The sequence below is a fragment of the Megalobrama amblycephala genome, linkage group LG6, assembly GCF_018812025.1.
Source record: "Megalobrama amblycephala isolate DHTTF-2021 linkage group LG6, ASM1881202v1, whole genome shotgun sequence".
Lineage (NCBI taxonomy): Eukaryota > Metazoa > Chordata > Actinopteri > Cypriniformes > Xenocyprididae > Megalobrama > Megalobrama amblycephala.
In genome coordinates, this window is record NC_063049.1 from 9,623,387 (window position 1) to 9,686,753 (window position 63,367).

The 63,367-nt window shown below is 39.1% G+C and overlaps 2 long non-coding RNA genes across 3 annotated transcripts; one reads left to right on the plus strand and one right to left on the minus strand.

The window, feature by feature from the left end:
• Positions 1 to 27,135: 27,135 nt before the first annotated feature.
• Positions 27,136 to 29,280, plus strand: LOC125269858. The gene is made up of 2 exons (XR_007185203.1): positions 27,136 to 27,945; positions 28,457 to 29,280. It is a non-coding gene; the product is annotated as an uncharacterized LOC125269858 (long non-coding RNA).
• A 2,084-nt stretch (positions 29,281 to 31,364) lies between these two features.
• Positions 31,365 to 34,636, minus strand: LOC125269859. Of its 2 annotated transcripts, XR_007185205.1 has the most exons (6): positions 34,410 to 34,636; positions 33,835 to 33,907; positions 33,077 to 33,209; positions 32,813 to 32,918; positions 32,377 to 32,488; positions 31,365 to 31,788 (listed from the first exon to the last, which is right to left on the minus strand). It is a non-coding gene; the product is annotated as an uncharacterized LOC125269859 (long non-coding RNA). The 2 variants fall into 2 exon arrangements; XR_007185204.1 differs by having other exon boundaries at positions 33,835 to 34,635.
• Between the last annotated feature and the right edge of the window lie 28,731 nt (positions 34,637 to 63,367).

Sequence of the window (63,367 nt, forward strand, 5' to 3'; positions counted from 1 at the left end):
AATGTTTGTAATCAAACAAATCTTGCCCCCCACTGACTGCCATATTTTTTTTCGCTACTATGGTTGTCAATGGAAGGTGAGATCTGCTGGGTTACAAACAATCTTCCAAATATCTTCCTTTGTGCTCAGCAGAACAAAGACATTTATACAGGTTTGGAACAATGTGAGGGGGAGTATGATGACAGAATTTGCATTTTTGGTTGAACTATCCCTTTAAGGAGTGAGAAACAGGTTTTTTTAATTATATATTTTAATACAGTTTTTCTCTAAATGATCTTTATCAGAATAGATACTTCTTGTAATCCTACTTATGATAAAATTAATTATTTTGCTCAACAAACTTTTAATTGTTAAACCTTTTATGCAGTGTAAAGTCTGTGGTGTTATATATATGTCTGTGGTGTTACTTCAATATGTATCTGAAATTTCTTTCCTACAAAACCATTTAATCTTTTAATTTAATGTTTTTAGACTGTAAGGTGGTGTTAATATTTTAGAATAAAGACTATAAAAGTTGCACAGACCATTTTTCCTGCCTTTTCTGATGTATATCCAAATTTTTAAAAAAAGAAACAATTCTTCTTTGGCAAAAATAGAAGCCAAGATGAACAATTAAACATTTATTTTAAAAATGAAATTTAAATTATCAATAAAACTGAGTCCTTAAAGTAATTTATTTACTTATTAATTATTACCTAAAGTTGCATATCCCTGCTCATTTTAGAACAAACCAAAATTTGACTTCAAATATTGGTAACACCACAGACATAAGTGGTTGTTTCACCAGTGTTTGATTAAAATTATTTAAAAATCGAAATATTATTAAGCTTCAATTTTAATGGATAAAGCATATTAAACTAATCTTAAATGCATAGCAATACATATTATTAAAAAAAAGCAAACAAGAATTTTTACAATTTCTGCCTCTCATTTGCCACCGCAATTGAAGAATGACCCATTTAACATTCTCTATATTCAATTATAAATATAGATATAACAGATGGAAATTAAAAAGAAATCTGTTTTGAAGATAATCCCTTTTAATATAAAAGTAGCTAACTAAATATGAATGTCAGAATCCACTTTATGTGAAATATAAAGCCAAAACGCAAAAAAATATTTTTGATGCACCTTCAGGGTTTAGCCTAGAGAGAATGTTATTTATGTGTATGTACTGTATGCCTCTCTTCAGATGGTGATTTTGTCTTTGCACCATAATTTAGTCGAGGCATTACTGACAAATACAAAAAGTACTAAAAATATCAAGATATCAATATGTAACCTGCAGCAAAATAATAATACAGTATTGACTCTTGTTTAGAGATAAAGTGATAATTCTGTCAGTGGTAAAGATGACCTTGAGCAGGTTGATCGGTGTTTCACAGGTGCTTCATCAGAGGAGAGAGTGATGAGGGAGGATTCAGAAGGCACTGAGCTGTTTTACCTCAGGCTTTATCTAAAACTTGTGCCCTCGTACAAGAGTTCTGCCTGAACAAGATGTGACATGCAACAGGGAGTTCATGCTATTGCTTTTGCTGCTCTGATTTCTTTATTTATGTGTAAAACATGATTCATGTGTGTACATGAATCTGTGTGTGCCAGCATTTTGGCATTCATGGCTGTGTTTGTCTCTTTGTATCATTGTGTGTGTGTGTGTGTGTGTGTGTGTGTGTGTGTGTGTGTGTGTGTGTGTGTGTGTGTGTGTGTGTGATTTTGTGTTTAAACTTATCTGCTCACTGGGCTGCTGGATGTGGGTCTGACTGCTGTGACTCAGAGCTGCGTGTGTGACGGAGACCACAACCATGAATAAACTGGCACACACACACATTCTCTCTCTTCACTCACACACGGCCATGAATATATTAGCCCTGACACACGTCCACTCATAAATAAACCTGTGCTCACTCTCTCTCTCTCTTTCTCTCTCTCACACACACACACACACACACAATCACACACTGACACACACGGACAATTCTGTTCTGTCACCGATCACTCATAGTGTTCAAAGAGGCAGTAGCCTGAAATGTGTTTGTGCGTGCTAGGACTTAAAGGGTTAGTGTACCCAAAAATGAAAATTCTGTCATTTATTACTTACCCTCATGTCGTTCCACACCCGTAAGATCTTCGTTAATCTTCGGAAACCAAATGAAGATATTTTAGTTGAAATCCGATGGCTCCGTGAGGCCTCCATTTCCTCTCTCAAGATCCATTAATATACTAAAAACATATTTAAATCAGTTCATGTGAGTACAGTGGTTCAATATTAATATTATAAAGTGACGAGAATATTTTTGGAGCGCCAAAAAACAAAACAAAATAACGACTTTAGTGATGGCCGATTTCAAAACACTGCTTCATGAAGCATCGGAGCATAATGAATCAGTGTGTCGAATCAGCGGTTCAGAGCGCCAAAGTCACATGATTTCAGCCATTTGGCAGTTTGACACGCGATTTGAATCATGATTCGATACACTGATTCATTTGTGCTCCGATGCTTCATGAAACAGTGTTTTGAAATCGGCCATCACTATATAAGTCGTTATTTTTTTGGAGCACCAAAAATATTCTCGTCACTTTATAATATTAATATTGAACCACTGTACTCACATGAACTGATTTAAATATGTTTTTAGTACATTAATGGATCTTGAGAGAGGAAATGTCATTGCTGGCTATGCAGGCCTCACTGAGCCATCAGATTTCAACAAAAAATATCTTAATTTGTGTTCTGAAGATGAATGAAGGTCTTACGGGTGTGAAACGACATGAGGGAGAGTAATAAATGACAGAATTTTCATTTTTGGGTGAACTAACCCTTTAAACGATAAAGGGGACAGTGGGGTAAGATGAGTCAGTGGGTAAATTAGGCCACCCCCTGTACACTCTAAAAATAAATTACCACAACTTAAATAAATGCATGGCTGCAACTTGCAAATTAAAAATTCTAATATTGTGTGTAAAACATTATTAATTATATTGAAACCATTTGGAACATCTTGATTTTTTGGAGTGATGATCAAATGTTTAATTTTCTCTAACTCAGTGTAGTTTGTTTCTAATTTCATTAGAAGTTGTTATAACTCAAACAAACTGTTAGAGTCATAAACTGTTGTTTTAATTGCATGGTAATTGCTTGTGTTGCATAATTGTTGTTGAGCCAAAAGTTTATTTTTAGAGTGTAATTAAAAAACTACAGAAACTATAAGCTATCGACCAAATATTCAGGACGTTGCCACTATTTCTACTGCTCGCAGGTGAAAGAAACAGATAACTGCTAAATCGTCAATGTTATGTGGTTGTGTTTATTCCCTCCTATGATCTCCTGAGCTTTACTTTGTGTATTTATTAAAGAAAGTTTATATAAATGTATGAAGTGGCCACACATGGTGTAAAAAGGCACACAGTATTGAGACAAATATTTTAGCTAAAATAATATGTTTTTAATAATGTCTAGGTTAATAATTGTTCAAAAGAATCACTTTAGCAAAGTTTGTACTATTTTCTGTTTGTTTTGATAAATAAAAGAATTATATATATTTAAATACAGAAACAAAATTATTTTGCTCTGAAAGCATTGTAGGAGATCCCATAATATTTCATATAGATTTACAGTAGTAACGATAAATAATATTTTATTATATGATTAAAATAATAATTTTAAATATGATTGTTTTATTATAAATACGGGTATTATCTCTAAGATGGATACCCAACTTAATATATGATATTTACCATCTTAATCTAAACATGTCGTGTCAACAAATGGAAAAGTCAGCCAGCTATTTATTATCATGTTAATTATTGTGTCTTTTGCCCCAACAGTAGGGGCGCTTTTTACCCCAAATACCATACCTTTACACATTCTTCTGTTATTGAAAAACTGTTGCTTGAATTACCTTGAAAAAATAAAATGAAAATCATTAAGACCTTTGTCTGAAAATACAAACATTAATTTAATTTAATTTAATTTGCTACTTAAATCAACAACATATTAAAATACAGCATGGGGCCAAGCACAAAGAGCATGATAAGCTGCGCCAACATGGCTGTGAGCGTCAGACCAGCTGCAACAAGCAAATAACAACATTTTAAGATGATTTTAGGCAAATTGGCAGAAAAATAATAAATACAGTCAGAAATATGATAGAAAGTTTTATCACACTCAACCAACTGTTGTCGTCGCTGTGACTAAACTGATGTGGAGTGGTCAGAGAAGTTGACAATGAAACATGTAAAGTGTCAACTTTAGCATTATGCCTCAAATTTGTTGCTGCACTTTACAAAAATGCATAACTTTTTGGTCTGAAAGTGATCTGACTCAAATTTGCTGAAAATCGGACTAAGTTCGAAAAAGTAGTTTTTTTTTAAAGAAAATCAAAATGGCGGACAGCAAGCTTGGCCAACTATGGCAACACTGGTATCAATGTTCTCGGCATGACCAAAGGATTCTATTAAGACCAGTGTCATGACAATAGGTTAAATTAATCAAAAGCTATCAGCATTTTTTAAAATTTCATTATAACATTTGACCACAAGGAGGCGTTGTCTTGAAACCTTTTGAGTAACTTCAGAGCATGGTGCTGATAGCACTTGATGAGTTTTGTAATAGTACACCAATGCATTCATAAAATATAGCATTTTATATCATAATACTGTATTTTCGTTAATGACAATTTCATGTTTTGCTCAATTATAGCACCACCAAGAAGCAAAATCCCACCACTTTTTTTATTTCAAATTTGGTGAAAATATCTCATTTCATTTTGGAGCTATAGACATTTATATGTATGAGAACATAAAAAATGACCCATGGGTTACATTGATGTGATTTTTTTTTTTTTTCCCACTTACTATAAAAATTTTGACATTTGGGTATTAACATTTAGTTAACCAGCTAACGTTCCGTGTTTCCTACGCTGGTTTCGTCTTGATCGGACAAACGGTTTTGAAGATATTTGCAAAAGTTTTTTAAGCGCTGAATCACCACATTGCACAAACCATAAGGAGAAACCTAGCATGTTTGGTATCGCTGGACTCGGCAAGGATTCTGGTGCCTCATTTATAAAATGCTGTGCAGAAATGGTCCTAAAATTGATCTTACGATAATTTCTTTGATGTGCGTATGTGTGATTCATAGAATGAACGTACAAACAGAAAACGAGCGTACGCCTCTCTTTCAGATGTGAAATCTATAAATCGCAAATGATCTTGAACTTGCGTGCAGCTGAATGGTTTCAGTTCTCCGCATTGTAAACGACACCTAATTGATGTCATTTACATATAAAACATCACCAGTCATTAGCCAAATCCTTGGCGAACTGGCTTAGATTTCCTAAAAATCTGCAGTAATCTGACCAGGAAAAGTGCTTATGTCTGCTCAGACCCTGATGTGGCGCTAAGAACTTATCCACGTCAAAGACGTCAAAGTTTTTATAAATATAAGTGTTGGCGTTGATTTAAGCGTACGCTTACTCTAAGATCAAATCTGTACGTACTCACGCTTTATAAATGAGGCCTTAGGAGTCTAAAGGAGATGACTCCCATGGAAATAAGTCGACCACACCCAAAGTTATAAGCATATAAATATTTTTTTCTCCACTAGGTGGTGCTGGCTTGAAACTTCTCAGGCTCCTTCAGGGCATCGTGCTGGATAAACTGGATATCATTCAACTCGGCATCATTCGAATTTAATGAGATCACATTCATGATTTTTGGACAAACCGTTCAGAAGTTATAAGCCAAAATAACCATTATTTTTGTATCTCCGGTCCAGTAGGTGGTGCTGTGCTGAAATGCTGCATGTTGCCTCAGGTCATGCTTGTGATGAAATGTACCAAGTTTGGCCTGAATATGATAAAACGTTACGGAGATACAGCCTTATGTCTATTTTCGCAAGCACTACGTAAACTTAGTTTGCATGTTTTCAGAAAATGGTTTGAGAAATCGACTTGAATTCTTTTTGTTGGCATGGTCAGAAGATGATCTGGTTCAATGTTTTGTGAAAATCAGAGCAACGGCCTAGGAGGGGTCCGAAAAAGTAGGTTGTTCAGAAAAATTCAAAATGGCGGAAAAATTTTCATAACGGAAAATGCCGTCATAGGGTGCAATCATTCGGTTCAGCCAGTATAGATTACTCATTCTATACACACATACATAATTTATCTGAATGGTTTTCAAGATAGCAACAGGCTATGGAATCAGAATGAATGAATCGTCTTTGAATGGTGAATAATGAGGATGTTTGAAAATGTATATCAAATGCATAGTGAGTCTTTATATAGTTAAGTGCATCGATTTTACCTTTGTGTTAATGCATAGAGGCAAACCCAAGAGGCAAAATCAAGTCATCTTGCTCAACAGTGCACTTTAAATTATCAGCTGAATTTAGACTGCCCTGAAATGCAGCAGGATATTAAGACAGCAGTTTTCTGCTTAAACCTGTGTGTTTTACAGGTGATGATGGCCCTTTTTTGTGGTGCAGAGCTGTAGTGAATCAGCACTGACTCCACCTCTGTCACAAACAGGCCTAATTATGTCAAAAGTACTTGTGCATGTTTGGCCATATGTGTGTTGTGTGCAGATGAGAGTTAGTCTCTGTTTTTACAATGCTGCCTGCTCTATATGCTCAGAGAGATGAAGACAATAACAGTTACACAGAGAGAATGATAATATGTTTGTGAGAGAGAGTTTGGTTTTGTATGTCATAATGAGTCATAATATTTTCATGCTGTCTTTCATTTGTCTTGCTTTTCACACACACACTTAAAAACTGGCCCTATATTCTCTTAAATCTTATATTGTGCAAACATATTTTAATTCACTGCACTTTTATGGAATTTTGTACAACTTTAAAGGAATTCTCTCTCTTATCATTTACTCAACCTCCGGCCATCCCAAATGTACTCCTTTTTTCTGCAGATGAACACAAATGAAGATTTAAAGAAAAATAATCAGTTTCTGTGAGCCCATATAATGCTAGTGGATAGTAACCCAAAAGTGAACATGACGGTAATCCATATAGAGTTGATGAATCAGTGTCCTCTGAAGTGAAACGATAGGTGTTTGAGAGAAAAATACTAATATCTGAAACTTTTTTTCAACTAAGCGTGTGAAACAGTCCACTATGCTTCTGCATCACTTCTCGCACGAGTTTCACAAAGTGATAAAAAAAAAGTTTAAAATTGTTAAATTGGGAGGGAGACTCAGATTAAGAGGAGGATCCATTTGCAACAGTTTATTAATATTATAACAAAGGTACAACTAACTCTGAAAACAAGGACCTACAAACAAGGAAACCAAAACTGAGCATGTAAGGACAAGACCCGACGAGGAACAAAAGAGTCACGAGGGTTTATATATGCAAGAACTGATTTAGATAACAAGACACAATCAGGGAATCCCAAAAGGAAACAGGAACAGGACAAAGCAAAATAACAAAATAAAAGCCCACACAACAAAACAAAAGCACAAGGAACAGAGAATACATTGCAAAAATATTAATGTTTTTTCTCTTACATACACCTATTGTTTCACTTCAAAGGATACTGATTTATCCACTGGGATATGAAACGGTTACTACCATGTTCATTTTGCATGTTTTTTGAAGCATCAGCTTTGAGATCCCTATCCACTTGCATTATATGGACTCACAGAGATGAATTAAAAAAAAAAATAATGGGAGGCACCTCATTGTTCTATTTGATGTAAAAATGTTCTTCTTGGTAAACAACAAACTTTACAAACATTAAACTGCAATATAAATGTTTTTCTTATTTTGAATAAGTTTGCACACTTTTTAGCAGTTCAAGCTACTTGTTATCATTTCAAGCTGTAATATTGCGTAAAAAAACAAGAACTGTCCATTTTGATTTCATAGTGACTTTAATGGGTTAGTTCACCCAAAAATGAAAATAATGTCATTAGTTACTCACCCTCATGCCGTTCCACACCCGTAAGACCTTCATTCATCTTCAGAACACAAATTAAGATATATTTGATGAAATTCCGATGACTCAGTGAGGCCTGCATAGCCAGCAATGACATTTCCTCTCTCAAGATCCATTAATGTACTAAAAACATATTTAAATCATTTCATGTGAGTACAGTGGTTCAATATTAATATTATAAAGCGACGAGAATATTTTTGGTGCGCCAAAAAACCCAAAATAATGACTTATTTAGTGATGGCCAATTTCAAAACACTGCTTCAGGAAGCATCGGAGCACAAATGAATCAGTGTGTCGAATCAGCTGTTCGGAGCGCTAAAGTCACATGATTTCAGCCGTTGGCAGTTTGACACGCGATCCGAATCATGATTCGACACAGAAGATTCATAACGCTCCGAAGCTTCATGAAGCACTGTTTTGAAATCGGCCATCACTAAATAAGTCGTTATTTTGTTTTCTTGGCACTCCAAAAATATTCTCGTGGCTTTATAATATTAATATTGAACCACTGTACTCACATGAACTGATTTAAATATGTTTTTAGTACATTAATGGATCTTGAGAGAGGAAATGTCATTGCTGGCTATGCAGGCCTCATGGAGCCATCGGATTTCATCAAAAATATCTTAATTTGTGTTCCTAAGATTAACGAAGGTCTTACGGGTGTGGAACAACATGAGGGTGAGTAATTAATGACAGAATATTCATTTTTGGGTGAACTAACCCTTTAACTTGTCATAAACAGTGACACTTTGGTTTGACGATGTGTATATGTTAACAATATGAATAATAATATAATATGTTCCAAAATATGGACCAGGACCGTGTATGCTCATATATTTAATCACGTCTTCTTCAAATTAAATTTGTGCAAATAAAGACACTGATACAGCCTTACGTCTAATCATAAATGCAATGACATTAGGAATCATTCTGATACACAGAAGACAATGATGTAGACCGAAAATTCAAAGAACAATGGACAAAAAGTAACTTTATTCTTTCTGTGTTAACTGACATGTGTCATTTATTCAGAGACTGTAGTGCTTGTTAATGTAATTAAAATATTATTTGATGATTAAATGTTCTTCTGCATTTCTCCCTCGTTCTTGGGAGTTTTTTTTCTCTCTTTGTGGTCATACTTTAATATTTATATGTCTAAATAATGTGTGTGTTACAGTTCTGTGTTTTATTGGTTGTTGTCTCCCCTTTTCCGACCTTCTACTCTCCCACTTTTCCATGACATACCATGGGTTTCATGACACTTTAAGTATCCATTCTTGGAAGAAGTGGCAATTACAGTAATGCTAAATACCGCCACCTGCTGCCGGTCACTCACCACTGAAAATCACATCAAGGGAAAATCACGATCTCTCTTCATGCTCATATTCTTTGTCCATCAGTTGTATTTCACTTGTGAATGATATAGGTATGGACCCCTGTATTAAATTGAATGTTTTTGCCCATTCTGACTGAAGAATGTATTATTGTATGTATTTAAAGCTTCTTTAATTGCACGAATGTATTTTTTTTTTTCAGAAAAAGACATTTTTTATTCAAATTAAATCAAAATAATAAATATGAATTGAGAAAAACTAATAAATGTGGCTGTAACAAATTAGAGTATTTTTTTTAAGTTGTTCTAAGTATCATTTTTCAATTAAGCGTACCTAATCGCCCTGTTCAAAGGCAGAGAATAAAAACTGTCAGACAATAGTATACTTCTACATACTGACAGACAACAAAACTTTCTGCCTGCACACACACACACACACACACACACACACACACACATGTATGTGTGTTTAAATGTCAGTGTGCCGATAGCAGTGAATGTTTCCTGCTCAGGACCATAGTGCGCACTGAACCCTGCATACATTAACACCCCCTGAGGTCATACACACACTTAAAATGCTAGCTTTGCCCTTTATGCGCAGCGCACACATATAAACACACACACACACACATCTTCATACATTCACATACAGTGAAGGGGGTCAAGTCTGGGTCAAGTACGGTCTAAGACAAGACTATGACCTGAATGCTGTAATGAGTGTAAATAATCATATATCGAAAATATTCACATAATGCATCATCATACGCTTGAAAAGAAGTGTGCATAATTGTATTGAATGTGCACATGTAGTGTACTTCAAATCTTAAAGTATATTTAGTTACACTTTATTTTAAAGGAACATTATATGTAAGAATTTTGCAGTAAAATATCCAAAAACCACTAGGCCAGTGTTATATATTTTGTTAACTTGAATACTTGCAATATCCCAAATGTTTCCAACTATTTGTAAATCGTGACAAAATTGCGATAATCCTTAACCAAGGATACGGGGCAGATTCGGGAGTTGCCTGTCAATTGCATCATATCCACGTTACCCTCAGTTTCCGGTTTTATTTTGTAGAAACCATGGAAACACCAAAGACGCTTTAATATATTACACGTTTTATTAGACAAGAAAACAACAGTTTGGTCACATTTATAAACAGAAAACGAATTATTGTTATATAGCTCAACACGTTTAGTCTTATTGTTTAAATCAAGTTTTCTTGATTTTCTGCGAGTACCATGCTTTACCATGCCTCAGAGAAAAACACTATTTTGTGAAATAGCTAACATGCAGCTTTATTTTTAGTAACAGTAATACATAATTTTCTCCATCATTCAATGCATTTTAAAATGAATTTCATGTCATTTATCAACACAAGCCATCCAACATTTAATATGATATTGTAAAATCGATCTATCTTACTGCAGTGTGTAACAGTGTCTCACAGCAGCCGCCGAGTGAACGCACAGAGTAACGTTATAACATAATTTTCAACACTCTCAAATGTATCTAATATGATAAACAGAGCTGCGTTACCTCATACTCATGACCGGAAAAGTGGAAGCGGCGCCGGCGACTGTGTCATAATAAAACTTCTGCTGTTCATGAGGCGTGTGTTGAGCAATCGCTCCAGCTCCTCGTTCAGCTCCACAACACTCGCTCCTGCTCTGCTTCATACTACAGTAACATTAATAATCACATCCATGAGCATGAGTTCTTCCTGAGTCCTATCCCTATTCTTTTGCACCGTCCTTTGCGATGGAGACCACATGTCCCAAGATTCCGCTCTAAAACTTGGCGTCATCAACCTACGTGTCACGATCACCGTCAGTTCCTGTCAGTTCCCGGACTACATTTCCCATAATCCTCCCTGCTAGTCACATGCACACTCCACACCAATCACCTGTTGCCACATACAGCTTAGCACCTTACCTGGACTATAAGAGACTCACTCACACACCACCTGATTGCGAAGTCTTGTTTACCTTGTGTGCAATTCTAAGCGTTATTATCCTGTCTGCCTGTCTGTTACCCTTCCTGCCTGTTACCTGTTTATGATCCTCTGCTGCCTACCCCTGATCTGTGCTTTGTTTACCTACCTGTGAGTGATATCTGCCTGTCCTGATCTTTGCCTGTATCCTGACTACGACTCTGCCTGTCCCTTGCTGTTCCTGTTTGCTCCTGTCTTGACCCTGCCTGTACGACCACGCTCACTTTTAATAAAAGCTTTGCATTTGGATCCCTGCCTGAGTCCAGCTTTGTTACAGAAGACTTCGCCATACCAAGATCCAGCGGCTTCTACGAGCGTTTCCAGCCTCAGCATGGACCCAGCTATACGTCTCATCCGCCTTCATCAAGGTAATGGTACCCTGGAGGACTACATTCAGAAGTTTCTGGATATTGCCTATTATTCAGACTGGCCTGACTGTGCACTGATAGACTTTTTCTGTGATGGCGTTAACCAGCCACTCCAGAACAAACTAAGACAAGAAGGACCGCGTTCATCACTCAGTAGCTTTATGGATAATGCTTTATTGACTGTTGGCTCTCCGTTTACTGTGGGTGTCACGGAGAAATGCAACACCTCGCTGAATCACGTAATGGCCGCCGTGCCAATGGACACTCACAAAATGGTGGCTACCATCACAACTACACCAGTCCATGTCTCCGCAGATCTCCTAGAGCAACGTCACGTCTTTGCTGATTTTCCAGAGCCAAGTCAAGTCCCCATTGATCGTCTAGAATCACGTCACGTCTCTGGATCTGTCTGGGAGCGGAGGGGGTTGTGTTCCAGTGTGGCTGATCCACCGCTGACTTCAGCACGAGCAGCTGGCATTCCTAAGCCTCCGCCGGCCGCTTCGCACACAAGCCCACCGGCCGCTTCGCACTCAAGCTCGCTGGACGCTTCACACGCAAGTTCGCCGGTTGCAACGCGCTCAAGTTCGCCGGTTGCAACGCACTCAATTCCGCCTGTGTCCACGGACAAGATGTCCGCTCCAGCCTGAGAGCCCGCTCCAGTCCGTGAGTCCGCTCCAGAGAACACAGAGTTTCTGTGGAGTTGATTCAACTCATCCACTAGCATAGTGCCGTCATGTTAATCTTTTGTGCAAATCCAGCACTGAATTGACCCTCGTTTGTGAAGCAGTCCGGCGTAAAATGACGGTATGACAACAACAATCTACTATAACAACTCTTCCTCTTCTCTTCTCTCACCCCCTTTGTTGTGTGTTCTCGGAGGCGGGTTTATGTAAATTTGGGGTTTGTGATGTCACCAACCTGGGAAGAAGCTTGTTGTAATCCCTACCAGCTGTTTGTTGTAGTCCGATTTCTGTAAAAGAAAATATCTCCCTTTGCATTGAACTTTGAGCGTCATAACTTTGCAGATATTGTTTATGCTCAAACAGCAACATTACACACTAACTAAAGTTAAAAAAAGTGAAATCATAATCAAGGACCCATTTAAGCAAAATCGCTAAGTGTCATCCTTCAACTAAAAGATATTGTTGAGTAGTACAACATCCAAAATCAAGAGTCTTTCTTTGGAAGCTGGAAATTCCTACATTAAATGAAATGTATAATTAGATGACAAATGTGTGTCCAGTAATTAGCTGACTGTCTTGTGTGTGTTCATCATTACTGCAAATGTATAGAGCTTCTTGCTCATATGTTTATTTTGTTATTGTCATTTTTATGTGATAGTCTGCAGTGGTTGGATGTTGGTGTGAAGCGCTACCAGGGGTCATATAGGCCAGGTTAAAGTGGAGCTGGGGGGAGGAACTGCTCCCAAACTGTCGAACTGACCCAAACTCCCAGCAGCATTTCTACTTTGTGTGTGTTGAAGGGGGGCGCTGGTCTGGAGGCAGGCATCACCCCTGGCAAAAGTCTTTCCTCAGATACACACACTGTCAAGTACACTGTACTGAGCTCAGTTTTTAAAGAGCTGATAACCAAGAAATTTACATATCACTTATCATGGTACGGAGCCCCTAGAAGGATGTGGTTGTGGAAAAAATATGAGATGGGAGGAAAAAAGATATGTTTAAACTTTCACATTTGCTCGCAACACTTTTGCATTCTCCCAAGAAACATTGCATTCGCTTACAAACTCAAAAGGTTTGCCAGGTAATGTAACACAAAAGCATCATTTTTCCTCCCATATCATATTTTTTCCATCTCCACGTCCCTTTAGGGGCTCCATGACATGGTTTATTAGAGAACATACATATTTCTGTTGATCAGTACTTATATAGTAGCCTATTGTTATTTCAAAAGCAGAAAATATTGCATCGAAGGTTCTGGCATTGAATAATCCTGGACACATACAGGTCAGCAGGTTTCACCCACTTAAGATGTTTCATACTCTGGTTTGTTGAGTTCCCTTTGATTCTGAGTCACATCTCATTGTCTGCTGTTCATCTATGGCCACAGTAATGAAGCGTGAAGGACACATGTCCGTGCCAGTTATGTCATAACACTGTAAGCATACTCAACGTTTCATAATGGGCACAAACACTCACTGTGTTCACTGCTGGACATCTCAACAACTCAACAGCCCAGTTTCTTCACTGCCATTAATGGGAGCTGGAATGATATGATATGAGAGTTCAAATTTACGATAACGGTTTCCAATATGATCCCATTAGATCATATTGGACGGTTACAACGGTAACCTTGTAATAATGTGTTCTAATCTGAGTGGTACTAGTAGGTTTCTGCGGGAAATTCAAGCATGCCGCCATTCGTCTTTGCGTCATTACTTCTTGCTGTTTACATGAAGAAGGAGTCCCAGCTAGTTGGTATATCATGTGAAGATGCTGCAGACGGCAGACCATTTATAGCCTTTTCTCAGAGCAGCTGCAATAATTAAACTTATTTTGATGTATGGTATGAAAAAATAACAATTGAGATACAGAAATTGAAATCTACAGGTAATGCTAATACACACTAAATACACGTAATCACGCAATGCTGATATTGTTAACATTATCAATTTGAGAACAAAGTATAACAATAATAATAATTGGCACAGTTTGACGTGATCAGAGCTAAGCGATTGTTAGATTTAATCACCATTTGCAGCGCGATTTATTGTAATGCTTTTTTTTTCAGTTGGTCAGAACAAAAGTGGCAAATTTTTTACTTGTTTCAATTTTCCAGTGAAAATTCTTATTTTGTTAATACTTCCAAGACTACAATCTGTGATTCCAAAGTACAGTATCCACACCAATGTGGTCACTGACAGCCACACATTAGATTTATCTGTCGTGCTGATGCACAACCCCAAAGAAAATGCTCCCTTAACTCTACCGAAATTCGTTTATGTCTGCGCGAATCATTTCACACCGGACTGCTTTGTAAAAGAATGTCAATACAAAGGGACAATACAAAACAGAGGTTGTGCTAAAAAGTTGTTACTCAAGGATAGATCAGGACAAAGTGTTCGTGATCCAGCTTACAGTCTCCAGAGTGATACTGGATACGGCAGTAATAAAGGTGAGAGCACTTTATTACAGTTCATCAGAGTTGATTTATGGATATAAAGTTTACCAGTTTATTAAGCACCATCGAAAAGACATAAGGTCTTTATATATTTGTTTACTGTTAGTTGTAACGTTTCTGTGTAATTCACTGTGTATGTTGATGATGATGCAAGGGAGAGAGAGAGTTCATGGAAAGTATTTTAATGCACACTTGCACTGTTTTATTAAGCTCTTACAGTGATTTTCTAGAGTGAAAACGGATGCTACATCTTTTGTGTGAAGTACAATAAACGTCATAAAACTCATTGGTAAACAGGCTTGTACTAACATAGTGGTAAAAAAACAATAAGACAACATAAGTTATAACCGTAATTAAACTAAACTATACCTGTTCTATCTCCATGCAGCATATATTCGTAGTTTCTGACATTATAGTGCGTCCTGACTGAATCCTGTCACCGGAGAACGAGCTCTTGAATCTCCGCCCTCTTGGGCCGAGCTCAGCAGCTCATTTGCATTTAAAGGTCACACAATGAAATGGCACATTTTTACTCACCCCCAAAAAGTGGCAATTTTAACATGCAATAAAAAATGATCTGTGGAGTATTTTGAGGTAAAACTTCACATACACACTCTGGGGACATCAGAGACTTATTTTACATCTTGTAAAAGGGGGCATAATAGGTCCACTTTAAAAAAAAATAACAGCATGTAATTTTTGCTGTAATTATTTTCTGAAAATACATCTATATACTGTTGACCTTCTCTTACCCATTAACCCACCCTTAAACCTTCCCATACCACCAAACCTGTCCTAACCTTACCCGTATCCACCTCAATCGCAGCACAAGTGTTTCACAATACAAGTATGTTACATCTGGGTTTTCTATCATGTTTTCATGTCTTTTATTTAGTTATTTGTCATAGTCATGTTTACTGTCAAATATCATGTGATTCCCCGTTCCCCTCATGTGATCTTGTCATGTGTGATGTTCTGATTGGTTCATTTGTACATGTGTCGTGTTCTCATTGGTTGTCATAGTCATGTGCTTTATCATGTATTGTGTATTTAAGCCCCCATGTTTGCCTTGTCTAGTTGTCGTGTCTAGATTGAGTTTATGTTTTGTTTCACGTATTGGATCTTCATTATTGTAAATGAACTGCACTGGTGGTTCTCTTCACCATTGTCTTCATCTACTCCATTACAAAGTACATTGTACCTAACAACACATTTTTGTATGTAAGTACATATTAGTTAAAGCCACCTAATATAAAGTGGGGCCAAATGTTAAAATGAACAATCTAAAATGAATAAATGCTTTAAAAGACTTTTTCATTGTTAGGTAACTAATTCACCAATGTTAACAAATGGAAGTCTTACCAAATTTGAATCGGTACAATTTTCTGCAGAGAAACAAAGCAACAGACACAAAATGATGAGTTGGAACACTATTATAAGCGGTTTTGCTGTTTACATGATTATTTCAGACCCCAAAAAAACAGGATCACACTTTTTAAATGTGGGTGTCTAAATATGTCCAAGAGAAATAGGCCTACATGAATTTGCTCCCATTTTCAATTGGTGGCTTTGGTCATACAGAAAATGTCCCCTGGCCTACACTGACATGTTCTGCTGGGTTTTCTTTCACTCGTTCTTTTTATTTATTTATTTTTTATTTCTGTCTGTCTGAACTACAGCTGTCCTGAGGCAAGGTGGAGCATGTCTCTGCACCAAAACACATGAGCTGACTTTGCCTTTCAGGAGAGAAAGAGAGAGAGTCAGATGGAAAGAGCTAGAAAGAGAGAGACCTAAAGGAAGGTCAGCTGTGGGGATGTAAATAAGGCTTGTCTAAATTTGCCTTTCAAACACAGTATTTGTGTGTGACACAGAGAGAGAAACAATGTGTGAAATCACTCAAATGACTGTGCGGATAACAAAAGAAGAAAAAAGAAATTATCAGATGAATTTGCACCAAGGCAAACAATAATGAAGTAAAGCAATATTTCATCCGAAATGAGAATTACGTCATCATTTACACATCGTCACATCGTTCCAAACCTTTCTTTTGTGGGTGATGAAAGAAAATATCCTGGCTAGCTTTCTCCACAGAATGAATATGAATAGACACGGATGTAGATAAACTTAGAAAAAAGTAGCCCATATGACTCATGCTCTGTATTCCAAGTCTCCTGAAGCCATGGAATAGATTTGTGTGAAGTAGACTAAAACATAAGTCATTTTGCACTACAAATCTTCCCTCTGCTGTTGCTCTCAAAACAACCAGGTCATTCGCCAGATCTAAATGAACTTGGTTATATTGGTATATATACTTTCAGGAACAATATAAGGTTATGAAATTCACATTTTGGGATAAACAACTGCTTTAATAGACAGATCCATTGGGATATAGAGAGGGAATGATGTCATTGGCATTTCGCTACTGTACAGTTGTACTAAACTCTGATTATGGAGACTTTCACTGTCGGTGAGCCTAAACAAAGACCGTAAGACTACTTAGAACAGATCAGACACAAAGAAAACACTCCTCAGAACTGATGTTTATATGTAATGCATAATGTAGCTACCATTTGATGTTGTATAATACTGCAGCCAGAAGTTTATTTTCTGGTAATAAGTCTCTGATTGTATATTGTACAACAGTTGCATATGTGGAAAGAAAATATTGATTTAAATTAAAATGTACAAAATTGACAGTTGAAATTCAAATGTACAGATCTCAAACAGACCACAATCACAGTTATGTAGGAAACAACTCCCAGATGAGCAGTCATATTTATATAAATGTAGGCTACATAACCAATATTTTCCCATTATCTGAATATTTGAGAGCTCAGTTCATCATTCTCTCTTGGTGCAGTTCTGCCATCTGCTGGATAAAATTAGAAGAACCAGAGACCAGATAGTAGCTGCATGTTCATAACATGAATTTTGCGTTTTAACCATTTAGTGAGATCAAGGTAAACTTTTTGGTCCCACTTAAAGCTACTCATACTACCAAACCTGTCTTAACCTTACCCGTATCCACCTTAGTTGTTTTACAATACATCATCAACACAATAAGTATATTGTACTTTTTTTTTTTTTTTTATTTATTTTATTTTTTTTATGTAGGTACATAGTAGTTAAAGACATCTAATATAAAGTGGGACCACTTTTTAGATTGCCATGGAGGACTCAAGCATGACACTTAACTTGAGCTATAAATGCAGAGGCAACAAGTCTTGGGCTGCAGGGTGATATGGCTGTGTTTAATATGGGCCTTGATCAACTGCTAAAACATTTTTTTTTAATTCAGTAGACAAAAACTCAATAAAATACTTTTGAAAGTTTTGAAAATTATTTGTGATGTAGGACCAGTGCATGATACTGTAAAGACTTGTAGCAAATTAGCTCAAAAGGGAAATATGAATAATTAATTATAAATATTTGGATTAGTTAATCAAATTAACTTGATGTAGCTGAATTAATATTACAGTCAATAAATCTGTTTGTCCAGCAAACACTTATTAACTCTTCAGAAAAGATATTTCTCATGGCCACAGAAAAATAACTCTTTCTTAGCATGTAGCTGTGATCACAATCATTAAATTGACATTGATTATATAAGCAGAACTCAGTTAACTCACAAGAATGTGCACAAAAGTTTTATTTATAACTAAATCACAAACATAAACTAATCTAAACATATCACGCATACATGGGAAATAAGAAAGTGTAAGTGAATAAAAAAACGTAATATAACAGAGGAATGGAGGTAAGAAAAGGGTCATTTAACCAGCTGAAAGAACCATCAGCTTCTCACTATAAAGTACCTTAGTTAACAAAGGGGTTTGCAACTTAATACTAAATCGCTGTTTAGTGTTCAAATGTATGATACTTGCAATTGTTGAAGAGCATCCGGATATGCAGTCTCAGGAGAAATTCTTGATGGTTCGTCAGATGGTGCTGAAGTTGTAATCTGTTTCTTCCACATTGAATGAAGAAATGACTACAAACTTGCGCTGTTGACTCGGCTATGATCAGGTGTCATGTACTGCTCTGAGACTTGAAAGTTGAGGATCCAAATGCAGTATTTATTAGAAGGGTATTCCACAATCGTAATCCACAAAACGGGCAAAAGGTCATAAACATGGGCAAACAGTCCAAACAAAAACCAGGACAGGGTAAATCAAGAGGCAGGAAAACAGGATAAATCCACAGAACAGGCAAAGGGTCAAAACCAGGGAAACAGATAAACAATGGAGCACTCAGAAATGCAGTGTAGACACGTACACGACATCGTATATAATAACAGAATAAACCAGGCTTATATAGGGTGAGCTAAACAGGCTAATGAGACACAGCTGAAAACAATGAGTCCAGGTAAAGGATTATTGGTAATGTAGTCCTTGATGGAGTGACAACAGTCTGGGGTAAAGTGGGGCACTTTAGCTGGTGACTGTGACATAGCTCCCTCCTAAGGAGCGGCTTCCAGATGCTCCTAACAAGAAAGGAAATGTCCAGGAGGAAGGTGGAATGGATGCGGAACAGGGAGCGGGGTGGAGGGCCAGGTCCATGGAGTCGAAGATGAACAGGAGACAAAGGCAGAGCAGATGAACAGGAAACAAAGGCAGAGCAGATGACCAGGATGGCGCAGACTGAGCAGATAACCGGGATGGCACAGGCTGAGCAGGTGTCTAGGCCAGTGGAGGCTGAGCAGGAAGGGCTGAAGACCACCTCAGCAATGCAGTGGAGCAGATGACCACCACAGCAGTGCAGATGGATTTCAAGACTCCCACGGCTGAGCAGACGACCACCACAGCAGCGCAGAAGGACTTGAAGACCCCCACAGTGGAGCAGACAACCACCACAGCAGAGTAGATGGACTTGAAAACCCCCATGTTGGAACAGACGGGGCTGAAGTCCACCAAGGCGTTGATGAGGACCACCAAGGTGGAGCAGGTGGACCTGATGTCAACCACAGTGGAGCTGAAGACACCCAGGGAAGATCTGGCAGAACTAGAGGCCGACACGGCTGATCAGGCAAGACTGAAACACAAAGCACAGAGCAGTCAGCATTGGAGCTGGCTGTCACCATCATGTGGAGCTGAGGTCATCATGCATGTCATCATCATAGCATGTGGAGCTGAGGTGCCTGGTTGCTGAAATTACACTCGACATGACCAAGTTAGCTCAGACTAAGGAGCTATCTATCTATCTTAGATACTAATTAAAAATATTAATACAGATAACAAATTATACATCATTTGAAAGTTCTAAGGGTTTACAGTCAATCTGCAGTGTCTGTTTTACGATATAGATGTTCCAGCAACAGAAATATTGTAATTTGTGTCGGGTGTGCAAATGACAACATGCAAAATTAAAAGGGAACTTCATACATTTGTAATGAAATAGCGATCGCGAGATGAATCCAATGAATCGATTGCACTTGGGTAAAATGTCCATGCTAAACATCCATTGAAAAAACATCCAACAGCACTTTTTGTCCACAAAAGCGTTAAATCCATGAAATATTGATATATTGTTCATTGGATGCGTCATATTTCTTCTGAACAATTTGCTCTCCTTCATTGTTCAAGAAATTATGCAATCTGAGCACTGTTTATGTTGTAAAACTATATACAATCGTATACATTAGACTCTCACAAACAAATGAGCTTGCGTCCAAAGTATATTTTTCAAAAAAGTGCAGCAGATTTAGTTATAATATCCAAGTTGTTGCATTATGTGGTGTCTTGAGAGGCATATTCTCCAGCCATTGTCGTTGTAGTAAATCTGACGGACAAAACTTTTAGCCAATGCCAAGATGATCCAACAATGTGTGTTCTGTTTATCTTCCATATGTGTGCACATGTTCACAGACATGCACAGAGATGCCAAGTTCAGTGGCTGGCCTGGAATTAGCTGAATTGGCATGATGGCTAACAGACAGCAGACAAACAGCTTGTAATGACAGCAGCGGCAATCCAACTGTCACTCAAGTGGCCACGCTCTTCATTATGCAGAACTTTAAGGCTTAATATAGTTTAAATGGATGAGTTATAAAACAATTCACCCCCCTCACAGTTGTCATGAATGGCAAAATTAGCTATATAGACCAAAACCAATTTTTGTACCAGGCTGTAAACATTTTTTTTTCTGCTGTAAAGTTGGGCATTTTAACATGGGGGATATATAGAATTGACTTCCTTTTGGAGCCTGTCTCTAGCGGCCAATCAATCAATTGCAGTTGAAGTCACTTTCATGTTGGCTTCAAGAGAGGGACTGGAAGGTTGCCACTCGGCATCAAGGTGGACAGGAAATGGGCTCTGGAGTGGATTCTTAGACTGGAGCGAGCTCTGGAGCAGACTCATGAGCTGGAGCAGGCTCTGGAGCGGACGTAAGGGCTGGAGCGGGTTCGCAGGGTGAAGAGCAGTATGTGGCCCAAACATACACAGTAGCCATCACCATAACAGAGAGTACAGCTGACAGTAGGACCACCTCTGAGACCCCCAGACTTGATACCACCGCAGAGATACTAGCTGCTCACACCGACACCAGCAGTGTGTCCAGCAGACTTGAAGCCAGTCTAAAACACCTATGGTCTACCTTAATGGCTTCATGTGCAACGTTCATGATGACCAGGAATACTGACGTGGTGTCCATGGTGGCTGAAGACTCTGGCGAGGCACCCGTGAAGGCTGGAGACTCTGTCGTAGTGTGGTGCAGCGGGAGGCTCTGGTAATGGTGGCCATATTGACTGGAGGTTCTGGCATGGTGGCCATGTTGACTGAAGGCTCTGGTATGGCAGCTATCTTGGCTGATGACTCTGGCATGGCAGCCATCTTGATCGGGGACTCCGTATGGCAGCCATGTTATGAACCGGCTCTGAAGTGGCAGCCATGCTGTGAACAGGATTTTGCATGGGAACCAAGGGACAGGAAGCCACTTAAAACACAGGACTTGCGATCATCAAATATGCAGCCAAGTGAACACTTTGCTGCTTTGATATGCTTTGATGGATATGCTTTGATGGACTTTGATATTAATCACATTGCCTGTGTTTGTTCAAACTGTTTTTCTGAAATAAAAATGCTGCGCTGACAGGCAATGTAGGGTTTGTGCAAAATAATGGGTAGGTTTTGGTGTAGTTTAAGGTAAGGGACATCAAATAAAATGTATAAACTGACCCCAAAAATGTATTAAGCTCTTCAACATCACACACACAAATGATGGAGGCTACACACTTGTTCCGTTGTGTCACCCAGGCCTTGTATGAGGCAAGGGACACCGAACAAAATTTATGAACAGGTTCCAAAAATTTATTTATAGCAGAACCTTTGCATATGGCAAATGAATGGTAAATATACAAATTGCAGTTTGTACATAATTTATAAAGAAGATCTGCAAATGATATGTAACACATTTACTAGTGATGAATACTTTACACTTTAGATTAGGGGATGCAGAAAGCATTATAAATTACTTGTATACATATACAAATAATTAGTAACAGGTAAGAAATGTCTACAGATGATATATAACCCATTTACAAGTGATGAATAGTTTACACTTTAGATAAGGGGATGCAGAAAGCTTTGTAAATGATTTATTCCAGACCCTCTAGCTGGCGTAAAAATAATGACAGTGTCGTTTTATGTCTGTCGTCATGAAATGACGTATGACTGTAATTACCAATCAAAATGCGTGTTCATTTAAATGCAATGTGTGGACATTTGTCCTATTTCCATTTGGCAAAAATCATTTTTTATTAACGACTACACTACACTTACAGATGATAAAATTGGTGTTATATGATCATATTTTCTTGACCTGGTAAGAACACTAGCAGCTGCATTTTGGACTAATTGTAGCTTGTTTATTGAGGATGCAGGACAACCAGCTAGTAATGCATTACAGTAATCTAGTCGAGACGTCATTAAAAGATTAGCAAATTTTTCTGTTTCAGAAATAGATAACATGTTCCGTAGCTTAGCAATGTTTCTGAGGTGGAAGAAGGCTGTTTTTGTAATGTATGAAATATGATTTTCGAAGGACAGGTTGCTGTGTAATATAACACCCAGGTCTTTAACTGTCGAGGATGGAGTAACAGTGCATACGGAAAAAAATGGAACTGGCGCTGCGTTCGTTCCATAAGTAGAATAGGGAAGGTGTAGGACATACAGCGTAAGCTTTTTGAAGAATACGAAAGTGCGGTTTTGGCAGAACCACTTGGGTTCATCTGTTTACATAAAGCAAATACATTTACTTTTTTTGGAAAATGACCGATCGTTTCGCTAGTTAAGACCCTTATTCCTCATCTGGTATCGTTTAAAGCTCTTTGAAGCTGCACTGAAACTGTAATTTTGACCTTCAACCGTTCTGAGGCCATTGAAGTCCACTATATGGAGAAAAATCCTGGAATGTTTTCATCAAAAACCTTAATTTCTTTTCAACTGAACAAAGAAGGACATGGACATTTTGGATGACATGGGGGTGAGTAAATTATCAGGAAAATTTTATTTGAAAGTGAACTAATCCTTTAACAAGTGCAGTTTCTGTGCTATGATGAGACCTGAATCCTGACTGATAGCGTTTTTTTGCAAGAAGGAGCAAAATTGGACCGACACAACTTTTTCTAGTATTTTAGACATAAATGGGAGATTTGAAATGGGTCTGTAATTTGCCAATACATTTGGATCTAATTGTGGTTTCTTAATGAGAGGCTTAATAACTGCTAGCTTGAACGGTCTTGGGACGTGACCTAGAGATAGACGAGTTGATAATATTGAAAAGAGGCTCTTCTGCTACAGGTAACAATTCTTTCAGTAGTTTAGCGGGTATTGGATCTAATAAACATGTTGTTGGTTTAGACGCAGTGATAAGTTTATTTAGCTCTTCCTGTCCTATAGTTGTAAAGCACTGAAACTGTTCTTGAGGGGCGATAAGGGGTTGAATCATAAAGGTACATTTGTATTTCTGATGCTTTCAATTTTCTCAGTAAAGAAATTCATAAAGTCATCGCTATTAAACTGTAATGAAATGTTTTGTTCTGGTGATGTCTGTTTATTTGTTGATCTAGCCACTGTACTAAACAAGAACCGTGGGTTGTTTTGGTTATTTTCTATGAGTTTGTGGAGATGCTCGGCTCTGGCTGCTTTTAGAGTCTTTCTATAACGGGACGAGCTGTCTTTCCACGCGATTCTGAAGACCTCTAAACGAGTTTGTCTCCATCTGCGCTCTAGATTACGAGTTTCTCTTTTGAAAGCGTGAGTAATATTGTTGTACCAACAGTATTTTTCTCTCTAACCTTTTTTAATCTCATGGGTGCAACAGTATCTAAGGTACTAAAGAAAATGGTGCACATACTGCTAATCATTTCCTCAAGTTCATTTGTGTGTTTAGGTACAATGATCAGCTGAGACAGATCAGGCAGGATATAATTAAATCTAGTGTATGATTAAAACGGTGAGTGAGTTTAGTAAATCTGTAAACGCAGCCCCTAACGCATCATTTGTATTGTCTACACGAATGTGATAAAGTGATAAATAATGTATCATCATTAACTAATAACTTAAAACTGAATTAATGAAACATTCATAAAATGTTAACATATCACTTATTAATTATTTATGAATATATAGTCGTGTTTTGTAAATGATTAGTTCATCATTAACTAATAATTTATAAATGACTTTTAACTGAATGTTATTATAAAGTGTTACCCAGTATCTCTTCAGTTAAAACGCATGTTTGAGCTGTTTTAACTGAAAGCACTTGCACTGGCAAATCTTAAAATATGTCAGTGCCATTGTTTTGTCTCAAGATGCACACCAGTATTTTATTTTTTTTCTAAGGCGCATTTATAAAAGCTATTTAAATGTCCTAATTGAACTAAGGCCTAATCCTGGCTCAATCTAAGCCCTGTCTGTGAAACCGCACCTATGAGCAATAAAAACACGGGGAAAAAATCCTGACTGAGGCTGTCATAATTCATGCATGAAAGGGGTTAATATGAAAAGAAATGTAATTTGGTTATATTACAAGCTGTTTGTAAACACTTTTTTTTAATTTAACCATAATCAAGAGTTGCAGTGTAACACAATTTCAGTGCCAGCATCAAAAAAACAAAAGAGAAAAAAAAAAGAAGAAAGAAAGAAATTAAGATTAAATATAAAAAGCAGTATTTTACTTTTGCTAAAAAACATACCTATTAACTGAACTCATGAATGTATGTTTGAAAATAAAATGCAATCTCGATTAAAGAAGCTTTAGTTTAAGGCAACTAAAACCATCAGTGTCTGAAGAAATGTATGTAGTGTCTGAAAAAAAAATAGAAATGTCAAGATCTATTTAAAGTCAGCTTTAGTTGTCTCCTGCCTGGGAGTTGGGAGTTGGGCTTACAGACTGTCCCGGTGATATACCATGTTCTATATCCGCAGAGCAAAAGAAGTTGAGCTTCTCCTCACAGTCTCGTTGTGTCCAGACCTTTGTTAACTTGTCCAGGGCTCCACAGCGAAGGTTTCTGGCAGGACACTGGGGCTGTCCCGTCTCATTCCAGGCTGTGAAGTCAAGATCATCTCCACTGACCCAGAACCACTCTCCTGCTAGAAAGCGCAGACCAGTCCACACATATTCAGTTTGAGCCTGTGTGATTTTCTGTAAAGCAGAATTCATCCTGTTCTCTGAGCTCAGACTCGCCAGATCATTATAATGTGTTCTGCAGTATTCCAGAGCTCCTTCCCAGCTCTCTACCTGCTGCACCAGAACAAACTCTGATATGTTCATACAGAAGAAGGCATATTTATCTGTGCAGTCTTTGTCATGCAGTTTCTTAAGACTTTTGTGTAGAAAAGCACAGTCATTACCTTCAGGTTGTCCATTAATAGTATCCCAGCTAATTTGTATAGCATTTTCACCTCCGCTCCACTTCCAGACTCCTGATTGTTTGTAGAGTCCAACCCAGGCATCAGAAGTTTGACCAACTGCATCTTCTAAAAATTGCTGTTCCTCACTCTGATTGGTGAAGGTGGACAGGTCATGAAAGTGAGTTTTGCAGTGAATAAGTGCCAAAATCCATGACTTTTTCTGATTCACAAAGAAATGTTGTTTAATGAGACCGGAGGAGAGTCCATAGAGCTCCAGGATTAGGAGCACAGTGAGAGTCGTCTTCATCTTCATCCAGTGAAGAGATTTTGTGTTTTTTCAATGATCGGTTGAAGTCGAGGACAGAACTGAGCATGATGACACTGACTCTCTCTTACTTAAACTGACATACAACCAATGACAAAAGAGTGTGATGGTGCGACCAATCACAGCACACCTTTACAGACAGAACAAACAAATCAGCTGCATTTGACCAATCAAATAAACCTCATAATATTTAAGATACTGTGGGCATGTAAAATTGGCAATTTTATGTATATGCATGTGCTGAACAGCATACAAATACATCCCCCCCCCCCTTTTTAGTCTGCTAAATCTCTTCAACAGACACAAAGAAAGTAGACAATTGCTACACAATAGCATGCAGCTGTAAACCCTTCAGAAAGTATCCTGGCTTTTCCAATTCTTTTCTAAAGTGTTTGGGAGATTCTCTAAATCACTCTGTTGAAATACTCAGTTGCGGAAATGGAAACCAGATCTAGTAAAGCATATCTTGAATAGCATCCAAACAAACTGAAAAGCATTTTCCTTTGGGCTGGGCCGTAGCTAATGAGGTGAATAGCATTTGAGTGATTGCAAGGTGCAGGCAGGATTGATGTAAGCAACCCTGTATCACATGACATACGTTCTGAGGAAACTATTTTGCAAATCGCAATTACGTTACATGCCAACATATAAGCAGTGCTATTACGTTGGTCCTTAACCTAATAAAGCCAATTTATTGCAGTGCTATTACGTTTGTCCTGAACATAATACATCCAAAGCAGGTTTCTTTTCACACGTAGCAGCTAATGCTGTTCATTTTGTTTTAATTATTTACTCCCTTTTTTCTGATCGGGCTACAAAATATTATTTATGCCAGGGGGAGTCAAATGGCGGCACCCAGATAATTTTTATCTGGCCCTCCAACTGGTTTTTGATGTTTAAAACCGCTCGCAATCTGATATCAAAGTCCCCGCAAAGGTTTAGCGTTTTCAGCGGTGAGTTTAACGTTGTTGCAAAGATTTTTCTGATCTCGCCAGAATAATGTGAAACTGCTACGTTTTGGTTGCTATGAACAATATTTTATTTTCTGCATCAAAATAAGGTTTGATTACATTTTAAGCAAAAAATATATATTATTTATTTTCATAATATTCATTCAGTGAATGTACATAATCACTCGCTTGCGCGTTGTTGCAAAGATTTATCTGATCTCGCCAGAATAATGTGAAACTGCTACGTTTTGGTTGCTATGAACAATATTTTGAGTTAGTTTCTGCATAAAAATAAGGTTTGATTACATTTTTAGCGAGAAATATATATTCTATTTTCATAATATTCACTCAGTGAATGTCAACCCGTTCTCACTCCTGACCGTTCTCACGCTGAAGAAGTCTCCTTCAGAACACATCGCGATATTTGGCATCAGTTCGCGTGTGCTGGATGTTGGTAAGTAGTCGTAAATACGCTGTTCTAATGTTTGATATAATGTCTTTTCTGTTTGCAGATATTAATCAGATTAACGTTAGCTCCCTCATGTTCAGTCACTGCATTATATCTGTCACCTCCGCTAAGGTTTTGCTTTTCATTGTTTTCTATATTAAATACTAAACTAGGGTGATTAAACACTGTCACGTGACGTGCAATATATTGCACAATATATATAACATATTCATATCAGGTTCAAAGTAGTACAAGTGTAGTTTCAAAATGGTATTTGTTGTAGAAGCACGGTAAAAAACAACACTTACCATGGTTTTTACCACAGTATTGGTAGTTTTAATGTGATTTTTGTTGTAAATACAGAGTAACCACAACACTTATCATGCTTTTAATGCCTAATAATGTTAAATCCAAAAACTGTAAGGTCAATAAGAACTTCTTTCCTATATATATTTATATATAAACCTATATATTATAAATAATGATATTTTCTTTTCTCTTGTTTTAGCTGAAAAGACAAAAAGGGCCTTTCGGAAATGGATGAAGGAGACAGAAAGCTGCAAAGGCAAATAATTGCAATGGTATGTATGTGTTGCTTTTAACCCTTTATCAAACATTTTATCAAGCATTTGTTAAATAGTCTCACAGTAAATTAAAATTAAAGTCAAATCCTGTACATATTTATCACCTTATTTGTAAATCAGTTGTGCCCCTTCTTGGACAGTTGGACGTCCCACACATAAAAGTTTATATTAATTCCATTGAATTCTTTAAAATGATTACAGATTGGGCCCAAAATGTTCCAATGATACATGATGTCTCTCCGCACCTCATAACTACCTCTGTTTGCAAGAGTGGAAATTATCATTTGACTTGTCACATGACATCAGATATTCAATTATTTTGTCATGATCATTTACACTGCTGATAATGTCCTGCTTGCATGTGAAACATGTTATTTATTTATTTTTATTTTTTATTTTTTAAAATATGAATATAGCTTGCTATACTTTTAATCATGGAAATGCCCACACATCAGTGAACTTATTACATAAATGCATTTAACATTTAATTGTGCAACACTCTTTACAGAAGGAAATCCTACGGTTATGTATGAACTCACAACATCATCAAGTGCTGTGCTGGGCACATTGGGTAACAAGTGTCCTCCAACGTATCCAATCTGTGACCACATTCTCCACATCTTCCCATGGGACACCGACATTCTTCAGGCCTTCGTTTCCATGTCTTCCCCTGCATTCTCCTGGTGGTGTCCACTTCATATCTGTCTTTGGGTGTTGTTGTTTGGTCATGCTTAGGGTGTGTCCGGGGAGGTGCACCCTTCACTCTGTCACAGTTTTTAAAAGTCTTCACGTGGACTCCTCCTTATGATCTCCTTGAAACGTGCAGAACCAATATTGAAAATAGTAATTTATCTTTTTCCATATTCTTGCCTTTATCAAAGAAGCACCAGTGCTCATCCGGAGTTTTGGTAAAAGTTCTAGTAATGCTGCGACTATAGTCAAATATGTATTTCTGCATGTGTGTATAGCAGGTGTTTGTCCGAACAATTGAAGTTAGTGAGAGTTTTCAGGAAAACCCTCTGAGAACAATCAATATTTATTTAATTCTGTTTGGTGCTGATATAGAGTATTACAGAAATGACACATTGACATTCTGGACATTATTCTGTGAGTTTGTTACCTCTTCATTTAGATGGACTTGAAAATGTCTTGCATTTTGTTTCATTAAACCTTTTATTACAGTGTCACTATAGTAAATGTCCACCTTAACTACATCTATGGTATCATTATATCAGTACCTGGATAATGTAAATGTAACATACCCATGAATGTATTTTATAGAAGCATTTTATTGCTGAAAATATTTAACATTTATAAAATGCATTAACTATTTGAATTTGCCTTTCATTTAGTTACAGTAAAAGTGAACAATAAACACAATATTGTATTGTATTAAAGTTGAGAATGTAAAATGTTAATTTTTTCCCCCTATTCTTTAAAGAAACATATTTTCACATGGAATTTTATCTCATCTCTTGGTTTGTAAAAATAATACTTCATCATATCGATTTGTGTAGTTATATTTCACTATAATAGATTGCCTCTGTAACTGGATATATTTTTTTCTCACAATTAACTGATTTTTATACTGTTGTGCAGTAGTTTGGGGACTACATTTGTCTTTGACACTAAATATTGGAATATGATTACAAAATCGAGTACATTCATTATGCTTTTATTTATATTTATTTTAATTCCAAGAGTTCAAATGGTGAAGAATGGTATAAATAAGTGATTAAATGTATACCTTTAATATACTACATATCTACTGTAAATGTTAGAAGCACTTTAGTAGATGCAATTATATCTCTTTCAAATATATTTATGCATCAGTTTAAAACACAAAGGAGTCTTTCGTTGTAAAATGTGATTTTTATTATATTTAATTAGATTAATTATATATTTAAGGAATCTTTCTCGTCAGCCGGAACCGAAGGAGCTCTGTCGTCATTTACCATAAATGGACAAGTAAGCGTGACGCATCTGTTCAGCTGTGTTGTGATTGGCTGTGACTCTATCGCAGAACTCGCTGTGATTGGACTACCTTTCAACCCATATAAAACGGCGCTTTATCTTACAAAGTTTGTTTTAGTGTGAATATTACGTTACTCATACATTAAGTTAACTATAAAGTGTTTCCATGTTGTGAGAAATTACTCCTTTACCGAGATCCCAACCCTAACCCTAGCTTCTCAATGAACTACAGCGCCATGTTTCCCGTTCATTGATAGAATGACAGAGACATATGGGTAATGTTGTTTAAAACGTTTAGTAAAGAAATGATAAATGTTAAAATAATAAGATCTTTAATGGACAACTCGATATCTAAATATGTTTATTGTGCAAACATTTATTACATATATGAGGGACAGGCTGAAATTTAATATTTTACTGTAATCACTATTAAAAAACCTTTATGCCAGCTTTCCATGTATGTCTGAAAACTGTGCCCAACATTATTTAGTAATCATAGCATAAGCAGTTGTCCTGTTGATTTTCTCTTTGATACGCTAACCGGACTTTGAGTTACAGCCATTTGAAATGTGCATTTTTTTTGCTCTTCCAGGGGCCGGTACTGGCCCCTTGGGGGTGGAAGGGCATTAAAATCTACACAGGTGTGTACTCCTCATCATGGATAACAAACTTTGTTGAATCACATTTAAATATTGCAGTATTTTATCATTTCCTCATTTTCCATTCTAACATCATGCTTGTATAGGTTTTTGATGGGTATTGTGAGACCATCTGATGAAATATGGAAATATTATAACAAAATGTTGTAATACAATAATAATAATAATAATAATTGATTAATTGAATAGTAGTTGATTATTTCTTTGCTTTTTTTTGTATGAACACCAATAAATATAATGGATGAACCCACAACAACTTGCCATTATCCAGCTGCCAGTGTTGGCAGTAAACTAAAAACTATTTATATTTACACTTCACTATTACTGTTACACAAGGATAATGTACTATTCAGTAAAATAAGAAACTGTGCCAAAATGTCATTATCACCCCCTCTTCTTGCTCCTCACATGCCTGACATCAGTAATGTCCAGCTGTCATTTTGAATGCAGTAGTAGATGTACCAGAATGATCAACATCGATCTTCTTCAGCTCTGCTTGAAGTGTTTGTATCAGTATAACCCACTGCAGCCTCTCTTTATTCACATTCCTTCCCTTTATTTATCTGGAAACTGCCATCTTTGTCACAACATGAAAGTATATGCAACTTTTGGTGCATTGTTGTCCCAAATATCATGAATTAGATCGAAAATATTTATGTAATATATATTTATGTATTAATAAGTAAAACAATCATGGAAATTATATGTCATTTTTTTAAATTATGAAATAAACTCAGCTTAGTTAAATTGTATTTACTCTACCAAACACCACGTTCACCATAATTTATTACACAACACTTTATTGGAGGATACAGCATAAGGTTGAAATTTGCATAAAGACAAATGAGATTCAAGATAAATAAAAACGTGTCTTCAAAAATACGTTAACGTCATAATAATCCATTCACAGACTTTACTCCTATTGCACAAATGAGCGCCACAGAATCCCATCCAGTCAACTATGATCCAGAAAACAGATTTGATATTGAGTTTAAAATAAAGATTCATTATCACAGCTGAACTGGGTTCTTGCTCTTCCCTGTACACGTCTCTATCATGTTCATGTTCTTCTTCTAAACAGTTTGTTCAGTTGTACTCTACAGTACAACTGATGACCAGAAGATGTGATCACTGATGTGCTGTAGCTTTTTCTCAACCAGAGGAAGAAGTCTTAACATCCCATTGTCAGGCGTTCTTCAGTCCTGGTCTAAAAGTAAAACAAAAAAACACAGACAATTCAAGTTAAGTAGTTTAATGGACAGCCAGGTCAGCTTATGTTCTGCATGATTTAAACAGTGGTGGGCTACTCTGGCCCTCAGCGTCCATGGTCCTGCAGATTTAGCTCCAACCTCAAACCCAACTGCCTATAACTGTCTATAAGTACACCTGAAGACTTTGGTTAAAATTTTCAGGTGTGCTCAATTATGGTTGGAGGTAAACTCTCCACCTCAAAAAGGAGACAGCAAAAGGGCTAGAGTTGCCTGTTCCTGATTTAACTTTACAAAACAGCAGTACATAATATATATATTATAATAAAAATGCAGCACAGACTGTAAGCTAAGTTCTGAACAAAAACTGTTTTACCCATATTAACAGCAACCTGTTTTAAAAGATCTTTTAGAAAGGCATGCTCTCTTTTGAGCCTTGATTTCTTTCAGGACAACATACTCTTCTGTTTCTTGTTTCAAGAGCATAATTTGGTCAAAAACCAAGTGATAACCTGTACAATGTAAAATTGTTAAAATACTGCAATAAAAACTTTAAGGCAAGAATTAAGAATAGGCACAGGACTTACCGTACTCATGAAGAAGCCATGGCCATGCATATTTCTGCCTCTTGTGTTCCTCCGTAGCTGCACATCAGTCGTTTTTCCTCTAGGATCTTCTGTTAGTGACTTCACTTACTATCTGTTTTAAAACACAAATACAATGTTTTAGGTCTGTGCAGTATAAGGCCTTATTTCAAGCCAAAAAAAAACTAGGTATTACACATAATTTAAAGAACATTTACTATTTAATTCCTATTATACTATATTATATTATATTAACTCATTATCTTCCAAAGCTTCCCTGTCTGCTTTTATCTAAAAAAACAAACAAACAAACAAACAAACAAACAAAAAAACAGAAGGAACAGTTTTTATGAACTTTTTAAGAACTTAATAGTCCTTTGAGAGAACAACATTAAATTCTGTACTACATATTACAGCATTGCCTCAACACAAGACATACCAATGGACTTCTGTCTTCTTTGGGCATGAGATGGTCATGTTCCTTCCTCACCCTAAACAAAGGACTTCGATGAGCTTGTTTTGATATAAGGACTGGTCTTCCTTCTCTGCACAGAAAAACAAGAAAGTCTCTACTTACTCTGTGTGCAATTACTCTTGTTCTTAAAACATACAAATTGAGACAGTTATAAATCAGTTAATTTACCATACCATCCAGGAGAGCATTTGATGAGTAAATACTGATTTAAATATCTAGAAACTTTACCTGGAAAGGGCTGATCACGGCAGGTTTGCAGCGACTCACTAGTAGCTCTTGTGAGGGTCGGCTCTTAAAAGAGCTGTTGAGTTTGATGTTGTAGAGATCCTAAAAAGAAGGACTAAGTAATCTGCAAGTAATCCTGCAAGACAGAAAGGAAGGTAAATTTATTACATCACATTCAAGTTGTCAATTTACACATAACTGTAGGATTTCCTTCTGTAAAGAGTGTTGCATAATTAAATGTTAAATGCATTGATGTAATAAGTTCACTGATATGTGGGCATTTCCATGATTAAACATATCTTTAATAGCAAGCTATATTTATATTTAAAAGAATAAATAAAAAAATAACATGTTTCACATGCAAGCAGGACATTATCAGCAGTGTAACTGATTAGATATTGAATAGACATCAGATATTCAATTATTTTGATTATGACAAAATAATTGAATATCTGATGTCATGTGACAAGTCAAATGATAATTTCCACTCTTGCAAACAGAGGTAGTTATGAGGTGCGGAGAGACATCATGTATCATTGGAACATTTTGGGCCCAATCTGTAATCATTTTAAAGAATTCAATGGAATTAATATAAACTTTTATGTGTGGGACGTCCAACTGTCCAAGAAGGGGCACAACTGATTTACAAATAAGGTGATAAATATGTACAGGATTTGACTTTAATTTTAATTTACTGTGAGACTTTTTAACAAATGCTTGATAAAATGTTTGATAAAGGGTTAAAAGCAACACATACATACCATTGCAATTATTTGCCTTTGCAGCTTTCTGTCTCCTTCATCCATTTCCGAAAGGCCCTTTTTGTCTTTTCAGCTAAAACAAGAGAAAAGAAAATATCATTATTTATAATATATAGGTTTATATATAAATATATATAGGAAAGAAGTTCTTATTGACCTTACAGTTTTTGGATTTAACATTATTAGGCATTAAAAGCATGATAAGTGTTGTGGTTACTCTGTATTTACAACAAAAATCACATTAAAACTACCAATACTGTGGTAAAAACCATGGTAAGTGTTGTTTTTTACCGTGCTTCTACAACAAATACCATTTTGAAACTACACTTGTACTACTTTGAACCTGATATGAATATGTTATATATATTGTGCAATATATTGCACGTCACGTGACAGTGTTTAATCACCCTAGTTTAGTATTTAATATAGAAAACAATGAAAAGCAAAACCTTAGCGGAGGTGACAGATATAATGCAGTGACTGAACATGAGGGAGCTAACGTTAATCTGATTAATATCTGCAAACAGAAAAGACATTATATCAAACATTAGAACAGCGTATTTACGACTACTTACCAACATCCAGCACACGCGAACTGATGCCAAATATCGCGATGTGTTCTGAAGGAGACTTCTTCAGCGTGAGAACGGTCAGGAGTGAGAACGGGTTGACAAATATATATTTCTCGCTAAAAATGTAATCAAACCTTATTTTTATGCAGAAACTAACTCAAAATATTGTTCATAGCAACCAAAACGTAGCAGTTTCACATTATTCTGGCGAGATCAGATAAATCTTAACAACGCGCAAGCGAGTGATTATGTACATTCACTGAATGAATATTATGAAAATAAATAATATATATTTTTTGCTTAAAATGTAATCAAACCTTATTTTGATGCAGAAAATAAAATATTGTTCATAGCAACCAAAACGTAGCAGTTTCACATTATTCTGGCGAGATCAGAAAAATCTTTGCAACAACGTTAAACTCACCGCTGAAAACGCTAAACCTTTGCGGGGACTTTGATATCAGATTGCGAGCGGTTTTAAACATCAAAAACCAGTTGGAGGGCCAGATAAAAATTATCTGGGTGCCGCCATTTGACTCCCCCTGGCATAAATAATATTTTGTAGCCCGATCAGAAAAAAGGGAGTAAATAATTAAAACAAAATGAACAGCATTAGCTGCTACGTGTGAAAAGAAACCTGCTTTGGATGTATTATGTTCAGGACAAACGTAATAGCACTGCAATAAATTGGCTTTATTAGGTTAAGGACCAACGTAATAGCACTGCTTATATGTTGGCATGTAACGTAATTGCGATTTGCAAAATAGTTTCCTCAGAACGTATTTCATGTGATACAGGGTTGGATGTAAGATCTAACATAATTCATTAAATTTGTTGTACATCGCAATACAAATTAGCAGATAAAAACTCTACTCAGACCCAAACTGCAATGCACTGTGTTCTGACACCTTTCTATCATGGGCAGCTTTACGTTTTCACCAATATGAGCTACAGTAGCTCTTCTGTGTGATCGGACCTGACAGACTAGCCTTTACTCCCGATGTGCATCAATGAGCCTTGACCCATCACCCTAACACTGGTTCACCGGTTGTCCTTACTTGCACCACTTTTGGTAAGCACTAACCACTGCATACCGGGAATACCCCACAAGACTTGGGGATGCTCTGACCCAGTCGTCTAGCCATCACTATTTGGCCCTCAGTCACTCAGATATTTTTGCTTGCCCATTTTTCCTACTTCCAACACATCAAATTTAAGAACTGACTGTTCACTTGCTGCCTAATATATCCCACCCTTTGACAGGTATCATTGTAATAACCTGATAATGTGTGGTTTTGTAAAAGTGAGCTTTGCATTCAAATGAAGAAAAAATACCTCACATACAGTAGCCTACTGCATGTGAGGCCATTTTCATGAGAGATAAACTAGAGAGCAAGTCTCTGAAACACAATCAAGCAATCATTGGATAGTTGGGAAAATTATTTGAAATAGATTTTAAATGCACTAAGAAAATTCTCCAAATACATATCAATTATTAACCATGCACACATTTTTGCATGTATTACTTACTTAGTTTTAGACGATTAGTTGTGGATTTGGTTTTCATGTGAACTGTGAGTGAATGTAATGTGTATTTGCAGTGATGTGCCTTCTGTACACACCTCACAGCTGACGTACAAAACCAAATAATTGGTAACCAAAGTTACCAACTACATATCAAGCTAAACCTTTCTGTCTGGGAGTATGGGCCCTCAATTTGCTTTTGAATGCTTTATCAATAAAAATGATCCATTATTATTATTATTATTACTATTACTATTACTGTATATATTAATGTCCAACACCACTTGTTGTACTCTACTCAAGATGGCAAAGTCACAGTGAAAGCAGCATGATACAAACAAATAAAGCAGTAGCCGTCAATAAACATTCAAAACATTTAAAACTCCCTAACATGAAGGGCCAGGTTGCTGGAAGTTCACTCAACACATCAACACAAATGATCTCTCACATGCAAAAGATGGCAGCAGATATACAGGCAGTTCTCTTCCACAGATTGTTACCCTTTTTGAGTAAATTAATTCAGGCCCAGTTTACACAGAATGCATTTTTGCTTTCTACTGTTCTAGAGTATGGATGCACATAAATTAATAAGAATCTATTTGCTCAAATTTCTGAAGAAAATTAGAGTATGGATGTGCATTAATTAATAAAGATCGATTTGCTCAAATTTGCTCCATTTGCAGTATATATCATGGCCTTATGCCCGCTTTAAAGCATTCTCTGTGATAGCCGAGAAACTGCGCCATGAATGGGTTGAGGGCAGAATCCGTTGCGCATTGTGTTGTGCAAGTTCAAAAAAGGGTGATAGAGTAAAAATGCTCAAAAATGTGGCTTTCAATAGGGCAGTGCATCATATTTTAAGGCCTTATGTCCATTTTAACAAATTAAACTAAGTGGCGTCGAAGAAATTGCGGCACGAAATGGGCTCAGTGTGCGTTGTCATAGGCCTATACCACGTTTAATGGTTCATGAAAAAAAAATGGTACAGTAAAAAAATGATAAAAATCTGGATTTCGCTAGGGCAGTAGGCTATATTTATATTGCCCCATGTAAAAATATTACAACCGTAAAATGTACGAAAATTTCGTATTTCACAAGATCAAAAGCCCCTTTATTAAACCATTTTTTTTTTCTGATTTAGCGCATCCTTACAAGTGGCAGAGAAATGCTTGATTTCTTCATTCAACTCTAACAGCGCTTATTGCGAGCAGAGCTGTAGACATAAAGGACTTTAGATATAAAGGGAGGCACATGTTTAAAAAATGTCAGCGAAAAAGTAGCTGGATTCATCCTTGTACTAGATGAACTGGTCTAGTAAAAAAACAAAATTTGAGCAAATACAGCTTTATTAAAGGTCCCGTTCTTCGTGATCCCATGTTTCAAACTTTAGTTAGTGTGTAATGTTGTTGTTAGAGTATAAATAAAATCTGTAAAATTTTAAAGCTCAAAGTTCAATGCCAAGCAAGGTATTTTATTTAACAGAAGTCGCCTACATCGAACGGCCAGTTTGGACTACATCCCTCTACTTCCTTCTTTAATGACGTCACTAAAACAGTTTTTTGACTAACCTCCGCCCACAGGAATACACAAGAGTTGCGTTTGTAGAGTGTGTTTGTCGCCATGTCGTCGAAACGGTGTTATTTTCATCCTGCAGTCCAATCACCTTTGTTTGGCCTTCCCAGGGATGCTGTACTTAGAGATCAATGGTTACAATTTATGTTTAACTCGGTTCCCGAAAATTATAATTGTGGTATCCTTACTGCAATAGTTAATGTTGGACTGCAGTGCACATAATGGCCACAAGAGGGGACTATGTTTATGTATACGGCTGTTTTCCATATGAGGTACTCTTCTGAGTGAGTGCTAACGTTGTACATTTTCTGTCGCTGCTTGTGGAGATTAAAGAGTTCAGTCTCTCGGGAATTACTGTCTTTTGTGTTCATTCGGCACAACACCACAATAATCCACATGTAAAACTATGTGCAGCACATATTATGGTAAGAGGCGTGGCAAGGTGCGCTCAGAGCCATCTCTATGGCTCTGGGTACGCTAAGCTGCTGTCGAATCGCAACACAGGAACCGCTGGCACAATCAGAACTCGTTACGTATTTCTGAAGGAGGGACTTCATAGAACAAGGAAGTCATCAGCCCGTTTTTATGACAGTGGAAACAGCGGTATACAGATCAGTAAATTATGTGAAAAATACTGTGTTTTTTTACACGCGAAACATGAACACATGTTATATTGTACACTATAAACACAATCAAAGCTTCAAAAAACCACGAAAAACGGGACCTTTAATTCATGTGCATCCACACTCTCACTTTCTTCATAGGCTTTGACGCACAAATGAAATAGATTATAGAATACACAAACCAGAAGCTGTAATGTGTGATATGTTTCTCATGCTCCTCAGAGGTTGTGTTGATCACTATTAATTAATCTAGTCTCTAGAATGGGCCTTTCTAGAGACAGGTACCAGTGTCCTGTGCTATAAAAAGGTCAAGCAATGGTTAACACCTTGAACCTGGCAAAAGATAGATGAACGTAAAGCCATGATGCTGGCCACACAGTCACCAAGACTTCCGGAAATGCCCAGGATTCATACAAGGCCAAAAATAAAAAAGTCAAGAGAAGTGCCCGAAATGACAAGACGGCCTTTGTAGAGGAGCTAGTGCTGTTCTAAGAGGTAAGATGAGTGTACAAAATCACCAAAGCAACTTACTGGTGAAATGATAAACCAGTCCATGACTGTTAAAAACAAGAATGGTAACAACCTCATACCGACCAAGAAAAAGCTACAAGACAATACTTCCATAAAGTACTTCCAGCTGACAAACCCAGAGACATCCAGTGGACCCCCTTCACATAGCTTAAAGGTGTTATGAACTGATTTTCTTTTTTAATTTTATAATGTTCTCTAAGGTTCACTTATAGGGCCTATAAATACACCCGGCGCAATGTGACGCAAGGCGCAGCGCAAGTGTGTTTGCTAGTTTGCGTCCGGCGTCATTCGCGTTTTCCCGTTCAGCGCCACGTCCTTAAATTAGTAAATGCATTTGCTCCAGTTAGTGCGCCCATGGGCGTGCTGGTCTAAAAAAGAGGTGTGTTCAGGCGCATTGCCGGCGCATTGCTATTTTGAATGCAAAAGTGAGCTTTGCATTCAAATGCAGAAAAAATACCTCACATACAGTAGCCTACTGCATGTGAGGCCATTTTCATGAGAGATAAACTAGAGAGCAAGTCTCTGAAACACAATCAAGCAATCATTGGATAGTTGGGGAAATTATTTGAAATAGATTTTAAATGCACTAAGAAAATTCTCCTAATACATATCAATTATTAACCATGCACACATTTTTGCATGTATTACTTAGTTTTAGACGATTAGTTGTGGATTTGGTTTTCATGTGAACTGTGAGTGAATGTAAATGTGTATTTGCAGTGATGTGCCTTCTGTACACACAGGTTGCTGGAAGTTCACTCAACACATCAACACAAATGATCTCTCACATGCAAAAGATGGCAGCAGATATACAGGCAGTTCCCTTCCACAGATTGTTACCCTTTTTGAGTAAATTAATTCAGGCCCAGTTTACACAGAATGCATTTTTGCTTTCTACTGTTCTAGAGTATGGATCAAGGTTATAATCGTTAACGAAAACGAACGAAAAAACGAAAACTAGGTGGGAAAATCATTGTTGTTAACTGAAATAAAATAAAAACGAGGCATTACAAAAAACGATAACTAACTAAAACTGTAATGTGTGTTTGGCAAAACTAACTAAAATAAAATAAAATTATAGATTAAATGTCCTTAGTTTTCGTCTTTATCAATGTCTTTCATAGAGCAAATAACGTTTAGCTGCATTTCTTTTCCCTGCGTCTCTCACATACACGCGCGCGCGCGCGCGCACACACAGCCCCTCCCCTCCGTGCACACCGCATCTCCATGAGAACGAGTGTTCGACTTTGAAAGCAAGTTCGCTAAAGGTTGGTATCTCGTGAACACCTTTACACAAACACACATTAAAAAGTAGTATAAAAATATTTTTAATTCTGAATATAACTTTGTCAGCGTGTTAATGTCGACCCGAGAAGCGATTGCTACTGCAGCAAGTTAACTAGTCGCAAGTTTGAGGTAAAATGCACTTGGGTTGTCGATGTCAAAACACTATATAAGCTGTGATTCAAATATTAAATAATGTCATTTGTTTACTCTTACACTGAATATTTGCTGCTTCAATCCAAATGTTTGCATAGTTCACCCAAAATGAAAATTACTGTGAGGAAAAAAATCAAGTTTACAGAGTTTTAGTGTCACTAAAGGTAAACCTGCGTTGCTCATGGTGGTTAACGTTACCTCTCTTAACGTGCTCTTGCTGAATGGCAAGGATTGCACTATGGACTATTGTACCTTTTGTATGTTTTCATTTTTTTTTTTTTTTTTAACTGTATTTTATTTTTCATAACGAACAAGCTGCGATGTCACATTTCCGCTGCTTTGTTGTGTGTGCGTGAGGCGCGGGCGCGATCAAACGGCTGTCTTTGCAGGGGACTTGCCTCATCGTCATGGCAACGGTTCGTAGTCAGGTCAGATTACGTCAGAGTTGGTTGCCGTTTGTTGGATGCTCAGACTACCAAACTAACGCCGATTAAACAGTCTGGTGAAAACCGACTCAGACCAACGCCAACAGGGTATCACACCGATCCAACAAAGTTTGTTGGCGTTTGTCAGTGCGGTGTGAATTGGCCTTTACACTGAATGTTTGCTGCTTCAATCCAGACGAGACTAGGGTAAAGTTGGTTTTATATTCGCACATTCGGACATCCGTATTCAATAGCCGTGTTAATCACACTACATTGGACATTCAGTGGACATTCACAAGTAAATATGCTATTAAAACAATACTTGCCTATTTTGATCGACTGTGAAAAATGTTGTAAGTTGACAATCGTTGGTTGTCAATATCACGTCGCTGCTTAAAATTCGCAAACATTAATTTATTGCACATTTATTGGAAAGTATGAATTTATCAGAAGTCCGAATGTGCGAATATAAAACCAACTTTACCCAAGTCCAGACGAGTAGGCTATTGTAAATTTAGTATAGGGTGTGAAAATTGTACAGCTGTGGTATTTGTATTGGGTGTGAATTCTGTATAGAAGATGTGTAGATTTTTGGTAGATTTTTTGGCAATTTTGTGAAGGTGTCACACACACACTAAAAAAAATGAAAATCTGTATTTAAAGTTTTTTTTTTATTATTTGTTATTTGTCATGTTCTTTTCTCAGATTGAGCTCCCTGACAATCTGACAGAAATGTCTTGTTGTGGCTCAAAAATGGGTTGCATACATGCGGTTCATGTATGTCTTCTTTAGTCTGTTGGCTCTTTAGGTTTTTTACTGGCACACGTCACACATTTTGCACTTACTGCGGAGTGTTGAGACTGTTTACATATTTGTGCCCATATGTACATTTCATGTACTGGTTTTATTTTTGAATGAATATTTTCTAAAATTGTATGATGTTTTTGTTGAGTTATTAAATACATAATACTTTTTCTGACCTTTTTGAATCTTGCCCCTGACAAATAACCAAAATTACAAAAAAAGACTAAAACTAACACTAAAACTAATAAAAACTAAACTAAAACTAAGCATTTTCAAAAAATAAAAACTAAACTAAACTAGCAAACCCAATTTAAAAACTAATTAAAACTAAACTGAATTTGAAAACAAAAAGTCAAAACGAAATAAAAATAAAAACTAATGAAAAATGCAAAACTATAATAGCCTTGGTATGGATGCACATAAATTAGTAAGAATCTATTTGCTCAAATTTCTGAAGAAAATGAGAGTATGGATGTGCATTAATTAATAAAGATCGATTTGCTCAAATTTGCTCCATTTGCAGTATATATCATGGCCTTATGCCCGCTTTAAAGCATTCTCTGTGATAGCCGAGAAACTGCGCCATGAATGGGTTGAGGGCAGAATCCGTTGTGCATTGTGTTGTGCAAGTTCAAAAAAGGGTGATAGAGTAAAAAGTGCTCAAAAGGCGCAGCGCAAATGTGTTTGCTAGTTTGCGTCCGGCGCCGTTCGCGTTTTCCCGTTCAGCGCCACGTCCTTAAATTAGTAAATGCATTTGCTCCAGTTAGTGCGCCCATGGGCGTGCTGGTCTAAAAAAGAGGTGTGTTCAGGCGCATTGCTATTTTAAGGAGCTGAAAATAGACTGCGCCATAGACCAACTCAAACCTGGTCTAAAGTCTAAAGTAAATGGCGCAATATTTTTTGTTAGAGCGCGTTGGTAGAAACTGCGCCTCTGGGCGCGTCCACAGTGCGCGCTGACTTTGCTTATTACACACAGGGATGCGCATCACACAAACATGCCAAATATTAAAAACAAAAGGATTACAGTGTAAAAGAATATTATTGTGTAGGCTACATAAATATAAAAATGTAATGATGAATAGTCATTGCGTGTATTAGAATTAGGCTACCTATTTTCAATTCAGCCTATTACTACTTATAATGATGAATGAAATTGGCTAATTAATTGAACAATCGTGCCAATACACATATATATTAACTGACTCATCGCGCTGAGCTATTTGAAAGCCTGCATCCAACGCAGACGACTGAAAGATTGACTGGCCACTTAACAGGTAATTTCAGCAAAACATCTGATGCCAGAAGACGAGGACACAATCACTGCTAATTCATCCCACGCCTTCTTCACCTCGGGAAGCTTTGGTGGATTCCTGCTTGTCCCGTAGATGATCTGGTCGCGCGCTTTAACTTTGCGCACGAGCAGATCGGTTTCTTGGCTTGAAAATAGGGATGCACCGATCCGATATTCAGATCGGTATCGGCGCCGATACTGCCATTTTTGCCGGATCGGGTATCGGCCGGACGGGACCGATCCAAAATCCGATACTGTGCGTGTACTATTCTGTGTTATTGTTAAGCTCTACAAAAGGCACAAAAACATTAAAAAGCACCATAAAGTTTCTGTGCACTATATTCCAAGTGTTCTAAAGCCATTCCATAGTTTAATTTGAGGTACAGATAAATATTTTAGTTGTTAAATTAAAGTACAAGTAAATGCCTCCCTCTGCTGCGGCTGTCAGTCATTCTCCATTCAGCATTCAGACTGCGTGTCGTGTTCAGTTACGACAGTCAACACAATGAAACTCTCTCCAAGATGAATCAATGTTTCTATTATTATACTTAATCAAGATACCGGTAATACAATACGCATCAATATATCTTCACTTTGTGCTTTGAACTTTTCACTGCGGAGCGCTGCCGCTGCGCGCTGATTCCATGGTGCTTCAAACACATCATTCTGCACACGGGATGCGCATATAAGCGCTTTGTGCCGCTCTGTATGGGAGCCGTTCATATTATAATACTTTTGCGCAATGAAAGATTGTTTAATAGCATTTTTTTTTTTTGTTCTGTCCTATCTATTATATGTTGCTGCATCATTTTAATTTTTATATTTTAATTCTAAGACATTTAATAGCTTCTGATTTCGTCCACATTTTCATATGTATTCACAAACGTATAAGATAAACAAATAGGCCTAGGCTATGCAATCATTTATATTATAAAAAGAAAGTATTATGAAGAGTTAAAGTCTGCGTCACTTTTCAGTTTTCATCTTTCATCTCATCTCAACACTTTTTGAGGATCGTGAGTGAACGCGATCATCTCTTCTTCTTTACTACTTTACAGAAGGAAATACACATGAATGAAAATCAAAAAATGTTGAAAGTTGCAGTAGCTTACCGAAATCTGTATCACGTCAGTTCAATCAGTGTTGTAAACAATATCACGTAGGAAAAGCCATTCATTGACCATAAACTTATAGTCAGCAGCAAGAAAAATAAAACAATCTATTTAAAACAAAACGGATTAGAAACTTTAATTATGAAAGCATAAGTATTATAATATAATATGTAATAAAATGGACAAACTGAGTGTGTGTAATCAAACGCAATGTTTTCATTTTGTTCTGGAGACTGAACTCGCGCTCACACTGGAGCGCACTCGCCACCTACTGGACAGGGATGGGAATTACAGTTACAAGCAACATCAGCCTCAGTAATCTATCAAAATGACGGACAGGCTGCAGATTTTTTTCGTCACTGCTAAAAAAAATTCCATCAATGACGGAAAATTCTCGGTTAAACCTACCTTTGAGATTATATATAATATACACGCCACACTACCGCCGGTGACACTCCACGACCGCGGTGGTGCGGTTGTCATGCCGACCGTCACAGCCCTAAGTGACGCATACAGTTTATTAGGTAATTTAGCGCTTTTCTTATTACTTGAAGATCGGATCGGATCGGTATCGGCCGATACTGAATCCCAGGTATCGGGATCGGTATCGGAAGTGAAAAAGGCAGATCGGTGCATCCCTACTTGAAAAACGTTCAGCTTTTCTGCCAACAAATTCCGCCATATAAATAGCAATCCAAAAAATAAAGTTACGCCCATTACTCATTAAGAGAATAGGGACAACCCATTTCAAAAATGCGCCCCGGCGCACAGACAGACAGACAGTTTTTCCGTTGTTAAAATAGCAAAAGTGGATTTGGACACGCCCTGAGTGCACCTGCGCCGTGCGCTTTACACTTTGCGTTTAGATCGTTAAAATAGGGCCCGTAATGTTATTGTAGCACCCTTTAAAGAATTGCGGACAATTTAATGATGCTTGTGGGCTGGGTAGTGCGACTCACTATGGGACAAACCTCTACTTGCATATGCAATGACTTGCATTTGCCCTTCCTGTTCCTGATACAGAGCAGCTCCTAACTGTCACAGACACGTCAGGTTCCACCTCACTGCAGTACCCACGCACTCAATCACCAGCCTTCTAATCACCGCCACCTGCACGTCATTAACTCTGCAATCACCAGCACCATAAAGCCACCACACTCACACACACTCACTGTCCGGTCTCGTTCGCACTACGACATATGTATGCTTACCTTAAGGACTCCCAAACGACTTACCTACCTGCTCCAGCGATCTCCTTCATCTCCTTCGTCTCCTGGTCTCCCCGTGTGCAAACCTACCTGTGTGTGTGAGTGTCTCCATCGTCTCCCTCCATTGCATCTCTCATCCAGCATCTGCAAGTTTAAAAGGACAGTATTATATTCCATTCATCTCTCAGAACGCTATATCTGCTTGTTATCACTCTGTGCTCAGCAACTTGTGAATAAATACTTAACTGGATTGCTTCTACTTCAGTCTCCGTGTCTCTGTTGTAACAGAAGACCGGACCATAACAACTTCACAGCATGAGCACCAACGACCCGTTTCAAGAGCTCGTGGACACGCTGCGCCGAGCACTCACACCACAGCTATCGTCATCTTCCTCCAGCAACGCTTCCACTCCAGCACCCACCAGCACCGCTTCCTCACCAGCATTCACCGCCAGTCCCATGGCCAAACCGGCGCCCTACTCTGGATCGGCGGAGGAATGCAGCGGATTCCTTCTCCAATGCGAACTGGTCCTGGAGATGCAGCCGCACTTCTACACCACCGACACGGCTAAAATAGCGTTCATCATTTCGCAATTGCAAGGTAAGGCCCTGCAATGGGCAGACTCTCTGTGGACTCAAAAAGGCCCTGTGGTCAGATCATACTCTGCGTTCGTCTCTCACTTCCGGGAGGTCTTCGGGAAACCTCTGACGGATTCATCGACTGGTGAGAAACTCTACAATCTAAAACAACGTAATCTCTCTGTTAACGAATATGCCTTGCAGTTCCGAACGCTAGCCGCCACCAGCGGATGGAATGAACAAGCTCTCATCACATCATTCCGTCAGGGGTTGGAACCCAATATGCGGCTGCATCTCGCTGCATACTAGGACTCCATTGGACTCGAACGCTTTATCCAACTCGCCATTCGCGTGGGGTCCCGTATGCAGTCGTGTCTCCTAGAGCACCAGGGCCAGTCAACCATCACCAACCTCCTCCGTCGGTCCGAACCCGTCAGCCCTCCAGAACCAGCCACCGAACCCATGCAGATTGATCATTCTCGTCTCACCACAAATGAAAGACAAAGAAGGCTGACCCTGAACTTATGCTTATATTGTGGATCTCCGGGGCATGTCATCTCCACATGCCCAACCCGTCCTCCTCGGCCCGTGGTGAGTGCAATTTTCCCTCAATCCAAAAAATGAAACCACTCACTACTGTTGTAATCCTTACTGCTGCAAACACCTCTGTTCCAGTGGTGGCGCTCCTCGACTCAGGGTCAGCAGGAAATTTCATCTCTGGTGCCCTCTGCCGACAACTCAACCTCAAAGTCTCCCCGTCTCCGACTAGCTATCAAATCCACTCCATCACGGGCAAACCCCTGAGCCGTAAGAACATCCGTCATTATGTGGGACCTCTTCAACTCTGTGTCGGCATCTTGCACTCTGAGAAGGTACATCTGCTGGTTCTGGAGGAATCCACCGCTGACGTGGTTCTAGGGCGCCCGTGGCTAGAACAACACAATCCCACCATCTCTTGGCGCACGGGCGAAGTCCTGAAGTGGGGCGATCACTGCTTTCCTGACTGTTTCCCAGCGCTTCCTGTTCCAAAGTCTCCACTCTCCAAGTCTCTCTCCATGAACGCCACCTCTATCGAAAGCCCTGTCGAGAAACGCTCCGTGGATGTTCCCCCGGACTACGCCCCCTTCAGTGACGTTTTCTGCCCGCAGCGCGCCTCCAAACTTCCTCCACACCGGCCATGGGACTGTGCCATCGATCTGCTACCGGGTGAACCAGTGCCTAGGGGACGTATCTACCCCCTATCACTACCGGAGGAGAAGGCCATGGAGGAATACATCAAAGAGGCACTCGAACAGGGATACATCCGCCCGTCTACTTCCCCTGCTGCTTCAAGTTTCTTTTTCGTGGCAAAGAAGGACGGAGGCTTGAGGCCCTGCATCGACTACCGTGCCCTAAACAAGATCACCGTCAAATTCCGCTACCCACTTCCCCTCGTCCCAGCGGCCCTGGAACATCTCCGCGGTGCCACTGTGTTCACTAAGTTGGACCTCCGCAGCGCGTACAACCTCATCTGGATACGTGAGGGGGACGAGTGGAAGACCGCCTTTGTCACGCCCACCGGACACTACGAATATCTCGTCATGCCGTATGGCCTGGTCAACGCCCCCTCCGTATTCCAGGATTTCATTCACGAGGTGCTCCGGGAGTTTCTCCACAAGTTCGTTCTGGTATATATTGATGACATCCTCATCTACTCCCGGAGCTTGGCCGAACATCGCCACCACGTTGCGGAGGTCCTTCAACGCTTACGGCAGTTTCACCTCTTCCTAAAAGCTGAAAAGTGCTCCTTTCACCAGCCCTCCGTCCAGTTTCTGGGATACATCATTGATCACAGTGGCATCCGGATGGACGAGGGGAAGGTCACCGCTATCCAGTCCTGGCCCACTCCATCAACTATCAAAGAGCTCCAACGATTCCTAGGTTTCTCCAACTTCTACCGCAGATTTATCAAGAATTACAGTACCATCGTCAGTCCACTCACCAACTTACTCCGTAACCAGCCCAAGTCTCTGTCCTGGTCCCAACTTGCCACCAACGCCTTCGAGACCCTGAAAAGAGCCTTCACCACCGCTCCCCTCCTCGTCCACCCTAACCCGGATCTACCATTCATCGTGGAAGTGGACGCCTCCACCACCGGAGTGGGAGCGGTCCTTTCACAGCAGCAGGGGACGCCAAGTAGACTCCATCCATGCGCCTTCTTCTCCCACAAGCTCAACCCGGCGGAGGTCAATTATGACATCGGTGACCGCAAACTCCTGGCCGTCAAGCTTGCCCTCGAGGAGTGGAGGCATTGGTTGGAGGGGGCTACTCATCCGTTTCAAGTTCTCACTGACTATAAAAACCTCGAATATCTGAAGGCTGCCAAAAGACTCAACCCTCGCCAAGCTCGCTGGGCCATGTTTTTCTCGAGATTCAATTTCTCCATCTCTTACCACCCTGGTTCTAAGAACACTAAAGCTGACGCTCTGTCTCGTATCCATTCCCCTGAGGAAAAGCCCGAAGAGCCTGAAAAGATCCTGCCAGAGTCTATCTTCGTGAACCCTATCCAGTGGTCTGAAGAAACCATTCCCTCCACCAATGCCTCCACACGCACTCCGCCGGGTTGCCCCCAAGGCTTGCAATACGTCACACGGGCACGTCGCACTCCACTCCTGCACAATACCCACTCATCACTTGGCACTGGTCACCCGGGGGTCAATGAGACCCTCTCGTTGCTCAAACAACGCTTCTGGTGGCCCAACATGGCCAACGACGTCAGAAGGTACGTGCAGGGCTGCAGGGAGTGCGCCATCTCCAAAAGTCCACGCCATCTTCCCACCGGCAAGCTACTTCCTCTGCCCGTTCCTGAGCGACCCTGGTCACACCTGGGAGTGGACTTCGTCACCGATCTCCCTGAGTCTGACGGTCACACGTGCATCCTGGTGGTGGTAGACCGCTTCTCTAAGTCCTGCCGTTTGATACCCCTGGAGGGTCTACCTACCGCTATGGCCACGGCAGAGATGCTATTCAACCATGTTTTTCGCTATTATGGAATACCTGAAGATATAGTCTCCGACAGAGGACCCCAATTCATTTCCCACGTCTGGAAGGCCTTCTTCTCCCTCCTGGGTGTGACCGTCAGCCTGTCATCTGGATACCATCCTCAGTCGAACGGGCAGACGGAAAGGAAGATCCAGGAGATTGGCCGCTTCCTGCGTACCTTCTGTCACGGCCACCAGAACTCCTGGAACCAGTACCTGGGTTGGGCCGAGTACGCACAGAACTCCCTCCGTCAAGCCACAACTGGACTAACACCCTTCCAGTGCGTACTCGGCTACCAACCCCCGCTGTTCCCCTGGGATGGGGAACCCTCCAACGTCCCTGCAGTCGACTACTGGTTCCGGGAGAGCGAGAGGGTATGGGACTCAGCTCACCACCAACTGCAGAGAGCCCTGCGCAGACGCAAGAGGACAGCCGACCTTCGGCGCTCCGACGCTCCAGTCTATCAACCGGGGCAGAAGGTCTGGCTGTCCACCAGGGACATCAGGATGCGTCTGCCCTGCAAGAAGCTGAGTCCCCGCTTCATTGGCCCGTTCACCATCCTTCGGCAGATCAACCCCGTCACTTACCGTCTCCAACTCCCTGCACAGTATAGTAGAATTCATCCTACTTTCCACGTTTCTCTGCTAAAACCTCACCACCCTTCTGTTGTTCCCTCCACAGAACCTGACGTGGCAGCCGCCGAGCCCCCCCTTCCACTCATCCTGGAGGACGGCACAGCTTACGTGGTTCATGAGATCCTGGATTCCCGGCGCCGTGGTGGTCAGCTCGAATACCTCGTTGACTGGGAAGGTTATGGCCCCGAGGAACGCTCATGGGTGCCCAAGAATGATATCCTTGATCCTATCCTATTACAGAACTTCCACGCCAATCACCCGGACAGACCTGCCCCACGACCTAGAGGACGACCACCACGGCGTCGAGGTCCGCGGCCCTCAGGAGCGGGCCGTGGGAGGGGGGTACTGTCACAGACACGTCAGGTTCCACCTCACTGCAGTACCCACGCACTCAATCACCAGCCTTCTAATCACCGCCACCTGCACGTCATTAACTCTGCAATCACCTGCACCATAAAGCCACCACACTCACACACACTCACTGTCCGGTCTCGTTCGCACTACGACATATGTATGCTTACCTTAAGGACTCCCAAACGACTTACCTACCTGCTCCAGCGATCTCCTTCATCTCCTTCGTCTCCTGGTCTCCCCGTGTGCAAACCTACCTGTGTGTGTGAGTGTCTCCATCGTCTCCCTCCATTGCATCTCTCATCCAGCATCTGCAAGTTTAAAAGGACAGTATTATATTCCATTCATCTCTCAAAACGCTATATCTGCTTGTTATCACTCTGTGCTCAGCAACTTGTGAATAAATACTTAACTGGATTGCTTCTACTTCAGTCTCCGTGTCTCTGTTGTAACACTAACCCCTTGGTGCTGGCATCTGTATGTACAAAGTAGGAAAGTTTAGGGTTTGCAAAGCCCAACACAGGCGCAGTAGTTAGTTTGTCAATAACAGACTGAAATGCCTCCTCACAAAGTTGTGTCCAGCGACCCCCAAAAGGCTCTTTAGGGTTGTGGTATGGACCCTTACCCTTACTTCGCTTACTACCTTTCCTAGTTGGTGGATACCCCACGGTTAGGTCAGTGAGCGGTTTCACCACCCTTGCGTAATCCTTAATAAATTGGCGGTAATACCCCGAAAAGCCCAAAAATGACCTTAATTCTTTAAGGTTTGTGGGACTCGGCCAGGTTTTTAGGGTTTCTATTTTTTCCAGATCCTTCTCTACGCCGCGCTCTGACACGATGTGCCCTAAGTAACGAACTGAAATCTGGAAGAATTTGCACTTTTCAAGGGCAAGTTTTAACCCATATTCTCTGAGCCGAGAAAAGACTTTCAACAGTCCTCTTTTATGCTCTTCTAAAGTCTCAGAAAATATGATTAAATCGTCCAGGAAGACAAGTACTTCCCTGAGATGAATGTCCTCCATACACTTTTCCATCAATCTCTGGAAAGTACTTGGGGCGTTAGTGACCCCCTGAGGCATATGATTAAATTCCCAAAACCCCAGGGGACAGATGAAAGCGGTTTTGGGTTTCGGTTTCGCCTCCTACCTCCAGTATAACATCTAGGGAGTTGATTGGTATGCTGAGAGGTGTTGCTCATAAAAGGACTTAGGCACGGTTGCGACCTGTGATCCTGTGTCTAATAGACAATGACATTTTTTACCAGCAATGCTGACTTCAGCAACACATCTAGCACCAACTAGACCCTTAGGTAGACTTGCACTCTGCTTCCTAGGAATTTGGCATTTCTTGAAAACACGGTTAACATTGGGATAACTCAATTTAGCCTCGGCTCCCATTTGTCCCACAACAGGAACTGACTCTAGTTTAAATCAGAGCTGTTAGTGGAATTCTGTGAATCCCACTGTAACTGTTTCTCTCTTCACAGTTTATGTTTAGTTGCAACAAGCTCAGGGTTTGGCTCAGAAGTACAGGATGTTGCAATGTGGCCATCCTCACCACACGTGAAACAGTACCATGACCTAGGTCTATCAGTCGGCTTCCTGTTGACCGAAACTACACTCGCAGCAGCTCCTGACTTTTTTCGATCAGATGGTGCAGGTCTTTTTACTACCTCTTTTGACAGAGCCTTCTTTGGATGTTTTTTTTGGATTGCAAGATTTGCTAACTGACTCTGAAGCTTGACAATCTGCTTCTTTAACTCACGTGTTTCAGTTTCAAGAGTGCATAAGCGCTCTCTGCCTAGAAGACCCAAGATGCTGCTTCATTCGAGTTGCTTTCGCAGTATGTCTATCTTCCTCCGTACGAAGCATAAGCAGAAGCTGTGAAAAAGGAGGATTGTTTCGCTTTTGTTCTAATCGCAGTTCAGTGATTAAGTCATTATCCCAGCAGCCCCTGCAAAACTGCTTGAGAAGATGCCTGTCTGCCTCCTCTGGGGCAACACCACCTCTTTTGACGGTTGCCCTTAAAGCTGACTGCAGCCTATACAGATAAGTGGACGGTCTTTCACCCGCATCCTGCAGAGTATTCATGAATTTCGCTAACAATTCATCCCCATCCTCAACAGCTCCGAAAGCAGAATCCAACAGCTGGAGGTAAGCAGAAGGAGGAGATTCAGGGTTCAGATGCCTAATAACATCTGCTGCAGGAGGCAAAAGACTGTCTAATATCCGCCTAGACACATGAAAATCGGACAAAGAAGGATCTTTCAAAATGAATTTGACACTAGAACGCCAAATGTTGTAATCTACCTCATTGCCAGGACAAGGGCATTTTCCAGAAGATACTCTGAGCCTGGGCTGTACCTGCCCTTGCACTGCCACTTCACCACTCCGCATGACATGCTCAACTACTAGTCGTTGCACTTCAGGCGGATTGAGAATTTTGGACGAGGTGCGAAGGGTTGGCTCAGTCAAACTGATGGGGGGACGAGTTGGGACGGTACGTCATCTGTCTGACTCGGCGGATCAAGGATTGGGTCAGAATTTCCATCAGGGGATGTCCAATATGTTTTCTCACAGGTATTTTCACTAATACTACCAGGTTCGGCGGGTCCTGGTGTGAGGTCAGCACTCATTTTAGACAGCATTTCACTCAGTATGGACTGAAAGTTGTTTCCACTCAGTTCTGCTATTTCTTTCAATCTGTCTAGGTAGGACCAGTTGCTGTGTAAACACACTGGCTAACGCTCTCACATGGCACTTAATACCTGGTTCGTTTGATAGCTGGTGGACATACGGCAATTGAGGTCCTAGGGACTGCAAAGCTTGGTCACCGTCGTACTCAATTATTATGTTTCGGTAAAACTCGGATTCCCTGTCATCGATGCGCACGGTTTTGTCAAATGACCCGTATTGTTTCAGCGCTTTGAATAATTCATCATCACTCTCGGTTTCTGTTAATCCACTGAACTATAACAGGATTTGGAATTTTAATCCCTTCAGTTTCCATTATCTCCATTATCGATGCTTGCTAGAGAGCAAAAAAAACATTTTTTTCCTACTAAATGTACAGTCGTTATTTCTCAGCAACAGCGCCTCCTCCTGGCTGGCTCACCAAAGTTTATGTAGCACCCTTTAAAGAATTGCTGATAATTTAATGATTGAGTTGAATTGAATTTATCAGAAGATTGAAATTAATTCATCAGAAGATTTAGGGATCGTAAAGGAGGTGGCGGGTTGTGGTGAGAAATAACAGACAGACAACAAAGTTAAATTTGAATTTGAAATATAATTTGAAAATTACAAAAGAATAAAAGCAATAAGGACTTCAATGTTAATCAAATGGGTTACTGGTATACTATCAAGAGTTCAATGTTCTGTGTAGTAATGATCAGTTTCCTTTTCTCTTTTCCCGTTCTGTTCAGTAAATTCCCTCAAGGAAGGGAATATAATAGTTCTTTAGGTTGAAAGTGTCTTGCTTTCTCCAAGCAAGAATGATAAATTCAAAGAAAGGATATTGTCCTCTTCTTTATTATGTGTCATCCTTTTTCCTCCGTAGCAGATTTGGTTGGCTCGCCATCAAATGTGAAGTTTCGCAGGATGTCACAGAAGATCACAGGAGTATCGTGAATCCGTAGAATGAAGAAAGAAGAAAAAATAGAAGAAAAAAATAGAAAAAAAACAAGGAAGGAAAAAAAACCTGGCCTGATCACAGACCAGAACATTCATTTAGTGAATTTGAGAATGAATTTCACAAAGCTCAAAACAATCAAAATAACAACTAAAATATACAATTACCATTTCTACAAGAAATGATATAATACTCATTTACTTCTCAATCAAGTTTTTTTTTCTTACACAGGCGCGTGTCTTTACACGTGACCAACAATGGCGTCAGTGAACTGCAATGAACAAGCAATAACCATGCGATTCACTTTGACGTTTATAAATACTAAAGTCAAAATACAAATAAAAAAAATATGATAAGCACAGTTTACTGCAACTAAACCACTCAGTTGCAGTGAACCAAAGTTTTTAAACATTTTTCCTCTTTACCATCGATTATATTATGCTGACTCACCGAGTAAAATGCGTTTCAACAATGTTCAATCGACGTCTAGATGCCTAGAAATAAATTAATTTAAACGTTTGTATGATATTCAGAGGGTTTTTTAATCTATATTTAATCAAGTTAGATCACGAAGATCAGATCACGTCATTTCTCTATCAACTCTCTTCTGTCATTGCGCATGCTCGATGACACGCAGGGTGCACGATGACAAAGAGCTCTCATTGGTTAATCACTAATCTACTAAATAGGATAAATTCGCTAATTTTTTAAATGTTCTTAATAACTTTAACACTTCTTTTCAACTTTTATTAAGAGAAATATGATGTTAGTAACTGTGAATAAATTAAATAATTCCCTTCAATTTCTCTTCATCTAACCTGGGTTACATTATCAATTTAGAATAGGCTTTTTCAATTCTGGGCCTTTTTTCAATTTTCAATCCTGTTTTTGACCCTCTCTTTCAAACACTCGAAACACCCACTGCTATGATTGGGTAACGGTTTTGCATATTAAAATAATTTTCAACGTCCCCACCATTGCACGTGTGGAATTGTTTTGGAAACTTCCGATGTTGAAAGATATCTCTAACGTACAGTTGAAACTTTTATGTTTATTACATATGCTTCATAAGTCTTGGTTGTGGCAAATAAAGTTTAAGTACATGGAGTTTGTCACACTGTCATTCTTATAGGCTATTCATAGTTCATTCAAAATGTATTGTCATTTGAAGTGTTGTGTTTCAAATAACCTGAAACCTGTTGTAATGTCATACTGATGACAAAACAGAAGATGTATTCAGGATTACAGCGAATAGCTTTGATCAAAACAACAGCAAAACCACTGTTACTCACACAAACACTTGTATAGTACGGCATTACTGTCCAATATAGTCGACACTGCTTCATCTTTTATTTTCAGTCTCTCTGAAAAGCCTGTGTTGAACTTTGTTTTGTGTAAAAACTAATTTGCAGGCAAATGAAGCAAACAAATGAACAGTGTCTAACTTTGTAAAAAAAAAAAAAAAAGAAAAAAAAAAGTTCATCCATGCTTTCTTAATGTTAAGATCACAATGATGGCAATGCAAAAGACTGTTTTTCCAAAACTTGCCACTGCAAAACATCTTGTAATCCTCAGAGGCATCTGGTTTTGTTGCTGAAGTAATCTTATTTATTTTTATTTATTTATTTAAAAAAGGGGACAGTGTACATTAATCAACTTTCATGAATTTAAATGTACCCAAATTAGCCCTGTTTTTGCATTTCTCTCGTATTTACTGATACATGTCATTTACAAATCAGTCGGCGGGGATAAAAAGACGATGATATAGAAGTAGGCGTTGATCTTCTTCTGACAGAGACAGTCTTTTTTTCGCACTATGATGCAATAATGTGAAAAAAAAATAAGTTAGCCGTTTTCTGAGTTTAGTTTCAAGCTGTTTTTGGACTAACAAGGAAGTTTGAGTTCTAAAACTTACAGGATATTTTTATAGTACAATGACTTGCGTCAAAAGGTCAAGGCACATTCGATTTCTCAGTTCATGAGCACTTTGCCTTTGACAATGACCTTGCTGTGCTGTATGTATTCTCTACAAAATTTAAAGGTGCCCAAGAATTCTTTTTCACAAGATGTAATATAAGACTAAGGTGTCCCCTGAATGTGTCTGTGAAGTTTCAGCTTAAAATACCCCATAGATTTTTTTTAATTAATTTTTTTAACTGCCGATTTTGGGGCATCATTATAAATGTGGCGATTCAGGCTGCTTCCCCTTTAAATCCTCACGCTCCCCGCCCCTAAGCCCGCGACTCTCTAATACATAAACAAAGTTCACACAGCTAACATAACCCTCAAAATGGATCTTTCAAAATGTTTGTCACGCATGCTGCATGCATGCATCGGATCATGTGAGTATAGTATATATTTGGATGTTTACATTTGATTCTGAATGAGTTTGATAGTATGCTAACGGGGCTAAATCTAACGTTACACACTGTTGGAGAGATTTATAAAGAATGAAGTTGTGTTTATGAATTATACAGACTCCAAGTGTTTAAAAATTCAAAATAACAATGGTCTTGTCAACGTGAATACAGTAAGAAACAATGGTAACTTTAACCACATTTAACAGTACATTAGCAACATGCTAACTAAACATTTAGAAAGACAATTTACAAATATCACTAAAAATATCATGATATCATGGATCATGTCAGTTATTACTGCTCCATCTGCCATTTTTCGCTATTGTCCTTGCTTGCTTACCTGCATAAAGTCTGTTGATTCGGCTGTGCAGCTCCAGTATTAATACTGCCCTTGTCTAATGCCTTGAACATGAGCTGGCATATGCAAATGTTGAGGGCGTACATATTAACGATTCCGACTGTTGCATAACAGTCCATGTACTGAACTCTTGTTATTCAACTATGCCAAGGTAAATTCAATTTTCAATTCTATGGCACCTTTAAACATGACAGACAGGCTGAATAGCAGGTGTTCCTGAACATCAACCCTTCTAAGACCAAAGATATGTACATTCATTCCATCTAATGCACCAATAACTGTCAATAATGAACCAGTAACAATGTCAACAGTTTTACATACCTATGAATCCATCAGCAAGGATAACACAGCACAAAGAGACATACAAGCTAGGAAAAGCTAGAGGTGCATAATTTCCTCATTTGTCAGAATTGAAGTTTAAATTGTAGCCTGGTGCAGCTCTGCCCCCTGCTGGAGGTGAAACGGAGAGACATGCTGATATAACACAGCTACACCTTTACCCAGCAAATGAAATGGTTTGCAGTTTTGTTGTGTGCAGTGTCTTGTGCATAGGAAAAATTCCACAATGATTTAAAAAAAAATAATAATATTATTATTCATATTTAATCAATGTTCTTTAAGAGGACATCAAGACACAGTTACTATGAAAATGAAGAAACATTTTTAATGTTTTACATTCATTTTCTTCTTTAAAACATAGTCTGTATTAAAGGTGTATAAATGGTTTTATGTTTAAACACACTCTAGTAAATATATTAATTAGCAGTGCCTGCATTCAAGCAATATCATGTAGGCACTGTATATAAAGGTTAAGAATAAAGTTTTTTTTTTTTTTTTTTTTTCAGAACTCTGGAACAGAAAACAGAAACTTCTTTCATACATAGAAATATGGTTATGTTTTACTCCGTTCACCTACACTGCTACTCAATCTGCTTTGAAAACTCAAAGAATCAATCAAATTTAAAATAATACAGTAAAATAAAAATTATACACTGAAGGTTTGTCTTTTCATAAAATGTGCTGAATTGTGATGTTTGATATACATTTAACCCTGAGGATTCTTGGGGCCCTGGAGAAGTTTTGACATGCCCTGACCTCATTACCTCATTAATGGAAAGAGTGTCATTACACTGTATTCAGCACGAACTAGGCTACCATAATATGTGAGGAACATGTATGTACAAAAAACTTAAGTCACTGAAATAAGGCCAAAAAACAAATATTAAATCTGTGTTCACAAGACTTCTGGGTATTGGAGGTTATAGATTAGAGTTTTTACTTCAAAATGAAATTATCCTGCCTACTCGTTCATATAAAACAATATAGAGATTTACATTTTGTAAGAGACTTTTTGTCAAGACACACAGTATGCATGGAGGTCTGAATCTTCATGAATAATGCTGTGATTCACACCTGATAAGACAAAAACCCACATAATGACCTGCATAATGACCCACATAATGAGCCCTTTCAGTCAGGTAGGCTATGTGAAAATACCCTCTGTGAACAAGTTGATAACAGTATTAATGTTAATATAATGTCCACTCTTGACAAAAAAACATTATGCATGCACATATTATTGCACATCATGTGACGAAGATTTTGTATAGGCCTATTATAGTTTAAAAATACAGCACCAGTCAAAGATTGGATGCATTATTATTATAATGTTTTTAAAAGAAGACTCATGCTCATCATGCTGTATATCAAAAATACAGAAAAAAACAGCAATACTGTGAAATATTATTACAATTTAAAGTAATCGTTTTCTATTTTAATATACTTTAAAATATAATGTATTTTTGTGATGCAAAGCGTCTGAACATTGATGTTACCTCTATGTCATTTCATTTAGGCTATTATATTTGTTATATTATATAGCCTAAATGTTAATGTGCAGTTGACAAACTATACATCATTAAAAATATCTAAGACTCAAGCTTCACATTTTGACCTCTGTTTTACACTTAAAATCTTATAGTGACCGTAATTTGTTAATATGCGTAAGGAGTTATGAATATGAAAAATGGAGTCGTTACCTTTGACAAAACAACATCCATCAGGACTTTTAACTTAAAAGCATGCACACTTGGAGAAATATTGATGGATTCTCATATGTTTATGTCAATTTTCTATACAGAGGAGTAATATTTATTCAATATTTACTGTCATCACTATGAGCGCTGGAGATTGTGTTTTCAATTCATACTTGCAGCTGGAGGGCGCTCTGTGCGCATTTAGTCCACAAATGTCTCAGTGAAGAACAGGCATACCATGTGACATTCCAGGAACTAACAGAGGCTTCCAGAGATCACTATAATCATGGCTATAACATGCAGATAAACACTTTTGAAGACAATAAATACATGATTGTGATGATGTATACATGTATTGTCTCAGAATTTGCATCTGAATAGCGCTCACTCCGTGGACATGGCTGAATTAGTGGATAATGAGCTGACTCGCAAATTTTTGTTTTGATTTGACTTACACAATTTAAAACCTGACATTTCAACGTTTCTTTAGACATAAGTCTCATTTTTCTTTGATTAGTATTCACTAAGTTACAGTTCATTTTCTGAGAACTATCAGATTGGACTTCGCTCAGAGGGAGACGACAGATCACACATCATCTCAAGTTTTCTTTGTTTTGAAAAAAGCACAACATTTTGTTTTTACTCTGAGTGTACACAAATAAAAGAAGGTCTCATAGGGCCAGTTCAGTCGTTCCCTGCCGGTTCGCCACTTCAGGGCACTGAGCTGGTCGCTTGTGTAGCACTAGAAGCCTCTCGAGTCTCGAGAGACTGGTTCCCTTAGTGGTGATCCCCTCTGGGGCGAGTCTGTGTTCACCGCATTACACAGTGCCCGTCTCCCTTCGGTTCTCTCAGGGAGCTGTTCTGCCAACCCTGCTACCTCATGTGCTTCACGGCTCAGTGGTTCTCAGTGAACATATGTCTCAGTGAACCTGGAAACGTAGTAGCTCTAGGACATTCGCACCCTCTGAGGAGGGTTTCAGAGGGGCCAGTTTGTTTGCTCCCTGCCAGTTCGCCGCTTCAGGGCACCGAGTTGGCACTGGTTCCCTTAATAGAATTTTGGTAGCGTGGAAACTTCTACCAAATATATCTCAATGGGTCCTGCAGACAGTAGAAAAAGGATACAGAATTCAGTTCGGGTTTCACCCCCCCAGGTTTAGAGGGGTTTTATCCACAGTGGTAATCCCCAAGCAGGCTATGGTCATAGAACAGGAGGTACAGGCTCTTCTGCAAAAGGAGGCAGTCCCTCTTCCCAGCAGGCAGTTGGGGTTTTACAGCCGGTACTTTACAGTTTCAAAGGATGGAGGGTTCCCTTTTTAGATCTAAGGTATATAATTGTCAAGAAGCTCAATTTCATAATGAGACAAATCATGTAACAAATCAAGTCTGAGGACTGGTTTGTCACAATAGATCTAAAAGACGCATACTTCTATATTTCTATCTTTCCTAAACACAGGAAATTCTTGAGGTTCGCTTTTGGGGGCAACCGTACCATTACCAGGTTCTTCCATTCAGTCTAGCTTTATCTCCCTGCACATTCACAAAATGCGTGGATGCAGCTTTGGCTCCTTTGTGACTCTAGGGCATTCGTGTGTTGAACTACATCAACGACTGGCTCATTCTGTCACAGTCAGAACAGTTAGCAGTTCAGCATCAAGGTGCTGTTCTCACTGACATGAAAATGTTGGGGTTGAGGCTGAACTGGTTTTTGAACTGGTTTATTATCACTGGTATGCAGAAATCAACATCAGAGGTGGAAGTCAGCCTTTACCTGCACGTTAACAAGTAGACGTTCAAGTCGAAGGGCTGTGGTGGACTTTGGAGGGCTTAGCAATGAGGCTTCCTTTACGGCGTCCAGAAGCAATGGATGTCTTTAGCTTAGTTTGAGCCTTGGGACGACCACAGATAAACATTCAAGGACTGATATGAACGATACAATGTGTGAGCAGGTTGAGCACATTCAGTGGAGGAGAAACCTGAGGTACAGTCAGTGAGAGTCCTGTGTTATCCTGTGTGGGTCATAAATGGGTTGGATACATATCAGCTGATGTAGACTTGGATGGTATGGTAAGTGTCACGTTTCCACCCACTGCTGCTTCCTTCCACTCCCCACCAGTGGTCTCCGTTTCACCATTAAGACTTTTCCAGTGCACACACGCAGTCACTTCACTCTGGACTACATTTCCCACAATCCCCCAGCTAGGCACTGATCACACTCACATCAGGAACCCTTCATAAGCTGAACTCCCTCAGACACATGTTGCTGAGTATTGTTTTGGCTTTCGTTTGTATCCCATGTTTTTCCTTGTTGTTGGCTCTGTTTTTCCGTGTTCTGCCTTGCTTGTGTTTTTGACCCTGGACTCATTCCTTGTTTTTGCTTGTTTGCTGCCTGCCCTGACCATTGCCTGTATTTTTGACTACTCCTTGCCTTGCCTCTTCTGATTCTGTTTGCTGGTGTTTGACTTCCTGCCTGTTTGACTTTGCTCTCTTTTAATAAAGCTGGCTTTTGGATCTACCACCCTTTCGTCTCGATTGCCATCGTTACAGTAAGGTTGTGTGTGTGTGTGGTTTATCTGCAACACACAAAGAGCAGTACTCAACTGTACTCAACTGTATCATCATTCACATACAACTATAGGCTGCTCCCGTCATACAATAATGTAATGATGTATAAACATGTGACATGTGACAGCGTACTGACTTGCTTTGTCACTTATATATAATTCTAATAACACCTTCCATCACATTTACTATCATTATTCATCTACATGCTTTACTGCAACATTATAAACATTATAATTGTGAACATTGTAGACCGAGTTATGTGGTTTAGAACTAGTACTGATGAGTTAATATCGTCTTGTAACATTATACAGTGTCTAACATTAACTGCGTCATGAATGATCAATGAACCCGATCGTCAGCAGCGGATGATGCAATCTGTCGTTCGCTCCATGCTGAATGCTGAATGCTGTGTTCTCTTCCGTCTGTTTGTGCTACATACTTTCATAATAAGAGTCCCCACTAGGGCAGCACAACCATGCTCTGATATTGTTACTCTTTATGAAGTGCTCTTTTGCACAGGGCCCAAGGGTAACTGTTATCATTAAGAGCAGTTTACTTCCCGGGTTATTTGATCCAGGGAGCAGACATCCTGTTGAGGCAGGGGCTGAGGCCCGGGGAGTGGAGACTTCACCCTGAGGTGGTGGAGCTCCTGTGGGAAGCACTTTGGGAAAGTGGAAGTGGATCTGTTTGCATCTCGAGAGACTACTTACTGTCCAGCGTTTTACTCCCTCATGTATCCAAGCCCCTCTGGGGTTGGATGCAATGGTACAGATGTGGCCGAGGCTGAGCCTGTGCATTTTTTCCCCGATTGCTCTGTTCCTGGGAGTTCTGGAGAGAGTATGCCAGGATGGGGTCCATCTTTTGCTAGTAGCCCCATTCTGGCCTGGCCAAGTATGGTTCTCGGACCTAGTGTCTCTCCTTGATGGCTCTCAGTGGGACATTCCGGTCAGGAGGGACCTTCTCTCACATTTCTATAGAAACTGTGGGCTTGGCCTCTGAGGGGGCACAGCTCGTAGGTTCAGGTCTCTCATCCAAGGTTGTAGAGACCGTACTCCATTTCAGAGCTTCCCCAACGACGAGGCTGTATGCCCTGAAGGAGAAAGTTTTCACTTCATGGTGCAGGAGTCGCATGCTGTACTGTACTGGTCAGTACTGGAGTTCTTGCAAAACCGAATTTCTGGAGGGTTATCCCCATCCACCTTGAAGGTGTATGTGGCGGCCATAGCTGCTTACCACACTCTTTTAGATGGTACTTCAATTGGAAGACACCCATGGGTAACTCACTTCCTCCGTGGCACTCTGGAGGACCAAGAGAAACAAAATCTGCGCTGCCCAGTTAGGGCCTTAGATGCTTACGTCCACAAAGCTGCCCTGTGGCGTAAATCAGATAAATTATTTGTGTTTCGGGTCCCTGCGGAAAGGGTACCCTGCATCTAAGCAGACTTTGAGTAAGTGGGTAGTTGAGGATATATATCACTGGCTTATGAGTCGGCCGGCCAATCTTCACCTCTTATGTTCTGAGCTCACTCAACTCAGAGTATGGCTGCTTCTAAGGCTTTGCTTTCAGAAGTGTGTGATGCGGAACGTTAGCCCTCGCTGCACACGTTTGTCAGGTATTATAACCTGGACATGGCCTCGACCCTGGGGTCACGGGTGCTCTCGTCTTAGTGTGCGCGACACGATTTCACACAGGCACTTGTTACTATGGCGGCGTGGGTATATCATTCCCAAAGCGCTTGGGACGTAGCACGAATTTCCTTGAAAAGGGAACATCTCAGGTTACATATGTAACCATGGTTCCCTGAGAGGGAACGAGACACTGTGTCGCCTTGCCATACTTCCAGCATGCCTGTGACCTGTGACCTATCAGAAGCTAACACTGTTTGGTTCAGGAGTGCTTTATAGTTTCCTGGTCATTCCGTCATGTCATTGGACTGATTTCACATGTGCTTCATGATGCAATCATGCAGAGGCGTTCCCAAAGCGCTTTGGACGCATCGTCCCGTTCTCAGGGAACCATGGTTACATACGTAAACCCGAGACGTTTTCACTGTTACACTGATGATACTCAGCTCTATATTTCTTCATGCCCTGATGAAACTTACTATTTCACAAAATTAATGGAATGCATAGCTGATATAAAAAATTGGATGATTAGTAATTTCATACTAATTATTCTGAAAAACAACAACAACAACAACAACAAAAAAATAGATTCTGATTCTTTGACCCAAAACTTCTTCACGTAATAACCCAGAATACTATCTAACACTTGATGGCTGCTCTGTTAAGTTTTTGTTGTCAGTTAGGAACCTGGGTGTGCTCTTTGATACCAATCTTTCATTTAAAAGCTACATTTCTAGCATTTGTAAAACCGCATTCTTCCATCTTAAAAATATATCTAAATTATGACATATGCTTCAATGACAAATGCGGAACAGTTAGTTCATCCTTTCATGACCTCAAGGCTAAATTAAATGGTTGCCCTAACGCTTAATAAACAAACTCCAGCTTGTCTAAAATGCAGCAGCTAGAGTTCTTTTTAGAAGTATGACCATATTAACCTGGCTCTGTCAACACTGGATTGGCTCCCTGTTATCGTATACATTTTAAAATTTTGCTAATTACTTATAAAGCACTAAATGGTTTAGCTCCCCAGTACTTGAGCAAGCTCTTAAAAGGTTAGTTCACTAAAAAAATTAAATTTCTGTCATTAATTACTCAACCTGATGTCAGTCCACACCTGTAAGATCTTACACTTTTATTAAATGCAAAATAAATAGGACTTATTCAACATAATTCCACCATTACATATTCAGTGAAGTAAAACACTTAAAGGGATACAGTAGTTTACTCAAAACAAAATAGTTCTATTATCCTCATGTCAGCACATCTATAA